This window comes from Perna viridis, chromosome 8, assembly GCF_037379345.1.
Source record: "Perna viridis isolate PV_CMFRI_1.1 ecotype Kerala chromosome 8, ASM3737934v1, whole genome shotgun sequence".
Lineage (NCBI taxonomy): Eukaryota > Metazoa > Mollusca > Bivalvia > Mytilida > Mytilidae > Perna > Perna viridis.
In genome coordinates, this window is record NC_142452.1 from 46,852,807 (window position 1) to 46,924,895 (window position 72,089).

General features: G+C 35.1%; 2 protein-coding genes across 3 annotated transcripts in view; one reads left to right on the plus strand and one right to left on the minus strand.

Annotated features, from left to right (window-relative positions):
- Nucleotides 1-35,080: 35,080 nt before the first annotated feature.
- On the minus strand, nucleotides 35,081-55,959 carry LOC148610756 (uncharacterized). 2 transcript variants are annotated; one of them, XM_088596106.1, is made up of 12 exons: nucleotides 55,729-55,959; nucleotides 54,637-54,725; nucleotides 50,070-50,204; nucleotides 47,635-47,769; nucleotides 45,514-45,648; nucleotides 44,313-44,447; nucleotides 42,326-42,460; nucleotides 41,287-41,421; nucleotides 40,870-40,968; nucleotides 39,984-40,071; nucleotides 38,959-39,017; nucleotides 35,081-37,450 (listed from the first exon to the last, which is right to left on the minus strand). In XM_088596106.1, the coding sequence occupies exons 1-12, from the start codon at nucleotides 55,824-55,826 to the stop codon at nucleotides 37,170-37,172; spliced, it is 1,524 nt and encodes a 507-aa protein (XP_088452232.1). In that variant the 5' UTR covers nucleotides 55,827-55,959; the 3' UTR covers nucleotides 35,081-37,169. The 2 variants fall into 2 exon arrangements, with proteins under 2 accessions (XP_088452232.1, XP_088452233.1); XM_088596107.1 differs by having other exon boundaries at nucleotides 54,624-54,725; nucleotides 55,729-55,868.
- A 3,919-nt stretch (nucleotides 55,960-59,878) lies between these two features.
- The window catches only part of LOC148610757 (uncharacterized), a 21,329-nt gene continuing 9,118 nt past the window's right edge, over nucleotides 59,879-72,089 (plus strand). The window contains exons 1-9 of the mRNA XM_088596109.1: nucleotides 59,879-60,121; nucleotides 60,437-60,688; nucleotides 63,083-63,201; nucleotides 64,833-64,974; nucleotides 65,957-66,067; nucleotides 67,021-67,168; nucleotides 67,975-68,097; nucleotides 69,183-69,266; nucleotides 71,211-71,296. Of these exons, the coding sequence (XP_088452235.1) occupies nucleotides 59,951-60,121; nucleotides 60,437-60,688; nucleotides 63,083-63,201; nucleotides 64,833-64,974; nucleotides 65,957-66,067; nucleotides 67,021-67,168; nucleotides 67,975-68,097; nucleotides 69,183-69,266; nucleotides 71,211-71,296 (1,236 nt within the window). The 5' untranslated portion in view covers nucleotides 59,879-59,950. The remainder of the gene's footprint in view (nucleotides 60,122-60,436; nucleotides 60,689-63,082; nucleotides 63,202-64,832; nucleotides 64,975-65,956; nucleotides 66,068-67,020; nucleotides 67,169-67,974; nucleotides 68,098-69,182; nucleotides 69,267-71,210; nucleotides 71,297-72,089) is intronic.

Here is a 72,089-nt window from a genome sequence, read left to right on the forward strand (position 1 = left end):
ACATGTATATCTGTTCGACTGTCCAACGTTTTGGTCACTATTGTACCCGTATCTGACGAAGGATAAACAAGAAAATCGCTATTATATAGAATATATTAATCAATCGTAATACAACGGCGTAGGAGAACCGAAAACATGCGCCCTCGCGCATTTTCCTGCATTTACTATCTACTAGATTACATTGCATACATGTACGTGCACGAAAAGGAAATGTCAGATAATGGAGTTTTGATGTGAGAATTCTGTTTATTTCATAAAAAAATACACAAAGTGTTTTCGTGTAAGGGAGAAAGAAGAAAGACGTTGTCTGTTTTTTGTTTTTTGTTTTTTTTTTTTTTCAAAAATGTACGTGCGCCTTTGTCATTTGCTCAAAATCAATTCTACCGTGAAGTCAAATTTACTGATCATGTCATAAATATTGTGTAATCATATTAGTAATGACCCTCCCCATTTTCCATTCTCCGAACGACATTCTTCATCAAAGTAAATTGACCAAAGACAGTTAATTTTATTTAAAAGTGAGTACCTTTCTATCACAGCCCCTCTGTGACTATATGTACAGTTTACAACTGGCTACTTCAATATGATATAACCAAGCCGGTTGGCTAACATTTAATATGTTAGTTCAATCCGTCCTATAAAAAGAAAACTTGGTCCTAGTATGTTTTGTAATTTGTTTGAATGCGATTTTTAAGATCTAAACTTTTCAAGAAAGAAAGGCCAAATGTTTTCCCTTTTACCTGTTTTAAATTCATTTAGTGGATTGAAATTTCATTTTTCTTTCCTAATCGTATGAATGAGCATGACACGACGAGTGAAGGCGAGTCGGACTATTCTTCTTAGTTTCAAGTTGGACGAGAACCAATGGTAGCGGGAGCGGGATCATACAGGAGAAATCGCCCGGGACTAAAGTCAAGCCGAACATACGATACCAGAGTATTGCTGCCACAGCTCACCATGAAAGCAACTTTTTATGCCTTTGAGAGTCAACATACCGGCTGTGACGCAGACTAGAATTCCCGGACTGTGAACATGTACATGTACCTCAGATGTCAGTTTCCACATATTTATACGGCCCTTTTAAGGGCCATCTAGATATTTCAAAAAGATTCTTAGTTTGATAGTTGAATAAAGATTTCATAATACAAAGTAAGAAAATAAAAAAAATAAAAATTCCTGCCCCTCATGTTATTACCCACATATACATGTAGTCAGAATAGCATATTTATTTACTCATTTCTACAAAAAAAAAGTCTAGCTCTAAAGTTCTTTGAATACAGTGACAGCTTGCGAAGTGTAACATTGTGTGCTACAAGTATTTTCTACGTGTGTATTAAGTCAAAGCAATTCAAACGCCAGTTGATCTGTTCGTGTTCTTTCATGATCCTTTGTTAATACAACAAAAGGCATAAGCATCTACATGTATAAACAATGAAACAACGTGTCTGTGTACATAGCCGTAAGGTGTTGTGAGCACTTCTCACTCCCACCCCCTATAAGTATTTGAACTGAAAGACTTGTCCATTTGCTAAAATCTCTGTCAGTTACCCGAAACGTTGATGATTTATCTTCATTAGCATCGCTTCGTTACTGTTGTGAATTAAATGACTGCACGTGCAATACACGTACTTAGTGATTTGATATGCACCTTGCACAACTTGTAGGTCAAATAAACTCCAAATTGACCGATCGAAACTTTCTTCCATGTAATGCCAATATGGTTACAACTACATGTACATGTATATCTGTTCGACTGTCCAACGTTTTGGTCACTATTGTACCCGTATCTGACGAAGGATAAACAAGAAAATCGCTATTATATAGAATATATTAATCAATCGTAATACAACGGCGTAGGAGAACCGAAAACATGCGCCCTCGCGCATTTTCCTGCATTTACTATCTACTAGATTACATTGCATACATGTACGTGCACGAAAAGGAAATGTCAGATAATGGAGTTTTGATGTGAGAATTCTGTTTATTTCATAAAAAAATACACAAAGTGTTTTCGTGTAAGGGAGAAAGAAGAAAGACGTTGTCTGTTTTTTGTTTTTGTTTTTTTTTTTTCAAAAATGTACGTGCGCCTTTGTCATTTGCTCAAAATCAATTCTACCGTGAAGTCAAATTTACTGATCATGTCATAAATATTGTGTAATCATATTAGTAATGACCCTCCCCCTTTTCCATTCTCCGAACGACATTCTTCATCAAAGTAAATTGACCAAAGACAGTTAATTTTATTTAAAAGTGAGTACCTTTCTATCACAGCCCCTCTGTGACTATATGTACAGTTTACAACTGGCTACTTCAATATGATATAACCAAGCCGGTTGGCTAACATTTAATATGTTAGTTCAATCCGTCCTATAAAAAGAAAACTTGGTCCTAGTATGTTTTGTAATTTGTTTGAATGCGATTTTTAAGATCTAAACTTTTCAAGAAAGAAAGGCCAAATGTTTTCCTTTTTACCTGTTTTAAATTCATTTAGTGGATTGAAATTTCATTTTTCTTTCCTAATCGTATGAATGAGCATGACACGACGAGTGAAGGCGAGTCGGACTATTCTTCTTAGTTTCAAGTTGGACGAGAACCAATGGTAGCGGGAGCGGGATCATACAGGAGAAATCGCCCGGGACTAAAGTCAAGCCGAACATACGATACCAGAGTATTGCTGCCACAGCTCACCATGAAAGCAACTTGTTATGCCTTTGAGAGTCAACATACCGGCTGTGACGCAGACTAGAATTCCCGGACTGTGAACATGTACATGTACCTCAGATGTCAGTTTCCACATATTTATACGGCCCTTTTAAGGGCCATCTAGATATTTCAAAAAGATTCTTAGTTTGATAGTTGAATAAAGATTTCATAATACAAAGTAAGAAAATAAAAAAAATAAAAATTCCTGCCCCTCATGTTATTACCCACATATACATGTAGTCAGAATAGCATATTTATTTACTCATTTCTACAAAAAAAAAGTCTAGCTCTAAAGTTCTTTGAATACAGTGACAGCTTGCGAAGTTTAACATTGTGTGCTACAAGTATTTTCTACGTGTGTATTAAGTCAAAGCAATTCAAACGCCAGTTGATCTGTTCGTGTTCTTTCATGATCCTTTGTTAATACAACAAAAGGCATAAGCATCTACATGTATAAACAATGAAACAACGTGTCTGTGTACATAGCCGTAAGGTGTTGTGAGCACTTCTCACTTCCACCCCCTATAAGTATTTGAACTGAAAGACTTGTCCATTTGCTAAAATCTCTGTCAGTTATCCGAAACGTTGATGATTTATCTTCATTAGCATCGCTTCGTTACTGTTGTGAATTAAATGACTGCACGTGCAATACACGTACTTAGTGATTTGATATGCACCTTGCACAACTTGTAGGTCAAATAAACTCCAAATTGACCGATCGAAACTTTCTTCCATGTAATGCCAATATGGTTACAACTGCATGTACATGTATATCTGTTCGACTGTCCAACGTTTTGGTCACTATTGTACCCGTATCTGACGAAGGATAAACAAGAAAATCGCTATTATATAGAATATATTAATCAATCGTAATACAACGGCGTAGGAGAACCGAAAACATGCGCCCTCGCGCATTTTCCTGCATTTACTATCTACTAGATTACATTGCATACATGTACGTGCACGAAAAGGAAATGTCAGATAATGGAGTTTTGATGTGAGAATTCTGTTTATTTCATAAAAAAATACACAAAGTGTTTTCGTGTAAGGGAGAAAGAAGAAAGACGTTGTCTGTTTTTTTTTTTTTTTTTTTTTTTTTTTTTTAAAAAATGTACGTGCGCCTTTGTCATTTGCTCAAAATCAATTCTACCGTGAAGTCAAATTTACTGATCATGTCATAAATATTGTGTAATCATATTAGTAATGACCCTCCCCCTTTTCCATTCTCCGAACGACATTCTTCATCAAAGTAAATTGACCAAAGACAGTTAATTTTATTTAAAAGTGAGTACCTTTCTATCACAGCCCCTCTGTGACTATATGTACAGTTTACAACTGGCTACTTCAATATGATATAACCAAGCCGGTTGGCTAACATTTAATATGTTAGTTCAATCCGTCCTATAAAAAGAAAACTTGGTCCTAGTATGTTTTGTAATTTGTTTGAATGCGATTTTTAAGATCTAAACTTTTCAAGAAAGAAAGGCCAAATGTTTTCCTTTTTACCTGTTTTAAATTCATTTAGTGGATTGAAATTTCATTTTTCTTTCCTAATCGTATGAATGAGCATGACACGACGAGTGAAGGCGAGTCGGACTATTCTTCTTAGTTTCAAGTTGGACGAGAACCAATGGTAGCGGGAGCGGGATCATACAGGAGAAATCGCCCGGGACTAAAGTCAAGCCGAACATACGATACCAGAGTATTGCTGCCACAGCTCACCATGAAAGCAACTTTTTATGCCTTTGAGAGTCAACATACCGGCTGTGACGCAGACTAGAATTCCCGGACTGTGAACATGTACATGTACCTCAGATGTCAGTTTCCACATATTTATACGGCCCTTTTAAGGGCCATCTAGATATTTCAAAAAGATTCTTAGTTCGATAGTTGATTAAAGATTTCATAATACAAAGTAAGAAAATAAAAAAAATAAAAATTCCTGCCCCTCATGTTATTACCCACATATACATGTAGTCAGAATAGCATATTTATTTACTCATTTCTACAAAAAAAAAGTCTAGCTCTAAAGTTCTTTGAATACAGTGACAGCTTGCGAAGTGTAACATTGTGTGCTACAAGTATTTTCTACGTGTGTATTAAGTCAAAGCAATTCAAACGCCAGTTGATCTGTTCGTGTTCTTTCATGATCCTTTGTTAATACAACAAAAGGCATAAGCATCTACATGTATAAACAATGAAACAACGTGTCTGTGTACATAGCCGTAAGGTGTTGTGAGCACTTCTCACTCCCACCCCCTATAAGTATTTGAACTGAAAGACTTGTCCATTTGCTAAAATCTCTGTCAGTTACCCGAAACGTTGATGATTTATCTTCATTAGCATCGCTTCGTTACTGTCGTGAATTAAATGACTGCACGTGCAATACACGTACTTAGTGATTTGATATGCACCTTGCACAGCTTGTAGGTCAAATAAACTCCAAATTGACCGATCGAAACTTTCTTCCATGTAATGCCAATATGGTTACAACTACATGTACATGTATATCTGTTCGACTGTCCAACGTTTTGGTCACTATTGTACCCGTATCTGACGAAGGATAAACAAGAAAATCGCTATTATATAGAATATATTAATCAATCGTAATACAACGGCGTAGGAGAACCGAAAACATGCGCCCTCGCGCATTTTCCTGCATTTACTATCTACTAGATTACATTGCATACATGTACGTGCACGAAAAGGAAATGTCAGATAATGGAGTTTTGATGTGAGAATTCTGTTTATTTCATAAAAAAATACACAAAGTGTTTTCGTGTAAGGGAGAAAGAAGAAAGACGTTGTCTGTTTTTTTTTTTTTTTTTTTTTTTTTTTTCAAATAGGTACGTGCGCCTTTGTCATTTGCTCAAAATCAATTCTACCGTGAAGTCAAATTTACTGATCATGTCGTAAATATTGTGTAATCATATTAGTAATGACCCTCCCCCTTTTCCATTCTCCGAACGACATTCTTCATCAAAGTAAATTGACCAAAGACAGTTAATTTTATTTAAAAGTGAGTACCTTTCTATCACAGCCCCTCTGTGACTATATGTACAGTTTACAACTGGCTACTTCAATATGATATAACCAAGCCGGTTGGCTAACATTTAATATGTTAGTTCAATCCGTCCTATAAAAAGAAAACTTGGTCCTAGTATGTTTTGTAATTTGTTTGAATGCGATTTTTAAGATCTAAACTTTTCAAGAAAGAAAGGCCAAATGTTTTCCTTTTTACCTGTTTTAAATTCATTTAGTGGATTGAAATTTCATTTTTCTTTCCTAATCGTATGAATGAGCATGACACGACGAGTGAAGGCGAGTCGGACTATTCTTCTTAGTTTCAAGTTGGACGAGAACCAATGGTAGCGGGAGCGGGATCATACAGGAGAAATCGCCCGGGACTAAAGTCAAGCCGAACATACGATACCAGAGTATTGCTGCCACAGCTCACCATGAAAGCAACTTTTTATGCCTTTGAGAGTCAACATACCGGCTGTGACGCAGACTAGAATTCCCGGACTGTGAACATGTACATGTACCTCAGATGTCAGTTTCCACATATTTATACGGCCCTTTTAAGGGCCATCTAGATATTTCAAAAAGATTCTTAGTTTGATAGTTGAATAAAGATTTCATAATACAAAGTAAGAAAATAAAAAAAATAAAAATTCCTGACCCTCATGTTATTACCCACATATACATGTAGTCAGAATAGCATATTTATTTACTCATTTCTACAAAAAAAAAGTCTAGCTCTAAAGTTCTTTGAATACAGTGACAGCTTGCGAAGTGTAACAATGTGTGCTACAAGTATTTTCTACGTGTGTATTAAGTCAAAGCAATTCAAACGCCAGTTGATCTGTTCGTGTTCTTTCATGATCCTTTGTTAATACAACAAAAGGCATAAGCATCTACATGTATAAACAATGAAACAACGTGTCTGTGTACATAGCCGTAAGGTGTTGTGAGCACTTCTCACTCCCACCCCCTATAAGTATTTGAACTGAAAGACTTGTCCATTTGCTAAAATCTCTGTCAGTTACCCGAAACGTTGATGATTTATCTTCATTAGCATCGCTTCGTTACTGTTGTGAATTAAATGACTGCACGTGCAATACACGTACTTAGTGATTTGATATGCACCTTGCACAACTTGTAGGTCAAATAAACTCCAAATTGACCGATCGAAACTTTCTTCCATGTAATGCCAATATGGTTACAACTACATGTACATGTATATCTGTTCGACTGTCCAACGTTTTGGTCACTATTGTACCCGTATCTGACGAAGGATAAACAAGAAAATCGCTATTATATAGAATATATTATTCAATCGTAATACAACGGCGTAGGAGAACCGAAAACATGCGCCCTCGCGCATTTTCCTGCATTTACTATCTACTAGATTACATTGCATACATGTACGTGCACGAAAAGGAAATGTCAGATAATGGAGTTTTGATGTGAGAATTCTGTTTTTTTCATAAAAAAATACACAAAGTGTTTTCGTGTAAGGGAGAAAGAAGAAAGACGTTGTCTGTTTTTTTTTTTTGTTTTTTTTTTTTTCAAAAAGGTACGTGCGCCTTTGTCATTTGCTCAAAATCAATTCTACCGCGAAGTCAAATTTACTGATCATGTCATAAATATTGTGTAATCATATTAGTAATGACCCTCCCCATTTTCCATTCTCCGAACGACATTCTTCATCAAAGTAAATTGACCAAAGACAGTTAATTTTATTTAAAAGTGAGTACCTTTCTATCACAGCCCCTCTGTGACTATATGTGCAGTTTACAACTGGCTACTTCAATATGATATAACCAAGCCGGTTGGCTAACATTTAATATGTTAGTTCAATCCGTCCTATAAAAAGAAAACTTGGTCCTAGTATGTTTTGTAATTTGTTTGAATGCGATTTTTAAGATCTAAACTTTTCAAGAAAGAAAGGCCAAATGTTTTTCTTTTTATCTGTTTTAAATTCATTTAGTGGATTGAAATTTCATTTTTCTTTCCTAATCGTATGAATGAGCATGACACGACGAGTGAAGGCGAGTCGGACTATTCTTCTTAGTTTCAAGTTGGACGAGAACCAATGGTAGCGGGAGCGGGATCATACAGGAGAAATCGCCCGGGACTAAAGTCAAGCCGAACATACGATACCAGAGTATTGCTGCCACAGCTCACCATGAAAGCAACTTGTTATGCCTTTGAGAGTCAACATACCGGCTGTGACGCAGACTAGAATTCCCGGACTGTGAACATGTACATGTACCTCAGATGTCAGTTTCCACATATTTATACGGCCCTTTTAAGGGCCATCTAGATATTTCAAAAAGATTCTTAGTTTGATAGTTGAATAAAGATTTCATAATACAAAGTAAGAAAATAAAAAAAATAAAAATTCCTGCCCCTCATGTTATTACCCACATATACATGTAGTCAGAATAGCATATTTATTTACTCATTTCTACAAAAAAAAAGTCTAGCTCTAAAGTTCTTTGAATACAGTGACAGCTTGCGAAGTGTAACATTGTGTGCTACAAGTATTTTCTACGTGTGTATTAAGTCAAAGCAATTCAAACGCCAGTTGATCTGTTCGTGTTCTTTCATGATCCTTTGTTAATACAACAAAAGGCATAAGCATCTACATGTATAAACAATGAAACAACGTGTCTGTGTACATAGCCGTAAGGTGTTGTGAGCACTTCTCACTCCCACCCCCTATAAGTATTTGAACTGAAAGACTTGTCCATTTGCTAAAATCTCTGTCAGTTACCCGAAACGTTGATGATTTATCTTCATTAGCATCGCTTCGTTACTGTTGTGAATTAAATGACTGCACGTGCAATACACGTACTTAGTGATTTGATATGCACCTTGCACAACTTGTAGGTCAAATAAACTCCAAATTGACCGATCGAAACTTTCTTCCATGTAATGCCAATATGGTTACAACTACATGTACATGTATATCTGTTCGACTGTCCAACGTTTTGGTCACTATTGTACCCGTATCTGACGAAGGATAAACAAGAAAATCGCTATTATATAGAATATATTAATCAATCGTAATACAACGGCGTAGGAGAACCGAAAACATGCGCCCTCGCGCATTTTCCTGCATTTACTATCTACTAGATTACATTGCATACATGTACGTGCACGAAAAGGAAATGTCAGATAATGGAGTTTTGATGTGAGAATTCTGTTTATTTCATAAAAAAATACACAAAGTGTTTTCGTGTAAGGGAGAAAGAAGAAAGACGTTGTCTGTTTTTTTTTTTTTTTTTTTTTTTTTTTCAAAAAGGTACGTTCGCCTTTGTCATTTGCTCAAAATCAATTCTACCGTGAAGTCAAATTTACTGATCATGTCATAAATATTGTGTAATCATATTAGTAATGACCCTCCCCCTTTTCCATTCTCCGAACGACATTCTTCATCAAAGTAAATTGACCAAAGACAGTTAATTTTATTTAAAAGTGAGTACCTTTCTATCACAGCCCCTCTGTGACTATATGTGCAGTTTACAACTGGCTACTTCAATATGATATAACCAAGCCGGTTGGCTAACATTTAATATGTTAGTTCAATCCGTCCTATAAAAAGAAAACTTGGTCCTAGTATGTTTTGTAATTTGTTTGAATGCGATTTTTAAGATCTAAAGTTTTCAAGAAAGAAAGGCCAAATGTTTTCCTTTTTACCTGTTTTAAATTCATTTAGTGGATTGAAATTTCATTTTTCTTTCCTAATCGTATGAATGAGCATGACACGACGAGTGAAGGCGAGTCGGACTATTCTTCTTAGTTTCAAGTTGGACGAGAACCAATGGTAGCGGGAGCGGGATCGTACAGGAGAAATCGCCCGGGACTAAAGTCAAGCCGAACATACGATACCAGAGTATTGCTGCCACAGCTCACCATGAAAGCAACTTGTTATGCCTTTGAGAGTCAACATACCGGCTGTGACGCAGACTAGAATTCCCGGACTGTGAACATGTACATGTACCTCAGATGTCAGTTTCCACATATTTATACGGCCCTTTTAAGGGCCATCTAGATATTTCAAAAAGATTCTTAGTTTGATAGTTGAATAAAGATTTCATAATACAAAGTAAGAAAATAAAAAAAATAAAAATTCCTGCCCCTCGTGTTATTACCCACATATACATGTAGTCAGAATAGCATATTTATTTACTCATTTCTACAAAAAAAAAAGTCTAGCTCTAAAGTTCTTTGAATACAGTGACAGCTTGCGAAGTGTAACATTGTGTGCTACAAGTATTTTCTACGTGTGTATTAAGTCAAAGCAATTCAAACGCCAGTTGATCTGTTCGTGTTCTTTCATGATCCTTTGTTAATACAACAAAAGGCATAAGCATCTACATGTATAAACAATGAAACAACGTGTCTGTGTACATTGCCGTAAGGTGTTGTGAGCACTTCTCACTCCCACCCCCATAAGTATTTGAACTGAAAGACTTGTCCATTTGCTAAAATCTCTGTCAGTTACCCGAAATGTTGATGATTTATCTTCATTAGCATCGCTTCGTTACTGTTGTGAATTAAATGACTGCACGTGCAATACACGTACTTAGTGATTTGATATGCACCTTGCACAACTTGTAGGTCAAATAAACTCCAAATTGACCGATCGAAACTTTCTTCCATGTAATGCCAATATGGTTACAACTACATGTACATGTATATCTGTTCGACTGTCCAACGTTTTGGTTACTATTGTACCCGTATCTGACGAAGGATAAACAAGAAAATCGCTATTATATAGAATATATTAATCAATCGTAATACAACGGCGTAGGAGAACCGAAAACATGCGCCCTCGCGCATTTTCCTGCATTTACTATCTACTAGATTACATTGCATACATGTACGTGCACGAAAAGGAAATGTCAGATAATGGAGTTTTGATGTGAGAATTCTGTTTATTTCATAAAAAAATACACAAAGTGTTTTCGTGTAAGGGAGAAAGAAGAAAGACGTTGTCTGTTTTTTTTTTTTTGTTTTTTTTTTTTTCAAAAAGGTACGTGCGCCTTTGTCATTTGCTCAAAATCAATTCTACCGTGAAGTCAAATTTACTGATCATGTCATAAATATTGTGTAATCATATTAGTAATGACCCTCCCCATTTTCCATTCTCCGAACGACATTCTTCATCAAAGTAAATTGACCAAAGACAGTTAATTTTATTTAAAAGTGAGTACCTTTCTATCACAGCCCCTCTGTGACTATATGTACAGTTTACAACTGGCTACTTCAATATGATATAACCAAGCCGGTTGGCTAACATTTAATATGTTAGTTCAATCCGTCCTATAAAAAGAAAACTTGGTCCTAGTATGTTTTGTAATTTGTTTGAATGCGATTTTTAAGATCTAAACTTTTCAAGAAAGAAAGGCCAAATGTTTTCCTTTTTACCTGTTTTAAATTCATTTAGTGGATTGAAATTTCATTTTTCTTTCCTAATCGTATGAATGAGCATGACACGACGAGTGAAGGCGAGTCGGACTATTCTTCTTAGTTTCAAGTTGGACGAGAACCAATGGTAGCGGGAGCGGGATCATACAGGAGAAATCGCCCGGGACTAAAGTCAAGCCGAACATACGATACCAGAGTATTGCTGCCACAGCTCACCATGAAAGCAACTTTTTTACGCCTTTGAGAGTCAACATACCGGCTGTGACGCAGACTAGAATTCCCGGACTGTGAACATGTACATGTACCTCAGATGTCAGTTTCCACATATTTATACGGCCCTTTTAAGGGCCATCTAGATATTTCAAAAAGATTCTTAGTTTGATAGTTGAATAAAGATTTCATAATACAAAGTAAGAAAATAAAAAAAATAAAAATTCCTGCCCCTCATGTTATTACCCACATATACATGTAGTCAGAATAGCATATTTATTTACTCATTTCTACAAAAAAAAAGTCTAGCTCTAAAGTTCTTTGAATACAGTGACAGCTTGCGAAGTGTAACATTGTGTGCTACAAGTATTTTCTACGTGTGTATTAAGTCAAAGCAATTCAAACGCCAGTTGATCTGTTCGTGTTCTTTCATGATCCTTTGTTAATACAACAAAAGGCATAAGCATCTACATGTATAAACAATGAAACAACGTGTCTGTGTACATAGCCGTAAGGTGTTGTGAGCACTTCTCACTCCCACCCCCTATAAGTATTTGAACTGAAAGACTTGTCCATTTGCTAAAATCTCTGTCAGTTACCCGAAACGTTGATGATTTATCTTCATTAGCATCGCTTCGTTACTGTTGTGAATTAAATGACTGCACGTGCAATACACGTACTTAGTGATTTGATATGCACCTTGCACAACTTGTAGGTCAAATAAACTCCAAATTGACCGATCGAAACTTTCTTCCATGTAATGCCAATATGGTTACAACTACATGTACATGTATATCTGTTCGACTGTCCAACGTTTTGGTCACTATTGTACCCGTATCTGACGAAGGATAAACAAGAAAATCGCTATTATATAGAATATATTAATCAATCGTAATACAACGGCGTAGGAGAACCGAAAACATGCGCCCTCGCGCATTTTCCTGCATTTACTATCTACTAGATTACATTGCATACATGTACGTGCACGAAAAGGAAATGTCAGATAATGGAGTTTTGATGTGAGAATTCTGTTTATTTCATAAAAAAATACACAAAGTGTTTTCGTGTAAGGGAGAAAGAAGAAAGACGTTGTCTGTTTTTTTTTTTTTTTTGTTTTTTTTTCAAAAAGGTACGTGCGCCTTTGTCATTTGCTCAAAATCAATTCTACCGCGAAGTCAAATTTACTGATCATGTCATAAATATTGTGTAATCATATTAGTAATGACCCTCCCCATTTTCCATTCTCCGAACGACATTCTTCATCAAAGTAAATTGACCAAAGACAGTTAATTTTATTTAAAAGTGAGTACCTTTCTATCACAGCCCCTCTGTGACTATATGTACAGTTTACAACTGGCTACTTCAATATGATATAACCAAGCCGGTTGGCTAACATTTAATATGTTAGTTCAATCCGTCCTATAAAAAGAAAACTTGGTCCTAGTATGTTTTGTAATTTGTTTGAATGCGATTTTTAAGATCTAAACTTTTCAAGAAAGAAAGGCCAAATGTTTTCCTTTTTACCTGTTTTAAATTCATTTAGTGGATTGAAATTTCATTTTTCTTTCCTAATCGTATGAATGAGCATGACACGACGAGTGAAGGCGAGTCGGACTATTCTTCTTAGTTTCAAGTTGGACGAGAACCAATGGTAGCGGGAGCGGGATCATACAGGAGAAATCGCCCGGGACTAAAGTCAAGCCGAACATACGATACCAGAGTATTGCTGCCACAGCTCACCATGAAAGCAACTTGTTATGCCTTTGAGAGTCAACATACCGGCTGTGACGCAGACTAGAATTCCCGGACTGTGAACATGTACATGTACCTCAGATGTCAGTTTCCACATATTTATACGGCCCTTTTAAGGGCCATCTAGATATTTCAAAAAGATTCTTAGTTTGATAGTTGAATAAAGATTTCATAATACAAAGTAAGAAAATAAAAAAAATAAAAATTCCTGCCCCTCATGTTATTACCCACATATACATGTAGTCAGAATAGCATATTTATTTACTCATTTCTACAAAAAAAAAGTCTAGCTCTAAAGTTCTTTGAATACAGTGACAGCTTGCGAAGTGTAACATTGTGTGCTACAAGTATTTTCTACGTGTGTATTAAGTCAAAGCAATTCAAACGCCAGTTGATCTGTTCGTGTTCTTTCATGATCCTTTGTTAATACAACAAAAGGCATAAGCATCTACATGTATAAACAATGAAACAACGTGTCTGTGTACATAGCCGTAAGGTGTTGTGAGCACTTCTCACTCCCACCCCCTATAAGTATTTGAACTGAAAGACTTGTCCATTTGCTAAAATCTCTGTCAGTTACCCGAAACGTTGATGATTTATCTTCATTAGCATCGCTTCGTTACTGTTGTGAATTAAATGACTGCACGTGCAATACACGTACTTAGTGATTTGATATGCACCTTGCACAACTTGTAGGTCAAATAAACTCCAAATTGACCGATCGAAACTTTCTTCCATGTAATGCCAATATGGTTACAACTACATGTACATGTATATCTGTTCGACTGTCCAACGTTTTGGTCACTATTGTACCCGTATCTGACGAAGGATAAACAAGAAAATCGCTATTATATAGAATATATTAATCAATCGTAATACAACGGCGTAGGAGAACCGAAAACATGCGCCCTCGCGCATTTTCCTGCATTTACTATCTACTAGATTACATTGCATACATGTACGTGCACGAAAAGGAAATGTCAGATAATGGAGTTTTGATGTGAGAATTCTGTTTATTTCATAAAAAAATACACAAAGTGTTTTCGTGTAAGGGAGAAAGAAGAAAGACGTTGTCTGTTTTTTTTTTTTTTTTTTTTTTTTTTTCAAAAAGGTACGTTCGCCTTTGTCATTTGCTCAAAATCAATTCTACCGTGAAGTCAAATTTACTGATCATGTCATAAATATTGTGTAATCATATTAGTAATGACCCTCCCCCTTTTCCATTCTCCGAACGACATTCTTCATCAAAGTAAATTGACCAAAGACAGTTAATTTTATTTAAAAGTGAGTACCTTTCTATCACAGCCCCTCTGTGACTATATGTGCAGTTTACAACTGGCTACTTCAATATGATATAACCAAGCCGGTTGGCTAACATTTAATATGTTAGTTCAATCCGTCCTATAAAAAGAAAACTTGGTCCTAGTATGTTTTGTAATTTGTTTGAATGCGATTTTTAAGATCTAAACTTTTCAAGAAAGAAAGGCCAAATGTTTTCCTTTTTACCTGTTTTAAATTCATTTAGTGGATTGAAATTTCATTTTTCTTTCCTAATCGTATGAATGAGCATGACACGACGAGTGAAGGCGAGTCGGACTATTCTTCTTAGTTTCAAGTTGGACGAGAACCAATGGTAGCGGGAGCGGGATCGTACAGGAGAAATCGCCCGGGACTAAAGTCAAGCCGAACATACGATACCAGAGTATTGCTGCCACAGCTCACCATGAAAGCAACTTGTTATGCCTTTGAGAGTCAACATACCGGCTGTGACGCAGACTAGAATTCCCGGACTGTGAACATGTACATGTACCTCAGATGTCAGTTTCCACATATTTATACGGCCCTTTTAAGGGCCATCTAGATATTTCAAAAAGATTCTTAGTTTGATAGTTGAATAAAGATTTCATAATACAAAGTAAGAAAATAAAAAAAATAAAAATTCCTGCCCCTCGTGTTATTACCCACATATACATGTAGTCAGAATAGCATATTTATTTACTCATTTCTACAAAAAAAAAAGTCTAGCTCTAAAGTTCTTTGAATACAGTGACAGCTTGCGAAGTGTAACATTGTGTGCTACAAGTATTTTCTACGTGTGTATTAAGTCAAAGCAATTCAAACGCCAGTTGATCTGTTCGTGTTCTTTCATGATCCTTTGTTAATACAACAAAAGGCATAAGCATCTACATGTATAAACAATGAAACAACGTGTCTGTGTACATAGCCGTAAGGTGTTGTGAGCACTTCTCACTCCCACCCCCATAAGTATTTGAACTGAAAGACTTGTCCATTTGCTAAAATCTCTGTCAGTTACCCGAAACGTTGATGATTTATCTTCATTAGCATCGCTTCGTTACTGTTGTGAATTAAATGACTGCACGTGCAATACACGTACTTAGTGATTTGATATGCACCTTGCACAACTTGTAGGTCAAATAAACTCCAAATTGACCGATCGAAACTTTCTTCCATGTAATGCCAATATGGTTACAACTACATGTACATGTATATCTGTTCGACTGTCCAACGTTTTGGTCACTATTGTACCCGTATCTGACGAAGGATAAACAAGAAAATCGCTATTATATAGAATATATTAATCAATCGTAATACAACGGCGTAGGAGAACCGAAAACATGCGCCCTCGCGCATTTTCCTGCATTTACTATCTACTAGATTACATTGCATACATGTACGTGCACGAAAAGGAAATGTCAGATAATGGAGTTTTGATGTGAGAATTCTGTTTATTTCATAAAAAAATACACAAAGTGTTTTCGTGTAAGGGAGAAAGAAGAAAGACGTTGTCTGTTTTTTTTTTTTTTTTTTTTTTTTTTTTCAAAAAGGTACGTGCGCCTTTGTCATTTGCTCAAAATCAATTCTACCGTGAAGTCAAATTTACTGATCATGTCATAAATATTGTGTAATCATATTAGTAATGACCCTCCCCCTTTTCCATTCTCCGAACGACATTCTTCATCAAAGTAAATTGACCAAAGACAGTTAATTTTATTTAAAAGTGAGTACCTTTCTATCACAGCCCCTCTGTGACTATATGTACAGTTTACAACTGGCTACTTCAATATGATATAACCAAGCCGGTTGGCTAACATTTAATATGTTAGTTCAATCCGTCCTATAAAAAGAAAACTTGGTCCTAGTATGTTTTGTAATTTGTTTGAATGCGATTTTTAAGATCTAAACTTTTCAAGAAAGAAAGGCCAAATGTTTTCCTTTTTACCTGTTTTAAATTCATTTAGTGGATTGAAATTTCATTTTTCTTTCCTAATCGTATGAATGAGCATGACACGACGAGTGAAGGCGAGTCGGACTATTCTTCTTAGTTTCAAGTTGGACGAGAACCAATGGTAGCGGGAGCGGGATCATACAGGAGAAATCGCCCGGGACTAAAGTCAAATCGAACATACGATACCAGAGTATTGCTGCCACAGCTCACCATGAAAGCAACTTTTTATGCCTTTGAGAGTCAACATACCGGCTGTGACGCAGACTAGAATTCCCGGACTGTGAACATGTACATGTACCTCAGATGTCAGTTTCCACATATTTATACGGCCCTTTTAAGGGCCATCTAGATATTTCAAAAAGATTCTTAGTTTGATAGTTGAATAAAGATTTCATAATACAAAGTAAGAAAATAAAAAAAATAAAAATTCCTGCCCCTCGTGTTATTACCCACATATACATGTAGTCAGAATAGCATATTTATTTACTCATTTCTACAAAAAAAAAAGTCTAGCTCTAAAGTTCTTTGAATACAGTGACAGCTTGCGAAGTGTAACATTGTGTGCTACAAGTATTTTCTACGTGTGTATTAAGTCAAAGCAATTCAAACGCCAGTTGATCTGTTCGTGTTCTTTCATGATCCTTTGTTAATACAACAAAAGGCATAAGCATCTACATGTATAAACAATGAAACAACGTGTCTGTGTACATAGCCGTAAGGTGTTGTGAGCACTTCTCACTCCCACCCCCATAAGTATTTGAACTGAAAGACTTGTCCATTTGCTAAAATCTCTGTCAGTTACCCGAAACGTTGATGATTTATCTTCATTAGCATCGCTTCGTTACTGTTGTGAATTAAATGACTGCACGTGCAATACACGTACTTAGTGATTTGATATGCACCTTGCACAACTTGTAGGTCAAATAAACTCCAAATTGACCGATCGAAACTTTCTTCCATGTAATGCCAATATGGTTACAACTACATGTACATGTATATCTGTTCGACTGTCCAACGTTTTGGTCACTATTGTACCCGTATCTGACGAAGGATAAACAAGAAAATCGCTATTATATAGAATATATTAATCAATCGTAATACAACGGCGTAGGAGAACCGAAAACATGCGCCCTCGCGCATTTTCCTGCATTTACTATCTACTAGATTACATTGCATACATGTACGTGCACGAAAAGGAAATGTCAGATAATGGAGTTTTGATGTGAGAATTCTGTTTATTTCATAAAAAAATACACAAAGTGTTTTCGTGTAAGGGAGAAAGAAGAAAGACGTTGTCTGTTTTTTTTTTTTTTTTTTTTTTTTTTTTTTTTTTTTTTTTTTTTTTCAAAAAGGTACGTGCGCCTTTGTCATTTGCTCAAAATCAATTCTACCGTGAAGTCAAATTTACTGATCATGTCATAAATATTGTGTAATCATATTAGTAATGACCCTCCCCCTTTTCCATTCTCCGAACGACATTCTTCATCAAAGTAAATTGACCAAAGACAGTTAATTTTATTTAAAAGTGAGTACCTTTCTATCACAGCCCCTCTGTGACTATATGTACAGTTTACAACTGGCTACTTCAATATGATATAACCAAGCCGGTTGGCTAACATTTAATATGTTAGTTCAATCCATCCTATAAAAAGAAAACTTGGTCCTAGTATGTTTTGTAATTTGTTTGAATGCGATTTTTAAGATCTAAACTTTTCAAGAAAGAAAGGCCAAATGTTTTCCTTTTTATCTGTTTTAAATTCATTTAGTGGATTGAAATTTCATTTTTCTTTCCTAATCGTATGAATGAGCATGACACGACGAGTGAAGGCGAGTCGGACTATTCTTCTTAGTTTCAAGTTGGACGAGAACCAATGGTAGCGGGAGCGGGATCATACAGGAGAAATCGCCCGGGACTAAAGTCAAATCGAACATACGATACCAGAGTATTGCTGCCACAGCTCACCATGAAAGCAACTTTTTATGCCTTTGAGAGTCAACATACCGGCTGTGACGCAGACTAGAATTCCCGGACTGTGAACATGTACATGTACCTCAGATGTCAGTTTCCACATATTTATACGGCCCTTTTAAGAGCCATCTAGATATTTCATACTGATTCTTAGTTTGATAGTTGAATAAAGATTTCATAATACAAAGTAAGAAAATAAAAAAAAAAAAAATTCCTGCCCCTCATGTTATTACCCACATATACATGTAGTCAGAATAGCATATTTATTTACTCATTTCTACAAAAAAAAAAGTCTAGCTCTAAAGTTCTTTGAATACAGTGACAGCTTGCGAAGTGTAACATTGTGTGCTACAAGTATTTTCTACGTGTGTATTAAGTCAAAGCAATTCAAACGCCAGTTGATCTGTTCGTGTTCTTTCATGATCCTTTGTTAATACAACAAAAGGCATAAGCATCTACATGTATAAACAATGAAACAACGTGTCTGTGTACATAGCCGTAAGGTGTTGTGAGCACTTCTCACTCCCACCCCCTATAAGTATTTGAACTGAAAGACTTGTCCATTTGCTAAAATCTCTGTCAGTTACCCGAAACGTTGATGATTTATCTTCATTAGCATCGCTTCGTTACTGTCGTGAATTAAATGACTGCACGTGCAATACACGTACTTAGTGATTTGATATGCACCTTGCACAACTTGTAGGTCAAATAAACTCCAAATTGACCGATCGAAACTTTCTTCCATGTAATGCCAATATGGTTACAACTACATGTACATGTATATCTGTTCGACTGTCCAACGTTTTGGTCACTATTGTACCCGTATCTGACGAAGGATAAACAAGAAAATCGCTATTATATAGAATATATTAATCAATCGTAATACAACGGCGTAGGAGAACCGAAAACATGCGCCCTCGCGCATTTTCCTGCATTTACTATCTACTAGATTACATTGCATACATGTACGTGCACGAAAAGGAAATGTCAGATAATGGAGTTTTGATGTGAGAATTCTGTTTATTTCATAAAAAAATACACAAAGTGTTTTCGTGTAAGGGAGAAAGAAGAAAGACGTTGTCTGTTTTTTTTTTTTTTTTTTTTTTTTTTTTTTTCAAAAAGGTACGTGCGCCTTTGTCATTTGCTCAAAATCAATTCTACCGTGAAGTCAAATTTACTGATCATGTCATAAATATTGTGTAATCATATTAGTAATGACCCTCCCCCTTTTCCATTCTCCGAACGACATTCTTCATCAAAGTAAATTGACCAAAGACAGTTAATTTTATTTAAAAGTGAGTACCTTTCTATCACAGCCCCTCTGTGACTATATGTACAGTTTACAACTGGCTACTTCAATATGATATAACCAAGCCGGTTGGCTAACATTTAATATGTTAGTTCAATCCGTCCTATAAAAAGAAAACTTGGTCCTAGTATGTTTTGTAATTTGTTTGAATGCGATTTTTAAGATCTAAACTTTTCAAGAAAGAAAGGCCAAATGTTTTCCTTTTTACCTGTTTTAAATTCATTTAGTGGATTGAAATTTCATTTTTCTTTCCTAATCGTATGAATGAGCATGACACGACGAGTGAAGGCGAGTCGGACTATTCTTCTTAGTTTCAAGTTGGACGAGAACCAATGGTAGCGGGAGCGGGATCATACAGGAGAAATCGCCCGGGACTAAAGTCAAATCGAACATACGATACCAGAGTATTGCTGCCACAGCTCACCATGAAAGCAACTTTTTATGCCTTTGAGAGTCAACATACCGGCTGTGACGCAGACTAGAATTCCCGGACTGTGAACATGTACATGTACCTCAGATGTCAGTTTCCACATATTTATACGGCCCTTTTAAGGGCCATCTAGATATTTCAAAAAGATTCTTAGTTTGATAGTTGAATAAAGATTTCATAATACAAAGTAAGAAAATAAAAAAAATAAAAATTCCTGCCCCTCGTGTTATTACCCACATATACATGTAGTCAGAATAGCATATTTATTTACTCATTTCTACAAAAAAATAGTCTAGCTCTAAAGTTCTTTGAATACAGTGACAGCTTGCGAAGTGTAACATTGTGTGCTACAAGTATTTTCTACGTGTGTATTAAGTCAAAGCAATTCAAACGCCAGTTGATCTGTTCGTGTTCTTTCATGATCCTTTGTTAATACAACAAAAGGCATAAGCATCTACATGTATAAACAATGAAACAACGTGTCTGTGTACATAGCCGTAAGGTGTTGTGAGCACTTCTCACTCCCACCCCCATAAGTATTTGAACTGAAAGACTTGTCCATTTGCTAAAATCTCTGTCAGTTACCCGAAACGTTGATGATTTATCTTCATTAGCATCGCTTCGTTACTGTTGTGAATTAAATGACTGCACGTGCAATACACGTACTTAGTGATTTGATATGCACCTTGCACAACTTGTAGGTCAAATAAACTCCAAATTGACCGATCGAAACTTTCTTCCATGTAATGCCAATATGGTTACAACTACATGTACATGTATATCTGTTCGACTGTCCAACGTTTTGGTCACTATTGTACCCGTATCTGACGAAGGATAAACAAGAAAATCGCTATTATATAGAATATATTAATCAATCGTAATACAACGGCGTAGGAGAACCGAAAACATGCGCCCTCGCGCATTTTCCTGCATTTACTATCTACTAGATTACATTGCATACATGTACGTGCACGAAAAGGAAATGTCAGATAATGGAGTTTTGATGTGAGAATTCTGTTTATTTCATAAAAAAATACACAAAGTGTTTTCGTGTAAGGGAGAAAGAAGAAAGACGTTGTCTGTTTTTTTTTTTTTTTTTTTTTTTTTTTTTTTCAAAAAGGTACGTGCGCCTTTGTCATTTGCTCAAAATCAATTCTACCGTGAAGTCAAATTTACTGATCATGTCATAAATATTGTGTAATCATATTAGTAATGACCCTCCCCCTTTTCCATTCTCCGAACGACATTCTTCATCAAAGTAAATTGACCAAAGACAGTTAATTTTATTTAAAAGTGAGTACCTTTCTATCACAGCCCCTCTGTGACTATATGTACAGTTTACAACTGGCTACTTCAATATGATATAACCAAGCCGGTTGGCTAACATTTAATATGTTAGTTCAATCCGTCCTATAAAAAGAAAACTTGGTCCTAGTATGTTTTGTAATTTGTTTGAATGCGATTTTTAAGATCTAAAGTTTTCAAGAAAGAAAGGCCAAATGTTTTCCTTTTTACCTGTTTTAAATTCATTTAGTGGATTGAAATTTCATTTTTCTTTCCTAATCGTATGAATGAGCATGACACGACGAGTGAAGGCGAGTCGGACTATTCTTCTTAGTTTCAAGTTGGACGAGAACCAATGGTAGCGGGAGCGGGATCATACAGGAGAAATCGGCCGGGACTAAAGTCAAATCGAACATACGATACCAGAGTATTGCTGCCACAGCTCACCATGAAAGCAACTTTTTATGCCTTTGAGAGTCAACATACCGGCTGTGACGCAGACTAGAATTCCCGGACTGTGAACATGTACATGTACCTCAGATGTCAGTTTCCACATATTTATACGGCCCTTTTAAGGGCCATCTAGATATTTCAAAAAGATTCTTAGTTTGATAGTTGAATAAAGATTTCATAATACAAAGTAAGAAAATAAAAAAAATAAAAATTCCTGCCCCTCGTGTTATTACCCACATATACATGTAGTCAGAATAGCATATTTATTTACTCATTTCTACAAAAAAAAAGTCTAGCTCTAAAGTTCTTTGAATACAGTGACAGCTTGCGAAGTGTAACATTGTGTGCTACAAGTATTTTCTACGTGTGTATTAAGTCAAAGCAATTCAAACGCCAGTTGATCTGTTCGTGTTCTTTCATGATCCTTTGTTAATACAACAAAAGGCATAAGCATCTACATGTATAAACAATGAAACAACGTGTCTGTGTACATAGCCGTAAGGTGTTGTGAGCACTTCTCACTCCCACCCCCATAAGTATTTGAACTGAAAGACTTGTCCATTTGCTAAAATCTCTGTCAGTTACCCGAAACGTTGATGATTTATCTTCATTAGCATCGCTTCGTTACTGTTGTGAATTAAATGACTGCACGTGCAATACACGTACTTAGTGATTTGATATGCACCTTGCACAACTTGTAGGTCAAATAAACTCCAAATTGACCGATCGAAACTTTCTTCCATGTAATGCCAATATGGTTACAACTACATGTACATGTATATCTGTTCGACTGTCCAACGTTTTGGTCACTATTGTACCCGTATCTGACGAAGGATAAACAAGAAAATCGCTATTATATAGAATATATTAATCAATCGTAATACAACGGCGTAGGAGAACCGAAAACATGCGCCCTCGCGCATTTTCCTGCATTTACTATCTACTAGATTACATTGCATACATGTACGTGCACGAAAAGGAAATGTCAGATAATGGAGTTTTGATGTGAGAATTCTGTTTATTTCATAAAAAAATACACAAAGTGTTTTCGTGTAAGGGAGAAAGAAGAAAGACGTTGTCTGTTTTTTTTTTTTTTTTTTTTTTTTTTCAAAAAGGTACGTTCGCCTTTGTCATTTGCTCAAAATCAATTCTACCGTGAAGTCAAATTTACTGATCATGTCATAAATATTGTGTAATCATATTAGTAATGACCCTCCCCCTTTTCCATTCTCCGAACGACATTCTTCATCAAAGTAAATTGACCAAAGACAGTTAATTTTATTTAAAAGTGAGTACCTTTCTATCACAGCCCCTCTGTGACTATATGTGCAGTTTACAACTGGCTACTTCAATATGATATAACCAAGCCGGTTGGCTAACATTTAATATGTTAGTTCAATCCGTCCTATAAAAAGAAAACTTGGTCCTAGTATGTTTTGTAATTTGTTTGAATGCGATTTTTAAGATCTAAACTTTTCAAGAAAGAAAGGCCAAATGTTTTCCTTTTTACCTGTTTTAAATTCATTTAGTGGATTGAAATTTCATTTTTCTTTCCTAATCGTATGAATGAGCATGACACGACGAGTGAAGGCGAGTCGGACTATTCTTCGTAGTTTCAAGTTGGACGAGAACCAATGGTAGCGGGAGCGGGATCATACAGGAGAAATCGCCCGGGACTAAAGTCAAATCGAACATACGATACCAGAGTATTGCTGCCACAGCTCACCATGAAAGCAACTTTTTATGCCTTTGAGAGTCAACATACCGGCTGTGACGCAGACTAGAATTCCCGGACTGTGAACATGTACATGTACCTCAGATGTCAGTTTCCACATATTTATACGGCCCTTTTAAGGGCCATCTAGATATTTCAAAAAGATTCTTAGTTTGATAGTTGAATAAAGATTTCATAATACAAAGTAAGAAAATAAAAAAAATAAAAATTCCTGCCCCTCATGTTATTACCCACATATACATGTAGTCAGAATAGCATATTTATTTACTCATTTCTACAAAAAAAAAAAGTCTAGCTCTAAAGTTCTTTGAATACAGTGACAGCTTGCGAAGTGTAACATTGTGTGCTACAAGTATTTTCTACGTGTGTATTAAGTCAAAGCAATTCAAACGCCAGTTGATCTGTTCGTGTTCTTTCATGATCCTTTGTTAATACAACAAAAGGCATAAGCATCTACATGTATAAACAATGAAACAACGTGTCTGTGTACATAGCCGTAAGGTGTTGTGAGCACTTCTCACTCCCACCCCCTATAAGTATTTGAACTGAAAGACTTGTCCATTTGCTAAAATCTCTGTCAGTTACCCGAAACGTTGATGATTTATCTTCATTAGCATCGCTTCGTTACTGTTGTGAATTAAATGACTGCACGTGCAATACACGTACTTAGTGATTTGATATGCACCTTGCACAACTTGTAGGTCAAATAAACTCCAAATTGACCGATCGAAACTTTCTTCCATGTAATGCCAATATGGTTACAACTACATGTACATGTATATCTGTTCGACTGTCCAACGTTTTGGTCACTATTGTACCCGTATCTGACGAAGGATAAACAAGAAAATCGCTATTATATAGAATATATTAATCAATCGTAATACAACGGCGTAGGAGAACCGAAAACATGCGCCCTCGCGCATTTTCCTGCATTTACTATCTACTAGATTACATTGCATACATGTACGTGCACGAAAAGGAAATGTCAGATAATGGAGTTTTGATGTGAGAATTCTGTTTATTTCATAAAAAAATACACAAAGTGTTTTCGTGTAAGGGAGAAAGAAGAAAGACGTTGTCTGTTTTTTTTTTTTTTTTTTTTTTTTTTTTTCAAAAAGGTACGTTCGCCTTTGTCATTTGCTCAAAATCAATTCTACCGTGAAGTCAAATTTACTGATCATGTCATAAATATTGTGTAATCATATTAGTAATGACCCTCCCCCTTTTCCATTCTCCGAACGACATTCTTCATCAAAGTAAATTGACCAAAGACAGTTAATTTTATTTAAAAGTGAGTACCTTTCTATCACAGCCCCTCTGTGACTATATGTGCAGTTTACAACTGGCTACTTCAATATGATATAACCAAGCCGGTTGGCTAACATTTAATATGTTAGTTCAATCCGTCCTATAAAAAGAAAACTTGGTCCTAGTATGTTTTGTAATTTGTTTGAATGCGATTTTTAAGATCTAAACTTTTCAAGAAAGAAAGGCCAAATGTTTTCCTTTTTACCTGTTTTAAATTCATTTAGTGGATTGAAATTTCATTTTTCTTTCCTAATCGTATGAATGAGCATGACACGACGGGTGAAGGCGAGTCGGACTATTCTTCTTAGTTTCAAGTTGGACGAGAACCAATGGTAGCGGGAGCGGGATCATACAGGAGAAATCGCCCGGGACTAAAGTCAAGCCGAACATACGATACCAGAGTATTGCTGCCACAGCTCACCATGAAAGCAACTTTTTATGCCTTTGAGAGTCAACATACCGGCTGTGACGCAGACTAGAATTCCCGGACTGTGAACATGTACATGTACCTCAGATGTCAGTTTCCACATATTTATACGGCCCTTTTAAGGGCCATCTAGATATTTCAAAAAGATTCTTAGTTTGATAGTTGAATAAAGATTTCATAATACAAAGTAAGAAAATAAAAAAAATAAAAATTCCTGCCCCTCATGTTATTACCCACATATACATGTAGTCAGAATAGCATATTTATTTACTCATTTCTACAAAAAAAAAGTCTAGCTCTAAAGTTCTTTGAATACAGTGACAGCTTGCGAAGTGTAACATTGTGTGCTACAAGTATTTTCTACGTGTGTATTAAGTCAAAGCAATTCAAACGCCAGTTGATCTGTTCGTGTTCTTTCATGATCCTTTGTTAATACAACAAAAGGCATAAGCATCTACATGTATAAACAATGAAACAACGTGTCTGTGTACATAGCCGTAAGGTGTTGTGAGCACTTCTCACTCCCACCCCCTATAAGTATTTGAACTGAAAGACTTGTCCATTTGCTAAAATCTCTGTCAGTTACCCGAAACGTTGATGATTTATCTTCATTAGCATCGCTTCGTTACTGTTGTGAATTAAATGACTGCACGTGCAATACACGTACTTAGTGATTTGATATGCACCTTGCACAACTTGTAGGTCAAATAAACTCCAAATTGACCGATCGAAACTTTCTTCCATGTAATGCCAATATGGTTACAACTACATGTACATGTATATCTGTTCGACTGTCCAACGTTTTGGTCACTATTGTACCCGTATCTGACGAAGGATAAACAAGAAAATCGCTATTATATAGAATATATTAATCAATCGTAATACAACGGCGTAGGAGAACCGAAAACATGCGCCCTCGCGCATTTTCCTGCATTTACTATCTACTAGATTACATTGCATACATGTACGTGCACGAAAAGGAAATGTCAGATAATGGAGTTTTGATGTGAGAATTCTGTTTATTTCATAAAAAAATACACAAAGTGTTTTCGTGTAAGGGAGAAAGAAGAAAGACGTTGTCTGTTTTTTTTTTTTTTTTTTTTTTTTTTTTTTTCAAAAAGGTACGTGCGCCTTTGTCATTTGCTCAAAATCAATTCTACCGTGAAGTCAAATTTACTGATCATGTCATAAATATTGTGTAATCATATTAGTAATGACCCTCCCCCTTTTCCATTCTCCGAACGACATTCTTCATCAAAGTAAATTGACCAAAGACAGTTAATTTTATTTAAAAGTGAGTACCTTTCTATCACAGCCCCTCTGTGACTATATGTACAGTTTACAACTGGCTACTTCAATATGATATAACCAAGCCGGTTGGCTAACATTTAATATGTCAGTTCAATCCGTCCTATAAAAAGAAAACTTGGTCCTAGTATGTTTTGTAATTTGTTTGAATGCGATGTTTAAGATCTAAACTTTTCAAGAAAGAAAGGCCAAATGTTTTCCTTTTTACCTGTTTTAAATTCATTTAGTGGATTGAAATTTCATTTTTCTTTCCTAATCGTATGAATGAGCATGACACGACGAGTGAAGGCGAGTCGGACTATTCTTCGTAGTTTCAAGTTGGACGAGAACCAATGGTAGCGGGAGCGGGATCATACAGGAGAAATCGCCCGGGACTAAAGTCAAGCCGAACATACGATACCAGAGTATTGCTGCCACAGCTCACCATGAAAGCAACTTGTTATGCCTTTGAGAGTCAACATACCGGCTGTGACGCAGACTAGAATTCCCGGACTGTGAACATGTACATGTACCTCAGATGTCAGTTTCCACATATTTATACGGCCCTTTTAAGGGCCATCTAGATATTTCAAAAAGATTCTTAGTTTGATAGTTGAATAAAGATTTCATAATACAAAGTAAGAAAATAAAAAAAATAAAAATTCCTGCCCCTCATGTTATTACCCACATATACATGTAGTCAGAATAGCATATTTATTTACTCATTTCTACAAAAAAAAAGTCTAGCTCTAAAGTTCTTTGAATACAGTGACAGCTTGCGAAGTGTAACATTGTGTGCTACAAGTATTTTCTACGTGTGTATTAAGTCAAAGCAATTCAAACGCCAGTTGATCTGTTCGTGTTCTTTCATGATCCTTTGTTAATACAACAAAAGGCATAAGCATCTACATGTATAAACAATGAAACAACGTGTCTGTGTACATAGCCGTAAGGTGTTGTGAGCACTTCTCACTCCCACCCCCTATAAGTATTTGAACTGAAAGACTTGTCCATTTGCTAAAATCTCTGTCAGTTACCCGAAACGTTGATGATTTATCTTCATTAGCATCGCTTCGTTACTGTTGTGAATTAAATGACTGCACGTGCAATACACGTACTTAGTGATTTGATATGCACCTTGCACAACTTGTAGGTCAAATAAACTCCAAATTGACCGATCGAAACTTTCTTCCATGTAATGCCAATATGGTTACAACTACATGTACATGTATATCTGTTCGACTGTCCAACGTTTTGGTCACTATTGTACCCGTATCTGACGAAGGATAAACAAGAAAATCGCTATTATATAGAATATATTAATCAATCGTAATACAACGGCGTAGGAGAACCGAAAACATGCGCCCTCGCGCATTTTCCTGCATTTACTATCTACTAGATTACATTGCATACATGTACGTGCACGAAAAGGAAATGTCAGATAATGGAGTTTTGATGTGAGAATTCTGTTTATTTCATAAAAAAATACACAAAGTGTTTTCGTGTAAGGGAGAAAGAAGAAAGACGTTGTCTGTTTTTTTTTTTTTTTTTTTTTTTTTTTTCAAAAAGGTACGTGCGCCTTTGTCATTTGCTCAAAATCAATTCTACCGTGAAGTCAAATTTACTGATCATGTCATAAATATTGTGTAATCATATTAGTAATGACCCTCCCCCTTTTCCATTCTCCGAACGACATTCTTCATCAAAGTAAATTGACCAAAGACAGTTAATTTTATTTAAAAGTGAGTACCTTTCTATCACAGCCCCTCTGTGACTATATGTACAGTTTACAACTGGCTACTTCAATATGATATAACCAAGCCGGTTGGCTAACATTTAATATGTTAGTTCAATCCGTCCTATAAAAAGAAAACTTGGTCCTAGTATGTTTTGTAATTTGTTTGAATGCGATTTTTAAGATCTAAACTTTTCAAGAAAGAAAGGCCAAATGTTTTCCTTTTTACCTGTTTTAAATTCATTTAGTGGATTGAAATTTCATTTTTCTTTCCTAATCGTATGAATGAGCATGACACGACGAGTGAAGGCGAGTCGGACTATTCTTCTTAGTTTCAAGTTGGACGAGAACCAATGGTAGCGGGAGCGGGATCATACAGGAGAAATCGCCCGGGACTAAAGTCAAGCCGAACATACGATACCAGAGTATTGCTGCCACAGCTCACCATGAAAGCAACTTTTATGCCTTTGAGAGTCAACATAAATTCAGTTTTACGTTAGACTCATATATTGCATTGGTTCCTGTGCTATAGTACCGACCATTAATTTTTGTTCGTATAAGAAGTAATAGCAACATCGAATGAAAATTTTAAAATGGAGGAAATTTGTGAAAAAAAAACAAAGCCGAAAACGAAAGGACAAGAAACAACGAGAAGACAGAACAAAAAAAAAACAACAACAAACAAACAAACAGACAATTTTGAAACTACACACTACACGCTGCTCTCATTGAATATCGGCCAAACAAATACCGAAGCGTGAACAATGATACGTCAAAATCCACATACGTGGCCAGAACGTATAAAAAACAGGAAACAAAGACGGTCTACATACAAATGTGGACTAGGGTACTCCGAAAAAATAAACAGACCTCCTTTTTGCAGTACATGTATATATCCACCGTGCTGGTCGTTGGAAGTCTGTTAAAAGAGAAAGTATCTATTATAGCATTATGTATTGATTAAATCCAGAGATTAATTTTCTTTTACAATCAACCAAACTTTTCGAGCATAAGGATGGTTGGTTCCTAATAATACAATGTTGATTTAAAAAATAATTCAGAGGTGCATGTACCTGGTCTTGTACATTGAGCTTATAGCGTATTTCATTCAAAATACTACTCACCGCAGCTATTAACAGACGAGAGGTTTCATAAATTTTATGATACACGTAGCGAGATAACGTGGTCACCCGCCGGGTGTGTTTTTTTTTTCTGAACATGTTTCCTCATAGGCCGCATTTAATAGAGACCGCATGTACCGAATGATAATTCTTTGTAGGGAGCAGCTTAATACGACTGCTGAGGTCGAACCCTGAACAGCTGGGTCAGGTACATGTATGGACACACCATTCTAACTTGATATATAGCTTTGATTAATTATGATTAAATATTTGACACAGGATTAGAATTTGACAGGATTAAGCCGGTCACTTTCTTGCCCTTATTCCTAAATGTTTGAAAGCTCCAAAAATTAATCCAAACCTTTCTTTAGGAGTATGGCACTTTAGGTTCAATTTTAGAGCGATTCATTCCCTTTTAGTGAATTTACTAGTATTATCCAGAAATCAGAAACAACATACTTGTTTCTGGCCCCTTATTCTTACTTTGCTCAAGTCACAACCGGTAAAATCAATTTCAGTCTACCTTTAATGGCATTACAGCTTGAAGTAAAATTTCTATGAGATCCATTCGTTTTTACTTAATGTCCTAACACAGGACTAATTGAAAATGCACGTTTTATGCCCCTTATTGGCCCCTGATTCCAAAGTAGTAAAAGTCTTAATCCCCAAAATCAATCCTAGCTTTCCTTGGGTAGTATGACAATGTGTTATACAATTTCAAAGCGGCTCAGATAATAATAGTCAAGTTGTCTGGACATCACGAAAATGCATGCCCTTTTATGGGCCATAATTTCTAAAATCCCCAAAATCAATACCAGTCTGACCATTGTGGTATAAATATTGTTGAACTTCTATGCTTTTACTGGAGTTACATATACTTCTCTAGTTAATTCTACGAAATGCTTTTTCTTTTTACCCCTTATTCCAAAACGGTTGCGGTTATGACTCCCAAAATCAGTACAACCCTTCCTTTTGTTGTTCGAAGTTTTCGCACGAAAACACAAGTGTCTACGGATGACAACACGGACGGCAGCGACGACGTCGATGACAACTTGACATACCATTATTCGACCGCTAACGTTTGGCGGTCGTATTATAATATTTGAATAAAATGTCGCTTAGACAACTGATGAATAATTTGGTCATATTTTATTTAAAATGGGTCTAAACAGTATACACACAAGATTTGGCAAACTACGTCGTGCTAAAGATATCGACACTCATCCATTTCTGTAAACTTTTGCATATATAAAAAAAACATGCATATCATTACCAAAATAGGGCATTTATGGAACCGTAAGTGATACCCAGCCATTGTGAAAAAGGAAGGGAGATGGCAAAATGTTCGCAACGGCCTTACTCGAAAACTACATTTAAGATTTTGTTGAAAATTGAACTTAATATCCGTTTTTTTTTGTATGGTACTGAACACCTGTGCAAAGTTAAATAAAACTAATCTGATCCGTTCGACGAACGGTCACACAATTATTGCTTTTTGTGACAGGGAAAGTCGTATGGTAAACCGGAAGAGGAGCTAAGAACCTGGAAAAGGTAGATTTTTGAAACCATTCATAATACAAAAGCGATACATAAAGCATTCGCTCCAATAAAAGCTGAGAAATTTGTTACAGAAAAGTTTATCGGACGGACGGGCCCTTAATTAACTTGGACTTTTCATCAAATGGCGTCTTTTCGAATTTATGACAAGGATGCATGCTAAAATGGGACCAAGGGAAGAACATTCAAATGCATTCACTTCTTTAAACCATGATAAAATAGAATCATTCACTGGAGGCATATCCAAGGACTAGCCCTAACCTAATTAGGCATTTAGATACGTCACGAATCGATGATATACATACATACATACATACATACATACATAACTTTAATTCCTCCAAAAGGAGATATGACATACAAATACAATTACATAATGCAAATGGAAATAAAATTAATGTTAATCAAAATAAAAATTTACATACAAGCACGTCTTTAGAGAGTACAGATCACAAGAATTGGACCAGTTGCGGATAAGATAATGTCTGGGTCAGCGTGAGTCCAACTTGCTCCTAAAAGAATGTTGCATTGTATTATAACGTCCAATTTTAAAAGTTCACTGTAGATGTCGTGTCCTAGAAGACAATACAGTTTTCCGTTCATTAATTGTCGATTGTCATTTAAGACTGGACAATTTGAAATTTGATATCATTTGAATATGAAGCACATAACTGACAATACCCGGATGTGATTGATAAAGTCCATAGTTTTGATATTTTCTTGGCTATTTGCAGGCACAAAGATGAAATGAGACCGTATTTCCATAAGTTTGATGGTTTGCCTAAATCTATTAGTTCCTTAAATCTTGCGAAGTCATCATTACACAGTATTCTCAACATTTTGTTGTTTAGCTCAGAGGTACTGATAGCAGTATTAACAATGTTTTTCCATGAAAACTTAGACGGAAATTCACCAGAGTATGTATAGTTCAAAAGATATTGCTGGAGATCATATTTGTGTAAAATATTTATTATGTCCGGTATGAATCCAATCTGTTTCCTTAATGAATGAGAAAAATATTGGAAAAGTCTGTAGATGAACACTTGTTTAGCTAGTGTATCAGTGTTGAGGGTAGATGTAGAAACATCAGTTTTTGCTTATCGACTACGACTGGAATGCGAGTTAAATCCAACATGCTTTCACAAATGTCGGATCGTATTCTTGAATGTGTTTGTCAATAAAGTGTTGGAAAGTGTTCAGTTTGCATAAATCTTTCTGAGTGTAAGTGTTCCTCAATTCACTACCATACAGAACTGTAGGTAAAACTATTTTATTATAAAGACTTGTTAGTGTCAATGGATTCATTACATGGGAACCCATTCCAACAATAGCGAAGTAGGCGTTGCTAGCTGTTTGGCATGACAAGTTAATGTCAGATGCGCCACTTAAGTCAGTAGTTCTCAATTTGCCTAAGTGTTTCGCGGAATTAACTGAATTGAGATAATTATTTCCAAGTTTAAAGGTAAGTTTTGAATGTTCTTTATTCTTTTTTGAAGTATAACATAAGACGGTCGATTTATCAGGATTGAATTTGAACCTCCATTTCTGAGAATAACATAACGCAGTATTCAACATTTCCTGAAGACCATTCGGTGTCATATTAATGCAGGTTACATCATCAGCTAATGACAGATTGCAGGTCGTCAAGTTCCCAATGTTATATGTAGCACATGATTTCGCTGATTGCAGTTGATTGAGGAGATCGTTAATATATACCATATATAGTAAGCCTGAAAGCACACCACCCTGACGAACTCCCTGCTTGATTTTGAATTTCTCAGAATAAAAGCCATTGCACATTTCTGAACTTGTGATATTTTGGTAACAATCATATATGATTTTCAGGTATATTTTGTGTATTTGTAGTTCATGAAGTTTATATATCAAACCGGAGTGCCACACTGTTTCAAATGCACGTGAACTATCCAAAAACGCTACATACATGTACAATTTACTGTTCAGTTCAAGGTTATAGTATAAAGTTTTTTGGAAGTTATATGAAAGCCTTGTTGTTGTATATTTGGAAAATGAGTCTGTTGTTTCGATAATCATGATGACAAACGGTCCTTCAGAACGGATTCAAAAAGTTTACATAATGCTGTTAGTAGCGATATTGGTCGGTAACTCCGAGGATCTGATTTAACTTTTCCTTCTCCTTTATAAATCGGTAACAGTGTTTCATGTTTCGGAATTTTACCTTGTCGTAAACATGCATTAAACAAATTTAGAATTTCACGTTTGAATTTTGCTCCACAGTGACGCAAGTGCTCGTTTTGCAATTTGTCGAAGCCTGGAGCTTTTCGTAATTTCAGATTATTTATTGCCTTTTCTAGTTCGTCAATAGAGATCAAACCACCTGGTATATCCAAATGTTTATTGAGAAGTGTCTGTAGAATGTCATGCAACGTTCGATCTACTACAGTTTTAAAATGTATGTCTTGGTCGTTCTCTGGTGACGGTGTGTAAACATCAGTATAGTATTCAGCGAAAATATCTGATATTTGTTGTGGAAGGTCACTAGATTTGTCACTGTAGGTGAGTTTAGACAGCACTAGCTTTTTACGCTGTTTTCGTCGTGAAATAAGTTTCCAAAATAAACGTACGTCGCAACCTACTGCTTTATCAATGTCTTCAAACGTTTTATTCATATAGTCTTTCCATGCAAGCACGAAAATTGTTTTTGCCAGATTTATAATACATGTACGTATATGAAGGAAAGTCATGGCCTCTAGGTCGACCTTCTGAAATCCATTGTTGCCGAGCTAAGCGTTCGGTGCGATAAGCAAGTTTTGCATCATCATTCCAGTAAGGCTTTGTTAATCTATTAAAGCGGTTATAGAGTATACACGATTCAGCTGTCGACAACAATAACTCAGTAAGTTGTTGAGCAGCTGTGTCAATATCACAATTTGTCGAAATTCTAAGTAACTGTTGATGTCTAATTCTGTCGGTTCGTGCCATGATGGCCAAGCAAGATCACTAGTATGAATAAATATCGGCATCATAGAAATATCAATGTTGATAATAATAGGCAGGTGATCGGACGTATTAGCTAATGTTCCTTCTTCTACGACAGTACAGGATTTTACAAAAGTATTTAAAGTATTATCCACAAGAATGTAATCAAGTGTAGTTTTGCAGGTAATATAGGTAAAAGTTGAGTTGGGTAACATTGAGATTTATTTCGTTACGGCATAAGATTGCTACGCCGCCTTTATCGCATCTTTAAGTCTCTCGTTTCACAGATGTATCTGCAGAAGCGTAAGACATATAATTACGATCAATGCAATCGATGTGGAAGCAATTTATGTTCACTTATTAAAGCTATGTCGCATCGGCTATACTGAAGCATGTCCGATAAGCACACTGCAGACGACATAATCCCTCTAACCTTCCAAACAACAACTGGTAACATAATTAATATCAAGACTATGGACGTACTGTGCATGATAATTGGTGTGAATTTAGCTCAGTTAACCAATCGTTCCATTCACGATTGTTATACCAATGTCGACATATCATTCCAGGAGGCCAGAACGCTTTGTTTTGTACTAAGTCACGAAACGAAACTTGGACGGAGCGTTAAATCTAGCAGACAGTCTCCCTTTCTTGGGACGAAAAAATATGATATTTGACGCCGTTACACCTTTGCACTCTAAGAAGTCAGACATGGCTTGTCGGGTAGAATTTATGTCAATGTTAGTAACATAAAAGCGTGACGTTCTTTTACGACTTGAAAGATGTCGGTGTTCGACTGCGTATTGAAGAAACTTCGTTCACTCTCACGATTTGTACTCGAAGTTGACCTATAATTTACAGGATGCGGGGTTTCTGACGACATATTCACACATACCGGAATTCGATATGATTTCACGTTTTCGGGCAGAAGCCGGTTTTGAACAACAAGCATTTTCAACGATTTCTGTTGCAAATTTTTGTACTTTTCATCTATCCAAATTTTCACAAATTTGCATTTTTGGGACATTAAGAGTTTTTTTTCTAAGGACTCCAATGAAAATTCCGAACACGTGGACACTTTTTTGAAAGTGGCCTTACTTATGGTCAGAATCCTGGGATAAATGGGCCAGGTCCTTTTAACACACGAAATAACTTTTCATTTTAATTATTTAATGGTTGATCAGAACATTTAAATGGTATTACATGTGTTTGTAGTTTTGATGAGTTGCAACAAAATTATACGTATGAAATAGAATTGATGATACATTAACATAACACAAATTGCAAGAATTTTCCACAGGAAGGAGTGGAACGGGATAAAGAACAAAAAACAAAAACAAAACAAAAAAAAAAAAAAGTTTATAATAATAGTAAAAGGGGTTTTTGTTTTTGTTTTTGTTTTTGTTTTTTTTTTTGGGGGGGGGGGTTGGCGGTTGAATCTCCGTTTCGTTAAGTTTTGTTAATATTGGCACAATTTGGACATATAATAAGCGAATGGTAGCCTGGAACCCTCTGATCCTTCAAAAAATGTCTGGATCGGAACTCCCATTTTATACATTACTGGATCCGCTTCTGTAGCATCTATAATTATTTTTTAAACCAAAAACCTGTGTCAAGATTATGCAATACAATTCATAGTGCATATGAAAACATTGTTTATGCTCACAGATCAATGGATAGCTTCTATCTTTTAAGTTTGTAGCTGACTTTTTAACTTAAAGCAACGCTTCACAAAAATTTCGTAAATTTAAATTCCTGCTTATATATAATTCCATTTTCTCTCTCAGTCGCCTTCCATAATATAGTTCCCCCTTAAAGACAAGTTTTAACACTTATTTAGTCACCCCTTAAAAGGAAAGTATCCGTCATACCTAAATATATATATATAGTGGTCTAGGGCGCTGGACTTTGTGCAGGCGGTGTTGCCATAGATGTCACAGCGGTACAGTTCGAGTCCCGCGGAGGGAACGACCAGAACGTTGCATCGCAAATTTGATAGTTCTAACATCGTTGGGAATTTTTCAGACCGAATATATATATATATTCGGGTCTTGGATCTAATGCATGCATTTCTCTAGGATTTTTTTTTTTTTATTTGCATGGTATATTTTATCACGGCCCAACTTATTATAAGTCACTTTTAACATTCATGTATTTCAATAAAGGACCTCAGACCCTTATACTTTCTGTTTTTAGTTTATTCCTGCATGGCCCTGTTATTCAGATAGTGTAAACGTATAAAACTCTTGTGATGGTAAAGAAAGCGGTTAAGTATCTCGCGAAATAAATTATTCATACAATGAATTCCAAAGGCTAACTATTTGTCATATTAACTAAAAACAAAAATATTCGGAAGTAAGTTCATATGAACGAATCCGTGAAATTTAGTAATTTCTACTAAAGACATGTCACTTTGAGCAATAATCTATTCAAACGAGATCACATAGGAGTTAGAACAGGGGCGGATTCAGACAGGGGCGTGGTGGGCGTGCGCCCTCCTAAAATTTGCAAAGCATGGGTTTTCAGGGGGTAGATTTAGGTGGTTTTATGTTGAAACTTTAATTTCTCGCTAATTTTACCACAAAAGATTTCTACATTGCACACGCTCTACAAGAATATTTCAAAAATATAACCTAAAAAATTTTAACTGTGCGCCCCCTGATCCAAAATCCTGGACCCGCCCCTGAGTTAGAAAAACTATTTACTTATAAGCATGTATATTGGGGATATACAAAAATGTAACTTTCAAACGCGCGTGAACGAATTGCTGATTTACAAGATGACTATACATAATATGACCTTTGTCTTCCAAGCATCCACAACCTCTCGGCATACAAAATCAACTTTTCTTATAATGCATGTACATCTCCATGCTCTCACTCGCACGACGCACTACTTGCATTGACGGTTACTCTCTCTTTCGTTTTGTACTGTCACGCCTTTCAACATTCAAAATCTATAATTTGCAATATTATTTCCATCTGTTGAATGTCATACATTCACTCCATTTCACTTTCACTTTGGTGCGCATGCACATGTAACGACTTTTCTTGAGTCTCACTGAACGTCTTTTAGACTGCACCCATCTTGTGATTTGGAAACATGATTACACTGAGCGTATATACAGTTTAAATGTTCATAAGGATGTATGAAGTGTACATGAACGAGCTGCAGGTGCAACTAAATGTCGTATCCACTTGGTAGTTCTCGCTCCCGGAAATACCCGAGTAGAAATAAAATATCTATTTGCGTGACAGTGAGGTATACTGTTGATCGTCTTTTTTATTGAACATTTCATACGCATGCTCAATTCTCTGTCCCTGTAAATCTTCATATTTGTCCTCGGAGGGTCTGTCTTTTTCTATGATAGGCGATCCTGTAAAATTCTCATATTCAGGGCTCATAGGTTCGTACGCGGTATTCGCTACCGCTTTATTTTTACCATTAATTTGTGTGTTTTCATACGTTTTAACATCTGTGTTGTGATAAAGGGCTGGCGAAGGCTCCCCGGCTGATCTAGTAGCTGAAAAATAAATTACGTACGTGTGGGAAATAACTAGGTTAATTTGATTTTTTATAGTAATAATGCTGCTCTTTAAAACACGTGTACAACATATCGAAATTAAATTCGCAATTTCAATTTCTTCGTATTTAATTATACAATTTAGTGCACAATACTAAAAAAGACAGTAAAAATCCTTGAGAGGTTTTCAATGGGTAAAAAATATTTGTAAAAAATTATAACTTACTTATTAAGCGCGAAATTTAGAGCCTTGGTTTCCTTATTGTAATTTATTAAAAAAAACTCTAGAACCAAGCAAGAACTGTATTTTTTATAATACCTTATTATATTTTAGGACCATTATTTGAACCAAGGACGGCAGACCAATTATACAATGGTTGCTAATATAAATGGCATTATCATTACAAAGTAATAGGATTTGTAAGTCTTGTTCTAGTTTCAGTTTCCCTTCCAAAAATTTCGATGTAAAACACATTAAAATCCGAAGACCAATCTGCATTTTATTGTTTACTTCTGGGAAAACGGAACGCTGTATCGCAATGCAAAATCTTAAATTTCATGCTTCACTTAACATTTTAGCCTGCTAAACTAAATATTAAATATTTTGTATTTTTATCAGTATTTTTACACGACAAGATATTTCGCTTTTAAATATTGAACTCATTGCTATGTTAATGACGAATCTCTACGCATTTGAATGGTAGACGAGGATCGACCTATTCCCACGAAACCACGGAGTCACGTGACTAGACTTACATACCCTATTGCCTCAAACGACAACATGTGTCGAGCCTCATATGAGATTTTTATTAATGTTCAATAAGTCAGTTATATCTCTTCCCTACTGATGTCAGTTTATCATCGTCTAACTAAGCCACCATTGTTTTATTTCACTGAATTCTCTGAAGTGATTGTATTTCTCTGTTGTAATACCCTCTTGACATTTGGGTGTGCATTGATAAGTACCAAATAGTTAAACAGAGTAATCATGGGAACCAATGTTATAGCGAAAATCGCAAGAATGTAATCCAGGCTCAAGGACGAGTCATGAAAAATAGACAAACACAACAAAGAACATGAAGTAACTAAAATCATACATACAAAGTAACAAAAGCAAATGAGCAACTCGGAATCCACTTAAAACTGGGAGCATACATTATATGTAGACCAGGTGCACCGGTAGGGTAAGCGTCCTCTGCTTTTCTATAAACACCTGCAGATTTGCTTATAAAAAGTCAAGTCCGGGGTAGACGAAAGAGGAAAGGAAAACTATGACACATTGAAAAAATCAGTTCCCAATCGTTTTAAATGAGACCACAGTGCCAGACCAGGTTATGCCAAATGGATCTAACCAATTTGACGACTAAGTCGTGTATAAAAACGTTCTTTTAATTTCTTTTTTTTAACATTTTGCGCTGGCCCTACATTATGGTTGAACAATAAAAGAAATAAAAAGGATTCATTTCTTCGTTCTACATTTCAAACGTTTTTGCAAACTGAATACTCACATTTTTTAATATGTAACTTTGGTTTCTTTTCCTTCGGTTCAAGGAACGGGATATCTAACCTGAAATATCGGAGTTCTGCATTAACATAAATGTAACTTTAAATTGTTTTATGTACATAAAAAGGTTTTGATAGAAAAATCAGCTAGACTTGTATGTATCCTTATAGTTCGGAGGGCTAAATGAATTACTGATCACTTCAGAGGCAATATTCTCCCATTTACAATCATACTGGAGTATTGTTTATGTCTGTCATGCATGTGCATGTATATGTACATTGTTGTAAAAATATTTTGGAGATAGGTTAAAAGATACATTTTGAAAAATCTGTAAAACCAACTAATACTCCAGGTTAAGGAGGTAGACCTAGGGTAAGGGACATGAAATCAGTGATATGTTTGTATCATATTCAATTTCACCAAAGCCTATCAAGCTTTCGTATGAAACAGAATGAAATCAGTCAAAGTTACTTTGATGCTTACATGAGATTGATGTAAAATGCTGAATACAAACGTTCCAATGATTTGAATGAGTTGTGTCCCTTACCCTAGGTCCACCTCCTTAAATAGGCCTTAGAAATAACGTCACTTGCAGTGTGACATAGTTCTTTGGTAAGAACGACCTCTCTACAAGATATACTAAACAGCCAAGTACATGTATCATATGATATTAAAATAGTCTTTTAGGCTGGTTGTCAGTATTAGATGTTTTATACTCTTAAAATGTCCAGTTATTTATTTTTTCATGCAATTTGAAATCAAGTTAATTAAATTATGTATAAAATAAACAAAAAAATCAAAATATTTTTTTTTCATTTTTTCTAACATCCCCCTGTTGAAATACATGTACATTAAATTTTGTAGCTTTTGTATTTCGTGTATTAGAAGTCATTGCTTGATATCTTCTCATTGCACCTATTTTTCAATGTAGAGAACTTGCCAAGGCTCGTTTTATTCTGTGGACATTGAATACTTTGAGAAATATGAAGAAATATGCATTTTTTCTCATTTTACACTAAAACAGCTTACCCTCTTCGGATCCGCATGACGAAAAATATGAACACCACAGCTATAATACCAAGCAGGACAGACAAAACCACTATAACAGCTACAAAAGCTATACAAGAACAAAAGAAAACAAAAGACAATCAGTACAAAGACATTTATTAATCTCTTGATAGAAAATTCTTTCTTTTCCACAGAAATGTGAATATCCACTTTAAAAACGCATACAGGACATCCAAAAACTTCGAGGAAAAAAATGTAAAAATCTAGAACTCGCGCAAATAGGTGCTCGAAAGATATACGAAAACAACTCATTATAGCGATATAAACATTAAGCCCATCCTTATGGAACGCCAAATGATAGAGTTAATATGTCCAATATAATAACTTTGACTTCTATTTTTCAAATAAGATTTTATTCATGCAATTCCGTGCAATTTTGAAAGGATCCATTTTTTCAGAATGGTCTATAACGTTGAAAGTTGCGGGCAAGTCTTACCATCACCAGTATTACACGAGAGTTTTTTTCCTTTCCAGACTGTTCATTTTGTTTCTATCGATCTTCATTAACATTGTTTACTGTGTGCAGTGGCAGATGTGTGGGGGTAAGGGAGGGTCATTTTTTATCATTAGATTTAATTTGTTAATTTTGATGAAAAGTTGGACAAAATTGAGCACACTGTATTGATTTTAATATTTCATATTGTCTTAGCCTTGTTTTGCGTTCTTTTGTCCTTTCTGATACCACATTTTGCTTCAACCTTAATTACATGCCCATGAGAATCACAATTTCAATTCTTTACAGACCAGACTTTTTTTTTACATAATTTTTATGTATGGTCTGAAGAGTACTTCTTCACGTTCAACTTTAAGGCAATTTTAGAGCAGATTAAATTGAACCTCTATTAACCTGAGTTTCTAGAAGAGCATTCACCAGTAGCTACATCACACGTATCGCACCCCTGACATCTCCCGTGACAGTGGCTTCCAAATGTTCCTTGCCTGCATGCTGTGAGAGATATTTATAATAAGATATCATTTGATTTTTTTTTCATTTTTTGGGTTGAAAAGATGGGGGTGGCGGTTGGAATCAAATTGCTTAAATATTTTAATGCATTGATTCATCAGTTTCAGTTTTATTTGTTTTAAAAACAATTTTCGCAGATACATTCTGTTTAACTTTCTCATTTTGTGCTTATGATCAACGTTCAAATTTCTCAGTGTTGTTGAATAATTATGTTAATAAACATTAGATATGATGTTCAAATCATCAAACAATGGCTCAAAACAAGAAAAACAGAAAAGATTTTAATTAGTGTATATTTACCAATATCACATCCGCTTCCGGTCCAACCAGCTCGGCATACACATGTACCAGTAACTGCGTCACAAACCTCGAAGGCGTTCTTAGGGCAAGAGCACTGTGATTTACATAAATTACCGTAGGTCCTGTCTGCGCAAACTGAAACGATAATACATGAACATATGTTAAAGAATGTACATGTATGTATGACAGGGATGAACTTAGCATTATCTGTCCTAATGACGACTTTCATGTTCAGTCCCAGTCTTTTAATAGTCCAACCAGACCTTAGTTATAGTTCAGATTGCATCACTATGATGTCTACTCGACATAATAATCTCATAAAAGGAAACAGTGACTGTTGTTATTACATGTAATTCTAGTCTTGCATCGGCCCTTAGACTGAAATTGAACATTAAAAGGGCTCACTTTGCTCGCATTTAATTTTAGTTAAGACGCAAAAATACAGTTGAGATTTTTATTTGATTGCCATAGCTTAAGTTTTATTTATGATAGATGTAATGAATAAACTAAAGTATGCATTCTTTCCTTCGTTTTAGTAAACCAATACCTTAAAAGACACAAATAACGAAATGTGCATTTATTTAAATTGACATTGAATTTCAGTAAAGACGTACTTTGAATCGCTGTCCTCAAATCATGGAAAGTAGGGAAGCTTTTTGGCATAACCTAACGTTTTAATATTCTTGTGCTCTCCACTAAATTGTGACTCTAGTCATGGAGAAGACAACTTCATTTAGACACAAAGAGAAGTTAAATAAACGCATGAGTGATTCATTCTCCATATTAATATGTAAACGCATGGAGTTAGCCCCATTTATGACATGGTAACTACCAGATTTGCATCAGTTGACCAAACTGTCTTGAAGTCATTAGTGTTTTTAGAAGCAAAATTCACAATTCCTACATATAACACAAAGTTCTACTGATCCCTGCATTTAAAATACTATGGAATGAATCCAGGCTTTTTCCGTTTGGATAAAGCCTGGTAACATTTATGACACTGGCCTCTAGTAAAGCCAGGTCATTAGGAATTACTCACCTTTATGACACCGGTCCCCGGTAAAGCCAGCTTTACAAAGACAACTTCCGTTAGTATGAAGGCATTTATTGATGTTTCCAACTTCACAAGTACAATTCTGTAAACAACCATTGCCAAACGTCATACCTGCACATTCTGTGTATAGAATATGAATGAAAATCAGTTCATAGGTTTATGTGGTTACATGTATTCCCTACCTCGCATCCTTTTCATACGCTGAACCATAACGTGAAATTTCACCTATGAATTATTGATCCAACCCGTGGTAAAATGTGTATAACTTAACGACTGGTGGAGATCAAAACAGTAATTTTATTACGATGAAATTAATAATGTACGTGGACAAAATTTATAGCTAGAGAGACCTTATTGATAGATATGTCATTTGCACTGTTGGAACTGCTCGCCTGTTTCCCGTACAATTTTATGTAAAAGCCGAACACACGAGGTTGACTAAATATTTCCGATTGTTATTGGTACAATATATCATTTTCTCTCATACTGAAGTCAGACCCTCAAAGGTTCTAAGATTATTGATTAAATTCGTATGGTTTGCCGTTATTACTCTAATGACACAGCCTACATTGATAGAAAAAAATAGTTTAATGCCATACTCTCTTTCAGATTACTAAATTAACAATATACACATACTGCCTGTAGTAGAGGGTGTTACGCTAGAGTATCACACGAGGTAAATATATCATCCTCGACTTCGTCTCGGGTAATATATTTACCTCGTGTGATACGAAGCGTAACACCCTCTACTACAGGCAGTATGTGTTATATTATACTAAATAATACGAGAGTGTGATATATCGAGAGGAGAGAGGGTGATATATCGTTAAAATATCATTGACTGAAATAAAATATATAATTACGTTTCAACAATTTAATAAAGTAACAACAAAAAAAGTAAACAAATTTGAAAATTAGAAAGTTTACCTCAAATAAGAGTGAAAATTCACATTACAATTATTGTTCGATACACATGGCATCACATTCCTGTTTGTGGGTTCGAACATTTGATTTGAAGAAGGGTGATATATCGAGAAGAGAGAAGGTTATATACCCAAAAGGAGGGTGATATATGAATCAGCCAATCACTGTTCAGTGTGTGTGTGGGGGGGGGGGCATGTAAGAATGTGCAGGGATTAGACTAAAATATCACATCAATCATTACCCAATCAGAATTCAAGATTTTTGTATGAAGTATAACATATAATAATAAAGATGTCAACTTCGGAATTTCGTCTTTATATATCAAACAATCAGATCGATGCCTAGGGTCGTTATACGTCCGTTATCGTTTACCGGTACATTGGCAAATATTTTTCACGTGAAATTCATGTTAATCGAGCTTCACATGGAATAAACATGATTTTCTTATGAAATTCACTTAACATGAATTGCATGTGAACAATTCACGTGAATTTCACCTGAAGGCTCGAATTTCACGTGAATTTTTGTCACAAAGGTTATTTAAACAACTCAGGTGAAAATTATGTGAAATTCGTTTGAAAATCATGTGAAATAATTTTGCCTGTGTAATAGAATATAATATAAGACAGATGTATCCTGTAAAAGGACGAAATCGGTTATGCCGATTATGCGTTTTATTTTATAGTTTTACTTTAATTAGAACTCATTTTTCTTCATTATTCACACTAACAAAATTTCAAGATATGACTAAAAATATAATAATTTTGTTTTCTTGAGAATTCGAAACGTGTAATTTAAAAGATTCCTACTCGGTATAACTGGTTGTCTGCCGGACTTTTTACTGCGTACTAACGTTAGCATCTACCAGGTTACCTAATACCTCGTCCGGAAGTACTCGGCCATATTTGTACACTTAAACGAAAAGATAGTTCCGCGGTATGTAACTTCCTAAAATGCTCTATTAAAATTAAGTTCATGGATATGTTTTTATTGGTTACCATTATGAGGACGTGGCCCTCTTCTATTTACCACAAGTCTATTTATATACCTTCGTTGCAGAGAGTGCCGATGTATCCCGCCTTACAAGTACACCTTCCATCCACGTGATTGCATGACGATGTTCCGACTTGCAAGCAGCTACATGTAGACTTGCAGAGTTTTCCATACGACTTATCCGGACATTCTTTCAAAAAGAAAAGATACATATAAGTCCTAAACTGCAAGTAAACTATTCACGGACTATAATAACATAGAACGAACAAAACATAACAAAAAATAAGTATGAGAGAAAGGTACAGACAGACATACATCAATCAATTCATTTATAGATTAATCGATAAGTTCGTTAATGTACAAGTGGCACCATCTATAATATTGATTGATTGAGATTGACCATGGAAGATAGCGATTGATAAATCGAACAGGCTCTGCTTTAGTCCGAAAGCTCAGCTGGATCTTTATTATGCTAGCTCACAGAAGCAACAGCTCGCATTTAGTCATGCCACACCGTTCGGATACATTGTTCCGACTCCGACCCGACCAATCGTCACTGCATGCTTGGCGGAGCAGCAGCGGTTAACAGTTTTATTAAAACCTTTGGTGTGGCCCGGTCGGTGTCGAACCCAAGTCCCCCGCACTCCGAGCACGCTACCCTGAGAAACCCGAGGCGGTTCCATTTATAATAAATCCTTAAAACTTGTAAAACATTCAAGACTATGAAGTTTCATTGTCACATACATGTATGAGACAATATATCTCAATACAGAGTTCACGCCTTTCCAGGTTGACAACCCACCGACTTGACATTAACTAGTCTGAATAGATTTTACTCGCTTTCAATGTGACAGATTCTAATGGCGTAACAGGACATTCTTACACTTTCCAGTGTACCTGATGTCACTCCCATAATGCCAGTGCTTTAGCTTTTAGTGTGAAGACTGGTTTTCCTTCTCATCAGATTTTACATGTAATTGTATTTTTTTCTTTAATTACATTGTGAAAACTATGAGGATCGCCTTGGTTTCATCTTTTTTTTGTTTTGATCATGTACAATGTACGTGTATTCTAATGCCCATTCTTTGTCCGTCTATAATGATGCTTCGGTATATTTTTTACCGATACTTAAAAGTACACTTTTTACATGTGCGCAGTACCGGTATTATATTGAAAATAGGACTGGAGTGCATCAATATATATATATAATTATTTTCTCTAGAGAGTATTTTTTAGCCACCGGCAATTTTACTTACTGTTCTGACAAGTAGTTCCATTATACCCAGGTTTACACTCACAATATCCATCAGTGTGCCCGCATGATATGGTATTTGCATCGGAACACGTACACGTTTTGGTACATCCCGCTCCATACTTCCCTTCGGAACACCCTGGAAAAAAATCAAACGGTGTCACATTAATATTACTAATTCTCCCTTTAGGCGGTGATTAAAAATGCATGTGACTATGGAGAGTGGTGATTAAATTTTTGTGAGAGTATTCCCGTTTTTACATTTCAAAGTTTTCCACAGATTCCACGAGAGAAACAGATTCAGTCTCATCCAGTAATCTCATACTCGCAGTGATTCCAAGATTTGTTCACTCTCGATAATTTTAATTTTAGATTCAACCTACTCGCTGAAGCTCGTGGGTTGAACGCTAAAATTTAACTATTGCGAATGAAGATTTCTTGTAATCCCCTCGAGAGTGAAGGTAAAACTACAATTCCATACGCTGAAGGTTGTATCATGTAATTCATGTTTACTGTAATATTGTTTTTAGAACAGATTTATTGCCGCGGTGCCACACAAAAAAAATCTATCTCAACTCAAACGACTCACTACTAGATATTGTTTTATGAACTCACTAACATTCCATTTCCTCTTGTCTTATAAAACCATATCATTAAAAAGATCTGTATACGGAATTTTTTTATTTCAAGTGATGATCGACTTTCAAATTAAAAAAAAATACGACCTCGGAAAGTAATAAAAACGAGCACTTACGGTGGTGAATATATTTGGAAACAAGTTATATTCAACTGTGTCAAGTTCACTTCTGTTATACAATGTAAAACCAAAAATCTTTAAAAAAATCCTTCAGCTTGAAATGTTTCAATATATATATATATTTAAAAATATATCCGGAATAAAAACCAAATATGAATTATTTATTATGATTATTTTTCTGTATTTTATTTTATTATTCTTGCAAAAATTGTTATCTGAACCTGACCAGACAGATCTGGATTATTTGAACCTGACCAGACAGATCTGGATTATCTGAACCTGACCAGACAGATCTGGATTATCTTATACTGACCAGACAGATCTGGATTATCTGAACCTGACCAGACAGATCTGGATTATATTATACTGACCAGACAGATCTGGATTATATTATACTGACCAGACAGATCTGGATTATCTGAACCTGACCAGACAGATCTGGATTAGTCCGATAAGTATTAGTTGATACTACTACATTAAAATAACTTTTTTTCTTAAATGAACATTGACTGCGCCAGGGAAATCTGCCGGTCTCAAACCTGGAAAAGGGGGAGAGTCTACATTTACATTATTTTACTAAGATAAATTTCTTACATTTTAATTTTTTTTTATTATACTTGCCAAAGAGATGAACAACCCATTATAAAGAGATCTTTTTTAATGGTAAATAACATACAATAACCACACCACGCATTTAATGTAGCACTAAAAGAATATCAAATATAAATTTACCTGTATTTTAGTGCAAAAGGAACATTAATTTATTGGCGCAATCCAACTACGAAAATCGAAAAGTAAACTGGCGCAAAAGAGTTGTGGCACAAAAGCCCAAATAGAACGATTGCAGTATAAACTACTTCAAGCGGTTAGTTAATGTTTATGTTAATTAATTCAAATGTATACAGACATATCCAATTAAATTATAAAAATGTACTTCTTATTTGTCAGTAGTTTACTTTATTCCATTATTGTATAACGATAATAAAAACCAACTTATCATTTCCATCATTCTTCTCTCCTTTTGTTTTTGCTAATCATTTTTCTTATGTATCTTGAATAGAGAGAATAAAAGTCTTGTTGGGACAAGGTGTGCTCGATATTTATCTACATGTAAAAAAATGAATGAGTTTTAAACTGTCAAATTCGTTAAAATCAAATGGTTTCAACCGCAAGCTTTGTATTAGATTTGCAAAATATGTCAGCCAGATTTACTTACAATTCTTGTATTATTCTGATTATATGATAATCTGTAACGAAAAAGTTGTGGACAGACGAGCGGACACCATGATCACTATATATCACCCGGAAGGGGAAGTGTAAAAAATAAACTTAATAATAAAAAATGGCAAAAAAATAATAATAACAAACTTGTTTGACAATTTGATCCAATAAAGCCAGGTTTACAGGAGCAGCTTCCATTTTTGTGATCACATGACACCGAATTTCCTTGGATACAGGAACAAGTCTCGGAACACTTCGTCCCAAATTTCCACGCGTCACATACTGAAACGGAAGAAACTATATGTAAGCTACAAATGTACATGTAGCTGTTGTTGAGTATTTTATGATTTCTGTTCTTCATAGCGATAATTATTCTGTGCCATTATCTTCTAAATTCGTATTACTTTAAGGGAACAAAAGAAATTTAAGTAGAATACCTAAAATTTGTACTGTATTTGGATTTCCCTAGTATTTCTCAAAGACAAGCGCGGATCCAAGGACTGTCGTACCGGGCGTACGCCCCCTCCCTAACTTGGTAAGAAAAAAAATTCACCACATGTTTCACCCCATAATATTTTTTGCCTTGCTTTGCACGGCATTTAATTCAATTCACGCCCCACCTCCCCAACTCAAATCCTGGATCCGCCCCTGAAAGATGATCTTGAGTGAACATAGTTCAAAATTTTAATGTGATATAAGGTAATCAAATGTGATATAAGGTCATCAAATGTCAAATAAGGTCATCAAATTTGATTATGAGATTATAAAACATTTTATATGGATACTATATGGAATTTACACAATTTTGCGCGAACTGTAAAAAAAAACAACTAGTAAGTAGAATTTCTTATAAATTTATATGAAAAACACCTAACTGACATTCTTTCTTATTTCAAAAAGAAAATATGAGGTCACTGGATATTTAAAAAAAAACTTAAAATACCCATTACATTACATTTTTCCGCCAATCATTTGGTCTCGCTAACCACGTCTAACGTTTCCATTACTTTACATGTTAAAAAAGTAATTTTCACACCGACACTACAATTTGTGTGTATGCTGATATATACTGTTTAAACGTGTGAATAATTTGCCTCAATGCTGTCAGTAAGCAGAAAATGTAAAAATGTTGATTTTCAGATTTATTTATTCAAGTCAATTTTGTGAAAAATTTCTACAATCGTCATACCATTGGCACAATGATTTTGAAAGCCTTATTTCCAATCTTCGAAATGGTATAAAACATTTTAATAACAGGTCATTTGTCCTGGGAATTCATAGTGAAATTTTGAACATTACTTTTTTAGCATTTAAAGTAATGGAAAAATTAGACGTGGTTAATGAGACCTTTTTACAATTTATGTTTGTAATTTTACCACACCAATTTTTATGTGAAAATTCTTTTAAAGTAAGTTAAGCACATTATTTTTGAAACATTTAAAACACTTTTAGGTACATTTCGTAATTGAAAATATATGTTTCCTTGTGATTTTACAAGATAACAGAAAATTATGCTGTGCGTAATAGGTTTGATCTACATTATAACTAAAGATGACTGTCTGCTGTTATTGCACATTCTAATTCGACCCTTTTAAGCTGATCCAGCCCCAATTGAATGCATTCTTGATCTTATCCTCTGCTTAATACAACTTCGCTATGGATATACCTTGGATTGATTTTGTACATTTGTAGTGATCGCTTACAACAATTTCCAAATTCCGGATTTATTTTTACACATAAACCTTTCTAAGTAACGGACGATTGTTTCCGTTTGTACTTAACACTCGTACAAGATAGATACACTGTTTTTATCATCTTTTGCTTAAAGGGAAAGTCCCTCTAATATCGTTGGAACATATTACCAATCAATCTCCTCCGCAGACATCAAACTGCTTCTTGCGTATTTACTGCGTATCACTCCGTTAGCTTATAGGCTCTGTTATTTTACAGGATGTGAAAAAATCACAGGGCATGAGCTCTACTCATTTTAAATCCACGAAGCTGGTTCCAGTGAACTGCGCTTATTTGTATAAAAAGATGCGGTTTAGCACTGAGTGTGGCCGATATGTAAAGCATTGGAATAGCGAAGATACTTTCTGTGCAAGAGATTAACCCCAATCGTAATCCATAATACTTGCATTGTGTATGCACTATGACTGTATCTTGTACTCTAATTCTTCACCCCGAGCTGACATAATTGTTTTATTACATTTTTAAGAATTTTTAGTTAGTGAGTTTCTCTTTATCTCGACATTTTGAAATGCATTTAATTTGGTCGAGGTACATTGTACGTAGTCTAACTTATTATTTGTATTAGTTTTTAGATGTATTTTTTTAAGTGAACAAATTTCAGCACATACGTATTCATTTTACAAATGATATTTGACCAATTACTATTGACTTTGATAATTTAGTCCCAGAAAACAACTTTATGGTGCCTGAATGTAAAGAGCCGCCGTCAGCCGTGCAATATCACTTGTAATTAATACGCCAAGCGAGTGATATCACAAAATATTGGTGTGTCAGAATACATTGGAACCATAACATAACATACGAAATGTAATAATTGTATGAGTACTTACTTTCTGCACATTGTGTTCCTTGATACCCCGCTTTACACGTGCAAGCCCCTGTCACGTGATGACACGATTGTGTATTATCTGCAGCACAACTGCATGTTTGAGAACAGTCGGTACCATATTTATTGTTTGTACAAGCTGAAAATGAAAGTTATAACGCAAGTAGTAAAACATTATTGTGTAAGGTTTTCCATTTAAACTAAGCTATTGGTCCGCTTTAGGCAAGCTAACATTTGTATACTGCGCCTCAAATAAAACACAGCCCGTTTAGAATCAATGACCATCTAACAAGTGGTATTGACGACCTTTACCATCCACCTTTAACATTTTGTATTCGTCATATTTTAGCTTCTTTTTTATTGACAGTCTAATAAGCTCCCAATGTGGGCTACAACGTAGAGAATTTTAAAAAAAAAAAAAAAAAAAAAAAAAGGTCATTACATAGTATGGGTCCCAAACAAATATTCTGGAGAATATTCAATCGGACCAAGCAGCTTCGTGATTAATTAGCGGGGGGGGGGGGGGGTAACTTGTTTCTTCGGGAGCGTTTGGTAACAAACTAAATGAATTTCTGAAATGATATCATATGCTTTCAAATCGAGCTCTTTTTGCATAGGCTAATTTATTAGCAAAAATATTATGGAAAATGGGCAATATGGTCAACAACGGCGACGTTCTGAGAAGCAATTAATACATGGACAAATCTGTATAATATTTTGTATCATCCAGACATGTCTATCTCAGTATCAGCACGAAGGTCTCTAGCCCCAGGAATGATTACGTTTGAATATTAGCCTATAAATATTATCAAGATGCAATACAAAAGACAAACGTGCGAAAATACGTGATTTAGCCGTCCAATACGTCATATTGGCATGATTAAAATCCATATTGGCTACGGCCAATATGACCTACTGGACTACTTAGTAAGTAAAGGTATAATTGCGTGAAGATTTTCCATATTAGCCTCGGAACAATTACTACATGTAAGCCAAATTGAATATGGAAAGCCTTACGCTATAATACTGTAGTATTTTCTGTGTAATTGCATGCTTTGTGAAAGATACCCGAGATGAAAGTTATTAAGTACCAATCCATAAAAAAATCAGACACTGTCAATGGTTAGGTGATTCATGGTGTAGAAAACCCAACGAACAAACGATGGTTTTTCAGTCTACGTATGCTATATTTTTACATAACACTCTTTTGAGAATATCATCTAAAATCAACCAAATGAAACCAAGTCAAGAACCGTAACTCTTTGCTTCATGTACAATCTATATTTTTGTTTTTACAAAAGCGCAACAACCCAATGAAAAACTACGACTGGTTATGTGATCAGTAACAGTATCTGAAAAAAATAAAACTGAATTTGTTGGGTTTTTGATATGCATGAATCACATTCTGTCTGAATTTTAGAAAGACTGCTACTTGAATATAGTTAACACATACTTCGACATAAGTTTGGTGCTGGGTAAAATAAATACGCTTTTTGAAAATATAGGTTACAGACCACCAATTCAACCAATGAGCATTTGGAACGTACGCAAAAATAGTCCTACGCAGAAATTACCCCTGTTCCTCATAGTGCTGTGAAAAAAGTTCTCATCTTATTTTAAAAATTTAAACAGTTTCTGAAAGGAAAAACATTTCTGTACATTTTATAGGTGCATTTTGCTTCTTGTGATGTGAAGCCTAATCTCCATAATGATTTTTAAATATACCCCTATCTTGTGAAAACACTGGGATTTCCCATGCTATTTATAGACCCTTCACTTCCGGTGACCAGTACTGCACTGCAAGTCTGCTAACCCCACATGCCACTCTGAGGATTGTGAGCTGACATATGTAGAATCATGCTGATATATAGTCATCTGCAGGTTAAAGTTAAGGTAAAGTCCAGAGAAGCCATTGAATATTGTGAAATTAGCATAGAAGCCTATGGGAAGTGGAATTAGTGGTTTTTAGCCTTAAGATGAAGCCATGGCAAAATGAAAAGTTTCTTGAAATAGCTTTAAACTACTTGAAGATCTTGTTAACTTTGCCATGAGAGGAATACACTACAAAAATCCTTCAAAATATGCATTTTTTTAAGTTATAGGTCCAAATTATGGAAAATTGGTCTTTTTGGCTGATTTTTATGTCCTATCTTGTAAAAAGTGTAGAAAATTTAGTAAAAATATCAAATATTAAACTTTGAGGGCTATATTTACCTAAATATGGTAGTAATAAGCACTTGAAATCAAGTTTTGTGTAGATTTGAGCAAAAATTAGGTTGGAAATGAGGAAAAACTCACTTTCATTACTGCGGTTAAGGCCATATAAGCATTCCCCTATGGCAACATGGAAAATCCATTATTGAGCACTTTTTTTGCTTTAGGTGCCCTTTACTGGTCATGTTTTAATGTGAAAACACTGTATTTACAAATTTAAAGCCAACTATATCACCTTTTGTGAAAATTTAAAGATTTAGGATTTTTGACATGTGATCAAGAAAAAGGGGGAGGCATGTCAGAAATAAATTTTTAAAAATAGACCAATTTCTCAGAAAATGATTACTTTTAAAACTATTTCTTCATTAATATTGTTAAAAAACAAGTTGTGATTGATATTTTTTATTTGAAAAGTCAGAAAAAGTTCTTTGCAAATATTTAATGCATTTCAGTATGGTAGAATATTTTCACTTTTTTGCTCGCACAACTTGGTTACCCTATATTTAAAAATCAAATATTTAAAAAAGTGCTTGTCACATTTCACTGAAACTTTGCAAATGCATTCAGTATGTGTGTAGGAAGATACCTGTATAGTTATTTATTTTTTCTAAGACAAAAAGTGACCCTTTAGGTTACAGACCACCAATTCAACCAATGAGCATTTGGAACGTACGCAAAAATAGTCCTACGCAGAAATTACCCCTGTTCCTCATAGTGCTGTGAAAAAAGTTCTCATCTTATTTTAAAAATTTAAACAGTTTCTGAAAGGAAAAACATTTCTGTACATTTTATAGGTGCATTTTGCTTCTTGTGATGTGAAGCCTAATCTCCATAATGATTTTTAAATATACCCCTATCTGTATATCTAAATATACCGCTTGCTCGCACAAGAAAACTAGCTTAATATCTTTTAACAGTAGTTTTGCATTAAGAAGGTTGTATTTTTTAGCTAATACATGTACAATGTTTCTATATCATTCCATGCGTCTATTTCAGTCTGTAAAACCCCTTGTTTTGTGTTTTTGTATGATATTTCCACTTTTGAAACTCGGAAAGAAACAAATATTCCCTCCCTAACAGGAGAATTACCAAATCGTACGAAGTGCTTCTTCCCAATCATGAAATACTTTTAAATTTTTTTCATGCGACGTGGGAAATTATCTATGACTTTAAAAATAAGAAAAATGGATATGGTGGATATGTCAAATAAACCACAACCCCTCAGGGATGAAAAATGTCAGCTCAAGGCCACCTATGTGGCTCCAATGAACGACGAGGAAACCCTCACACCACTGGGTAAGCCGCTTCAGCTGGCCCCCAAACAACATTATATATAAGTACAGCGAAATACATGTAGTTGCCGCTATATACTCCAGCAAAAGGTAAATTCAAAGTGAAAACAAAGCAAAACTTACAAAGGCCAAAAATTCCTTTCTTTGGAAAGGTACAAAAATGCGTCGGGGGATAAAGTACTTTGGCTTGACCACAACCCTCCCTCTTTTTAACAACTCGCCACTCCGGATTTATATTACTCAATTAAACATATCACCCTTGAAAATATGGATCCGGAAATATTTATTTGTACATTTTTATAATTTAAACTTTCATATTTCATAGGTCATTGTTAAAACATGAATAAAGAAACAGGCAATATGTGTTCCAATCTCTTTTGCATATGTTTGTTAAATCTAACAAACAAAAACAAAAACAAAAAAAAATGGAAATGCTTCACATATATCTGTTAAGCTTTTGGGATTCCTGTTTAGTTACAGCTGCACTTAAACGAAACAAAATTAAGGCTTTTAATATACATGTACCAATACAAATGTTTCATTTGAGTTCTTATGCGTCTATCAAGGAAGTAGACCTAAGGTAAGGGACAGAACTTTTGAAAGCAGTGATATGTTTGTATCATATTCAATTTCACCAATTGAAAGCCTTTCAAGCTTCCCTTGGAAAAAGAATTAAATCAGCCCAAGTTACTTTGATGGTTACATGAGATTAACGTAAAGTGGTTATTACAAACGTTCCAATGATTTGTAAGAGTTATGTCCCTTAATCTAGGTCTACCTCCGTAAGTTTCATGCTAAACTTTCTGCCTATGTCTCTGTCGAGAGCATGACTATCTTGACGTATCGTGTTTGCTTTATTTAAGATATATTCATGAGGAACTTGAACAAAAAATCCACATTATCCTCATTTGATAACTACCAATAAATCATTTATCCACTTTAGAGGTTATAAACAATTACATTGGTCTACAAGTAATAGTACCTAGTAATTTCCATATAAATACTTCAAGATATGAATTGTTAATTCGATTCGATAACTCAAGAAGCGTTACCTGTTTGACTCACCTGTGCAAGATCCGGAAGTAGCCTCATGATACCCTTTACAACAATAGTATTCTTTGACTTGAATGGTCGTGTTCCCACTAGTTTTATTTCTGTAAAACAACAGATAAAAACCCTTTCATTTTTAGACTTTCACAATTAAAGGTATTACTCCCGATTTGGCGTGCTTATGGCGAGACTACATTGTACAATATATGTGTCCTATTTCTTTAGGTATTTTTTTTCACTTTGTGACTTAAAATGCCATTACAAAAGACCAAAATTGATAATTGATAATTAAAATTTAAAAAGTTTAAATTTTCTTCTGTAAATTATTAATAACTTATACAACTGAAACTAGTTTGGTTGATGTATTTCCCCGTCCCCTCATCCGACTACACAGATAAATCATTCAACATTGCTTTCAAAGAATTTTGTAACCTTTGATAGGACATACGATCTTGCTGTCGACACGAAAAAGACTATCCGATTATTTGTGGATATAATTAATAGAGACACCGGTCCTATAAATTCCTCTTTCCTCTGCACTTTCGTCTACCCCTGACTTGACTTTTTTTGAGCAACTCGGCGGGTGTTTCTAGAAAAGCAGAGGCCGCTTACCCTACCAATGCACCTGGTCAATTCTCCCAGTTTTTAGTGGAGTCGAGTTGCTTATTTGTTTTTGTTACTTTGTATGTATGATTTTAGTTATTTTATGTTCTTTGTTATATATGTCTGTTTTCCATGTCTAGTCTTTGTCCCTGGATTACATTCCTTTGATTACCGCTATAACCTTGGTTCCCTTGATTACTCTTTCAGAAGTTTTTTTCTATTATTTTCTTAGCATATTTGAAAGGAGTGCACGTATATGTATTATATTTAGCCTCTTTATTACGTATAAAAATGTGGTATTTTGTTATTCTGTGCTTCTGTTTTATTTTCAGGAGCATGATTGTGCTGGGGAATTAGAAAACGGTTAAGTACTGCGCCTAGTTCAATTTCAAAGTTATTAAACAAATGCTGAAAATGAAAAAAAAATGGGGTGGGTGGGTACACGAACGTGCCTTTATTTTCAACAATTGTTACTACTTAATGAATCATGTAAAATAAACTTACATATTTCTTTCACACACATTTGCCCCTGGTCCAGTAATCGCACTTAAAGAATAGCCAAAGTAACAAAGAAGGAAAATAAATATACACAATTTATCCATCGCAGTATATCATTGTAGTAACCCGGAAGATGGATATTACAAGTCTTGTTTTCGTTTACATGTATCCAATCCTGTCTTCATTAGTTAAACTTACGGAAATGATTTCAAGTAGATAAAGCCACTCCGCACTTGTATCATACAAAACTGAATTTGACACTTTTACACATGTTATAAATACACATTATCATCATCATCATAAATATCCTTTGAAGTGTGTTCGAACTTCACTAACCACTCGAGCGGAGACTGTCCTTTCTCTGTTCAAATAAATCGCGTTTAAATACTGAATATTTAACAATTTTCTATGTCTTGTTAAGGTACATGTACAGGTATATATAAACACACAGACTGCTTCTCTTTTGGCATTTAAATCAAAGATTTCGAAGTGATAATAAATTCGCCTGTTTTGGGTCTATCTCCATGTTTGATAAAAATGTTTAAATACTATTCAGTATAAGATTTAGGCAAATTAAACAATGTGACAGTAATATACACAGGTAAACACTACAATGAGAGGAAAGATATCATGTCCTTACACCAATACGTGGTCCAGTTGGTAGTAATGCGACTAGACCAGAGTTCTAGTCTCTGATCACTGACGGACTTTGTTCGAAATTGTCCATCTTTGACATTAATTTCAAGATATCATAGGAGTCCCTTTTTTACAGTATCAATACTATATCTGTGGTAAACCCAGGGGGCTGATCAAGAGCTTTTCAAAGGGAGTAGAAAAAAGGGGGATCTAGACTAGTCTCTGCACATTTTTTTACACAAATCTTTCAACAAAATGAAAAAATATGGATCCACCACTAAACCGGTACAAAAAATGTACCTATCGGAAATATTAAGCACGATTTCGAACAGTCAGTTTATGAATATTATTTTTACATAAAATGGAATGTTCACTTGCAACTATGTATTTTTGAATCATTCTCGCAACAGCTTTTTTTCTGTGTAATTTTGGCTAATTCGAATTAATCAAATTTATGTGCGACGTTTTGCATGACTTAAAGTCCAAGGTGTAAGCACTATCACTGTGTACAAATGCCATACTTTCAACGGAATGTTCGAAACTAGGATGTTATCGTTAATCAAAATAATTTTTACCTGCGTAGTCGTTATTGAGAATATCAAAAGAATAAAATTTTTGTTCTTACTTATACAGTAAATCATGTCCAATCTAAATCTTGAATAAACCGAAAACCTGTGCAATCTGAACCTTGAATAATCCGAAAACCTGTCCAATATAAACCTTAAATAATTCGAAAATCTGTCCAATCTAAACCTTGAATAATCCGAAAACCTGTCCAATTTTAACCTTGAATAATCCGAAAACCTTCCAATCTTAACCTTAAATAATTCGAAAACCTGTCTAATCTAAACCTTGAATAGTCTGAAAACCTGTCCAATTTTAACCTTGAATAATCCGAAAACCTTCCAATCTTAACTTTAAATAATTCGAAAATCTGTCCAATCTAAACCTTGAATAATCCGAAAACCTGTCCAATCTAAACCTTGAATAATCCGTAAACCTGTACAATCTAAACCTTAAATAATTCGAAAACCTGTCTAAATTATACACTTTTTGAAGTCCCTTGATATCAGTTTAAATTTATTTTGGACCTTTGTAAACTGAACACCTGTATTTACCGAACATTTTTTAAAAGTCCGAGGGGGTCGGTTTAGACGCGTTTTACTGTAGTGGGCGATAATAACTTAATAAAACTTTGTTTCAAACTTTCGCTTACCCTACCGGTGCACTTGGTCCATGCTCCCAGTTTTTAGTTGAGTCCAAGTTGCTCATTTGCTTCTGCTACTTTGTATGTATGATTTGAGTTACTTTATGTTCTTTGTTGTGTATGTCTGTATTTCTTTATCTGGTCTTTGTTCTTGGATTACATTTTTGACTACTGCTATAACCGTGGTTCCCTTGATTACTCTTTCGAAGGATATTGTGGTAAAATCGATTTTGGGGCCAATTCGCCAAAACGAGAGTGCATGAACTTTTTTTTCAATAAAAAAATAGAAAGTAACAGGGAAGAACTTGTCAGATATCCACCATGTCAACTGAATTTTAATAATTATATAAAATACTGTTTTTTTCTTGCAAAACTAATTATTTTGTCTGTACGTACGTTTACACAGTACATTTTGTTAATCCGATACACTCATGTTTTCAGTATATTAAGATGATTTTCAAGGAAAAACCAAAAAGCGATATCAGGAAGTGTTGCTACGGGAATTGATTTAAATAACCACAAATCTTATAGCTTTAAGAGGCAGTCCATGTGAAAATCAGGCACATCCTATAATATGGTAGATTTTATCCCACTGATTTTTTTTGTTGCAATTTAAAATAGATGTATATACATGTATCCTATATTATGTCAATTAGTATATCGACAATGTATGGCTAAAAATGATTTTAAAAGTTCAAGAATATATCGACCAAATGTTGCTCAAATTAAAGAGTTATGAATCTACCTTTCTTCAAAGAATTTCAATGCTTTCTATGTAATTTTTTTCTCTTTAATCGTAAAAGGTAATCAAAAAACAACCTTCGGCTTTGAGAAAAGATGCATTTGTGATATGAAATGAGTTAAACAATTTTGAAAACATAATTTGCCATTTGCAAGCCACTGCCTGGTTTTTGCCTGGACTTGATCCACTTTCAACAATATATTTTTTAATTTTTTTTATGTAGCAGGTAGAAAAATCTTTAATCTGTCTTTCCGTTATGTCATTTTGTAAAATTTGTGCTTATTTTTTATACCCGTTGTAATAACACTTCCTATTTATCCAACAATTTTCAACATGTTTGTATCAAAAAAGAAATCAGATTCGGAAGGTATGATGTGATTGTGAATCAATGGATTTCCAGATTGTTAAGATATTCGACTGATATGGACAATAAGTCAACTGTCGTTACATAAATCAACCTGATCAGGCATTTATATATAACATCTATTTTTAATTCCTTAACCTGATTAACTGAGTAATAAAAACAAATTAACATATTAAATTTTTATAGTTCGTTAGAATTTTATAAATTAAAAAAAAAAAAATATTCTTATAAGTCAACGTTTCAATATAATTCATTTTTCAAAGCGCATTTTCTTTCCTGTAGTGCATATGAACTATGAAAAATATTTTCCAAAATGCGTATATAAAGTCCAAAAAGGTTTGATGAGATTTTAATTTTAAATATTTAACCAAATAATGTTAGAACAGCTATTTGAATATTTGTTGTAAATAAAAACAAAGATCCATGTAGTCAGCCTTACATTACAAAACTATGTCACCTCAAGTACATATAATTTGAATACATGTAAATTTGTATGTATCTGTTAAAGTCAATACAGAAAACATGTTTTAGTGATGTTCAATTGACATTTTTCGATATGCCAGTGAGTTGTTGTTCAATATCAGACTTAAGTTTGTATCAAAATATTTTAATAGCTAAGATGTTTTTGTTTGTTGACATTTAATTAAGAAAACTTTTTCCAGAATTCGCACGTTCTATAGAAATGCATCTGCAGTAGAAAAGTTAAAATTATTTTGACAAAATGAATTTTGAGAAGTTTTTTTTCGAATAAACTCAAACGGACCATAAGATATCCATTCAGTGAACCTGTATTGCTTATTTTGAATAAAGATTCAGAATAAGCAGCGTTTTAACATCCCGAAAAATAGTTTACCCAATAGAGGCGATTGGAAACCTCTGGAAAAAAATTGTTGATTTTGTTCAAAATTTTGGTTGAGCAAATAATAGCAAGGAACTTCTCAGGAAACCAGCTTTTCAAAATCTCTGGATCTGTCCTTGAAACCTACACTGCATGCCTTTCTTGTTTTATGCCATATTTCCACCTCCATGTTTTTTTTTAATCATCTGTCTGTAACACGCCAATTTTGCACACTCCTTTAACCTGAATACACTGGTAACATGTGGTGATAAAACAGTATCACGTAATTAATTAAATAAAAGACAGTCGGACTTCCAGGACGACGTTTTGCGACACAAAAAGAGTTGTAACGTCATAAAAGTTATTGTAACGTTGAGCCATAGAGACGGATATCCAAAACAAGATGGCCGCAGCTAATGCGACGTAAGAAGCGTTTTGAAAATGAACCGCATGAGCCTACTTTCGCGTCCGAAAACTGCGGAGAAGGAGCAATGCTTACCCGCGGGAGATGGATTGCCGCTCTGGTCAGAAGTTCCACTGTATGCAAAATTACCGGTTTACCCTACGCCGAAGGGTTCCTACAAGCTTTGTACAACAAGTTTATGTGAACCGGTAAGAAAAAAATATTGCTGAAGTAACTCTGTTAACTGTGCATTTTTGAAACTATTGTATTTATATAACTTATAAAGAGTGTTAATACATTATAGCTGCTACATGTACATGTACGTTCTGCTGTACTGCCATAGAGTTAATGCAACATTACATATGAATAATTTTTCTGGATAATAAAATATTGGGACAGTTCTCAAATACATAAACTAAGAGCTACACATATGTAACAATATTCCACATACCAAATTATGATCGACAATATGTTTTGAAGTAGAAGGTGGCATTTGATATCTAACTTGTTTTCTTTGCTTTCAGAAACATAAGTTAGCCCACATTGACTTTGACCTCACAGATCCCTGCGGTCATTTGTCATTCAGTGAATATGAACCACTTCACGATCCTCACTTACGGAACCATTTTAATGTTCCACGAATGAGACGCCATCTTGTGCGGAATGGGTTCCTGTACAACGGTAAAGTGGTCTGCAATCTGAAAGAGTTCAACAAGTACCGACAGTATCTACGGAAAATGTTTCTTTTGGAGTTAGAATACAACAAACAGAAGCAGGTAAATCATGGCCCATTTAGAGTGGGACCTGATTTTTTCGACAAAGTAATTTGGCCAACATATGGAGTGAAAGAAAATAATATTCATTTTATACTCTTCTTATAACCCACTGACAAAAATCCACAGAAATCTCCTTGTATTAAACAAAATTTATGGGAAAAATGTTTGCACTACATGTAGCATGTGAACCCTAGCCCACTTCCAAGATCAGAATGTCTATGCCTATACAAAATCAATTCAGCCGTTGACTTCGGAAATGTGATTTTAGAATTGATAAATTTTATTATCCTCATACATGTATAAAGCGCGAGAGTACTAGTTTTATTTGTTGAGTCTGACAAATTTTACCTATAAGTTATCATATACGTCTGGGTAAAGGTCCTTTTATGATATACTCGTGTCCGTCCGTCCGCCCGCCCATCGTTTACGTCATGTAATTGTGACACAGTATTCGCTATTTCGAACTTTAAGTAAGGTACATGTAGTACTATACGGTTCAGTAAATTCTGAAAATTTGGTCTTATTTTGTCGTAATAAAGCTGTCTTGCGACAGAAATTTTAAGTATTTTTTTTCATAAAAAGTACATATTTTTTGTAGTCCTTGATGTGTGGAGGTTCAAGTAATTATTAATTCTAATATGACGGTCTTCAAAGCTTTTTAAAACCACAGCCATTGTAAAAAAGTGATAAACAAATGATCATCATTTCGTGCAAAACATAGGCTGTGTCCATTCAAAAATAAGAAGAAACAAGTGGTATTTGAATCGAAATAAACCACATAAACTCTATGTATCATCGTTTTACCACGGGCTGGCCATTTATGTCGTTATTCAACCACTCGCTACCACTCGTGTATCATCGTTTTACCACGGGCTGGCCATTTATGTTGTTATTTAACCACTCGCTACCACTCGTGTATCATCGTTTTACCACGGGCTGGCCATTTATGTCGTTATTCAACCACTCGATATCGCTCGTGCATCATCGTTTTACCACGGGATGGCCATATATGTCGTTATTCAACCACTCGATATCGCTCGTGTATCATCCTTTTACCACAGGATGGCCATTTATGTTGTTATTTAACCACTCGCTACCACTCGTGTATCATCGTTTTACCACGGGCTGGCCATTTATGTTGTTATTTAACCACTCGCTACCACTCGTGTATCATCGTTTTACCACGGGCTGGCCATTTATGTCGTTATTCAACCACTCGATATCGCTCGTGTATCATCCTTTTACCACGGGCTGGCCATTTATGTTGTTATTTAACCACTCGCTACCACTCGTGTATCATCGTTTTACCACGGGCTGGCCATTTATGTTGTTATTTAACCACTCGCTACCACTCGTGTATCATCGTTTTACCACGGGCTGGCCATTTATGTTGTTATTTAACCACTGGCTACCACTCGTGTATCATCGTTTTACCACGGGCTGGCCATTTATGTTGTTATTTAACCACTCGCTACCACTCGTGTATCATCGTTTTACCACGGGCTGGCCATTTATGTTGTTATTTAACCACTCGCTTCCACTCGTGTATCATCGTTTTACCACGGGCTGGCCATTTATGTCATTATTCCACAACTCGATATCGCTCGTGTATCATCCTTTTACCACGGGCTGGCCTTTTACAATTGTATGTCGTTATTTTAGCACTCGCTACGCTCGGGGTAAAACAATGCGGCATAAGTGGCTAGTCTGTGTTAAATAATGTATTTCATTGTCATAAAATCCAGTAGCCATAGTAACATACCGAAAAAAAAATATTACTGAGTTTCAGTACAAATCAGGGGTACCTTTTCCAAAAATAACAGCCAACTTTGGTGTGCAAAATAGTGCGCCTAAATATAACTACATAGTGCACCGTAAGCTAAATCACTATTGTTCTTCGACTCAACTATATTTTTCTTAATCTCGGCATTGTGTTGGCAACGGTTTTCAACTCATTTTTGTTTTCGGTATTTTTTATTTTTAATATATATACTTTCTTCGGAGTTTTTTGTTGGGTGGGTTCGAAGTTAGGGGACTCTAAATTTGCATCTGCTTGCAATATAGCGTATCACACTTGCATACCAGGTTTATTTTTTTTCAGATATCTTGTTTGAATGTTGTCTGTGTTTACGATTAAATTTGCGAAACTTTTTATGCATTCGTGAGTACAAAATGTTACTGTTTTAGGCAGTTACAACTAATGACTCATTTATGAGACTGTGTGTGCGGGATAGCGCTCCCCCTAAATAAAGATGTTACACTAGTAACAATTTTCAGTATAAAGTTTAATCTGTTTTAATATGCAATCTCTGACCTGTTTTACACGTGTAACTGGCAGGAAATGTAATACTTAACAATTAAGTTCAATATTTTTTTCCCTATTCATGTAAACAGGAATGTCTCCGAGAGGCAGCAAGGAGCGATTTAAGTGAAGCAGAGCAAAGCGTTACAAGAAAAAGACTCGAGCGTGTGAGGAAGAGAATGGAGGAATTAAAAAGTCTCAGAGAACAGAGGTAAAGCCTCTAATTAAATCGTGATTCCATGTTCATGCGCTTGGAAATTGGTTAGATGTTTTTTTTATACCCTGCCCCACTATTTTTACTTACAAAATGTAAGAACTTGTTCATCGATATAATATCTGTACTTATTATATAGTTAGCAGTGATTTACCGATTGTTCCCAGTGTAATATTTTTCGCTAATTCACACCGTGAAATAAATTCGGTAATTTCACTCTCGCGCTTGCTCCCGCTAAAACGTCACAACACAAATATCAATCCGTCGTTCACAAAATTTTAAATTTGTGTTGAAAATAACAATGAATAATGAATGAAATCTATCTAATAAATAGGATGATCAATTGGTTATCGTTAATAACCAAAATGAGATCATTCGTGCAAAGAACGCATTAAGATTTAAGTCGTGCGCGAAACAAGTTCCGCACACTCATTAAAGCTAGGCGTTCTTCGGCACTCATGATCATATTTTGGTTATTCACTCCTTCCAATTGATTATCCTATTATTAAAATAAAACACATCGCGGGACAAGTTTCATTAATTTTTACTGCGAATATATGTAGTAGATGAACGTCTGCTCAATATCAATCTGCAAAACGTAAGTCTAAGAGTAATCAAGGGAACCAAGGTTATAGCGGTAATCAAAAGAATGTAATCCAGGGACAAAGACCAGACATGGAAAACAGACATACACAACAATGAACATAAAGTAGCTAAAATCATACATACAAAGTAACAAAAGCAAATGAGCAACTCGGACTCCACTAAAAATTGGGAGCATGGACCATGGACAGGAAAACTGTGATCCGTTGAAAGGTCAATGCACGCTATCACAAGCGTTAAATTGTTCAGGTACATGCACATGTACCTCTGTGACGATCGAAATTTTACCTACTTTAAGGAGGTAGATCAGGGTAACAGAAATAACTCTTGAAATCATTGGTACATTGTATGTTTGTATAATATTCAGTTTCACCAAAGTCTATCAAGCTTTCATAGGAAACAGAATAAAATCAATCCCAGTTACTTTGATGCTTACATAGAATGATGTCAAATGCTGAATACAAACGTTCCAATGATTTGTAAGAGTTGTGTCCTTTATCCACCTTTAATATGCTGAATTCGAAATTGGTAAACAGATAAATCTGTTGAAATATATTAGTATTTTCTGGTATTATTTAATGTTAACATGTTTACCCGAAAATTAAAAAAAGAAAAAGTATGAATTCAACCCGTTAAAAGCGACCACAAATTCATCATCATATTCTTACCGTGCGCAAAAAACAGTTGAGCTTAGGACTGTAGAAACTAGAGAATGATACTTATTACTTGCATTATTATATAACGTAAATATGACTTTTTCATATTTCGAATTTTCCACATTTTGGAAAAAAAATTTTTTCACAAGAAATACATGTATCTGAACCCGCTTTCAATTCAACACAACACAATGCCTCAGCTCATACAACTGTACCACCATAATCATTCAGCATCTGCACGTCTCATTCTACAATTTTCGGTAATTCCGAACGGCCAATTAAAAAAAAAACTGATTGTTAGCAGTATTGGTTTTATATTATTTTTGAAGACGTTAAGTGTTTCCGTAAAAATAGTTTACTGTTTAACAGATACGAAAAAGGATCGCAAATGAAGTCAGAGAAGAGACAGCGCCGAATGAAACAGATGGAGTCCGAACGTTTGATACGAGAGACATTGAACAGACACGCCGAAAAAAAGAGAAAACATACACTACAACAGCATAAACAAATGGTAATTGTCAATCTATTATCAATTGTTTTCAATGTTTGGTCTTTATTCTTGGATTATATTGTTTTGATTTCCTCTAGAATCTTAGTTCTCTTGATTACTCTTTGCTAAGATTGGGATAAAGTTGTGACATTACGGTAATTTCAAGATGGCGGGAGGATTCGGTCTTCAGCTTTAACTCACTTAGGTAAGGTATTTTTTTTTTTATAAAATGTGCTTTCATCTTATGAAGGTATTAATGCTAATATACTTTTTATTACGCACACTCACAAGTGAGTTTCATATGCAAAGTGGACACAGAACTGTTTATAGGCGGTTTGTTGATATTTATCGAACGGTCTAAATATAATCTGGGTTGTAGGAAAGAAATTTGGAATGGTTACCTATCGTATTTCTGTTGCGCTTGGGGTTCATAAAAATTCTCAAATTGAGATTTTTCTCAAATCATTCAGTTTTCCTCAAACTCAGATCTCCAATTTCAAGGGATTTTGATTGGTCGAAATTTGAGTGAGGAAGGATTTGAGGAAAATCTCAATTTCAGATTCTTTGTGAAACCGGACCCGGTCTATTTAATTAGGTAAAGAAACAAGCTGCACAACACCGAAACGTGTATTTAAAAGGGGCCGGTGCTTCAGCTTGTGGCTCATGAACTATTGCACTGATTAGCTCATGTCAGATTGAGAGGAGAATTTCTATATGTGTGTCTCAAAGCTATAATGTATGTACAATCTTATTTTTCTCATTCCAGTTTGAGACGCTGTGATATGCAATAAAATGGGGAATCTACGTTACCCTGTATGGCCCATAAGCTACACATATATTTGCCATCTGTCGTATCATTCCTGATTACTAGGAAAAAGATCTGCTAACGAATATACAAGAAAAAGGGCTCCGTTTTATGAACTATGTGTCATCTGGTATATCATTTCAGATTGAGAAGAGAGGCCCGTTTTATGAACTATGTGTCATATGGTATATCTTTCAGATTGAGAGAAGAAATAAGTTACTGATGAGACGCTGGAACATGCAGGAAAGACAAAGACAGAGGAGGCTGAGTGATGCCAGACAAAAACGACTGAATGACCATAGAAGGAAGGTGTGTATAGTCTTCAGACGAAAAAAATAGATTTTTCGTCGCTCACGTTCGGTTTTTGTGGCGCCAAAATGTCAACAAATTTTAAAAATGCTTCATATGATATTAGAAAAAAGGTTCTAGTTTAATTTAAATATAAACTAGACACTGATAAAATCTATTCAATAAGAAGTATAATCAATTTTCTGTGGTTGAAAGCCAAAAAAAAAATAATCACTCACGCCTGCAAAAGCGCTTGAAGATTTACAACGAACAAACCCGCGCACTCTCTGCCAGCACTTGCAAATATAGATTCAACAAAGAAGCATGCACAAGAATAAATTTAAATGTAAGAAGCCGATTTTTCCAGGTCAAAATTTTTGACAACCTACAAACTTTCATACATCATACTTTTGACAAAGAAAATCAATTTAAGTGGTAATTGAGATTGGGAAAAATTAGTATAATATTTTAAGACTTTAAATAATTGAATACAGTTGAAAACAAAACCCAGCCAGTTTTTCAGTTGATAAACAATGTAGACATATAACCCTATGCATGTTTCTTAGATGGACCTGCCCTTAAACCCCCTTTTCCGATTATTATCATATAGTTCTTTTAATATGGCATAACCACCTCGGTGATTGCATGCTCGCCTTCGGGAAGTTATGGGCTTGATCATGCACCGGCCGAATCACACCAAAGACTTTAAAGACTTGGTAGCAATGCTTTTTCCAAGCATGCAGCATTTGAGGGGATAGAAACTCGGAGTTAGAATAATGTGTTCGAGTGGTATGACATGCCTATATGCGGGTTGTTGCTTCTGTGAGCTAGCACAATACTGATCCGGTTCAGCGTAGTGAACTAATAACAAGCAGGATCAGTTCGAATCAATCGATCTCGTCCTGAAATGCTCGAAATATCTGCTATTGTACGTTAAACATCAATCAATCAATCAAAACTTTATGGTATTACAGATTCAAGAATCTTGGGACACCCGGATCAGAAATCAACAGCTGATGATTAATCGAGACATACAAGCTCAGCGAAGGATAGATGACGAAAAGAGCGAGGGTATTGCCACTTTACAGAGGCGGGTGGACGCACAGAGGCAGAGGTTAAAAGGTTAATAGCTTGACATTTAAGAAAGGGTTAATTGAATAAAAGGAAATAATTTACTCATAGTAGTAAACCGTTTTACAAATAAACGTTTAATGTGAGATGGAACAAGGAACAGGTCATTGAGAAAGTAATGAAAGTAACCAAGATTCGAGCGGAAACCAAACGAATGTATTTCAATGATTAAGACTTGACAAGGGAATAAGACAGATACAACAAAGAACCTGAAATAACCAAAATGACACCTTTACATAGCTAGAAACAAATGTCAATGAGAAACCCGAACTCCAATTAAAACTTGAATCATCGACCAGGTGTACCGGTAGGATAAGCGTCCCCTGCTTTTCTAGAAACACCCGCCGAGTTGCTCATAAAATATCACGTCCGAAATAGACGAAATAAGGAGGAAATCTATGACACTGTAAACAAATCGGTGCAGATGGATACACAATGTGTGATTCGAGTGACTTAAACCATGTAGAGTCTTATATGCAATGTGTAAATAAAAAAATACCCTCTTAGTACAACCACCTGCAATAATAGTTTCTGTTCGTTTGTCATTCAATCGTTCGTCTTCAAACAAATCTTAACGCATTCAACTCAGCTTCGGTTGGCATATTTTTGTATCAATTTTATATTCACGACTTGTTTTGTTTTCTAATATTTCAGCAGCTTTGTAGGACTTCAACATCCTGTTTGAATAGAGTGGAGCAAATTCCACACCACACTACGTCCACCTTCTGTCTCTTTGTCGTATAATTCTTTAAAAAAAGATAGAAGTGTCCATAATTTTCATTGATTTTGTTTTCTAGATGAGTTGGAGTCGATTAGAAACAAGAAAAAACTAGAACAAGAAGAGAATGAGAGGAAACACGCCCAGCGTTTGGCAGAGAGATTAGCCTTAGCAGATATAAGAAATATGGCCAGGCGGAATGGTAAATATCAGTGATAACAAGTAAGTTCGGTTGGGGATATCAATCATAATACAAAATGTAATGGCAGAGAGGAAAGGTGGGTTTGCATACATATTGGCAGATCCAGAAAGGGGTGAACTTCTTATGCTCAAAAAGTTTGGTTGATTATATTATTAAGAAAAACTGGAAATCACTGGAGCACCACCTCATATAAGTGAGTCAGCATGTCCCATTTCTGAAATTTCTAAGAAGCGTTGGATTAAGTTCGTGAGATGAGTACGTCTATATACTCAGACGTTTAGCGGTGGATATAAGAAAAATCATAGTGGTTTGGCATAGTGGCGAGTAGAACTGACAACAAAGAGTTACAAAGTGGCGAGTAGAAATGACAACAAAGAGTAACAAAGTGGCGATTAGAACTGACAACAGAGTAAAAAAAAGGTGATTAGAACTGGTAACAAAGAGTAACAAAGTGGCGATTAGAACTGACAACAAAGAGTAAAAAAGTGGCGAGTAGAACTGGTAACAAAGAGTTACAGAGTAGCGATTAGAAATGACAACACAGTGTAACAAGGTAGGGAGTAGGACTGGCAGCAATGAATTACAAAGTGGCGAGTTGAATTGACAACATTATTTAGCGTTACAAAAAGACGAAGAGTTCTGAAAACTCATAGTTACAAAGTGGCGAGTAGAACTGACAACAAAGAGTATAGAGGTGGCAAGTATTGATGACAACAAAGCATTACAAAGTGGCGAGTTGTGTTGACAACTCAGTGTTACCAATTCTAGAAAAAAAAACAAACACTGGAAACAACTTTAATTAAAATATTTCTTTAATGAAGACTACAAAAAGCTGGAGAAAAAATTGCCAGTAACGTAATTTATTTCTATTGAATGGTTGTAGTTATTCAAAAAGGATGCATTTGTGATATGAAATGGGAGATTTTTTTAAACAAAATTTGTCATGCACAACACAGTGCCTGATTTTTAAGTGGACACCCCCTTAAACACATCCTTGCCACTATACCCTCTTCATCTTTCTTACTAAGATTTAATTTTTATATGTACACGTACTTATATGTATTTTATTTATTGATTTATTGCAGCACGGAGGCGTGGTAAGCCCAAGTTTCTAAGTATGTGGGGAATAATGTCAAGCCTGCGCAGAATGGAATTTCAGGACATTAAAGGTAGCCGAGTTTTGTGAAAATTGTTGTCATTTAGGAGATAAGACGTTTTGCACGTTATAAGTAACATTCCGATATCGGGTAAATGTTACTATTTCTGCTAAGTTATCTCGCCATGCAGCTTCACCGATTTCTGTCTTGAACGATTAAATATGTAAGAAAAAAAACAATAAAACTTGTGCATGGTGTTAAATTTTAATACAAGTTCCAAATACTTCAATTTTTAGAATGAATTTCCATGTTTGCATTCATAAACGTCATGTCGAACGTTTAAGTTTTTGTCCGACATGGTCGCATTTTTTGGGTCTGTACGTCTAAGTCTTGCTGAATCGGTCTTTGTCGTATTTATTACTACAATTGTGTAATCCGGGTACAGAATTATAAACTTAAATGTACCCATGTGTTGTACAATTATGTACCATTTCATATTAATGTCTGTAAACCAACGAAGATGCAAAATGGCTGTCTAATAATTTTTTTAACATGGCATGTCCTAAGTGATTTTCATATTTTTAACTATTATAGCGAAATCATTTTTATAGGATAAAAAGTACATCAAATATATTTTAGACAGTAGTTCCCGCTAACTGGAAATTTTAGTATTGTTTGGACAGCAGCAACTTTTGAAAAACTAAAGCGAATTCACAACGGGAAAACGGCGTTCAATTTTCTGTCGATCTCAAAATAGGAAAATTTGTAAAATAAAAGAATTCGGTCAACTGAATGTAAAGATAATCCGTATTATCCTGCAATGACTTCATTAATGGGCAAATAACGGGTGCCAAATAAATTTTGCTTTATTTGCATAGTAGCATTGTGCTCCGCCCATCAAGCACAATCACGCGCCTCACAATCTCCTCTGTCAATCTGTTAGTCAAAGCGTTCTGAAGACATTGTGCCATCCTTCTCCCAAAAAACACATCTAACCGTGTCAATTCAATGTTTTACGGCGCCACTTTGAACATTGCTACTTTGAATGTGTACACTTACAATCCAACAAATCAATAACTGTCAAAAGTGAAAGTAGGTCACGGAAGAATTTATTTCACATCAGAAAAAAACATGTTAAATGGCGGAAATTGCTGTTTAATTTTGAATATTTATGTTATGTTTATGACTCCTTTAAAAGAAAAAGTTACAATTTACTATATTTCGTCAAATAATGTCCATCTCTCAGAACTACTTCTTGTCGCGGGTTTTTAATGAACGGCAAATGCTTGGGGGCCCACGACAGCTTCCTACTTTTGAATTAAATACTCTTAACAACACAAAACCATCAAAAATGACTTATTGCAGGATAAACACAATATTAGTGTATTACAGAAAATATATAGAAAGTATTTGTATTCGGCTCGGAAAGGGAGTAACTGCTCGGCAGAGCCCCGCAGTTACTTCCCCTTCCTTAGCCTCATATAAATACTTTCTATATTTTTTCTGTATTCCACTAATATTGTATATATATTTCCTTTCTCCAGAAATTATATGCTAATTACCATTCATTTCATACAAAAACAACAATTGAAAAAAAAGAATTATTTTACTGTCCATTAAAATGAGAATGTAACGAGGCAATTCTATCCCTAACCTGTGTCCATCTTGACTAAATAGAGCACTGACTTCCTAGGGGAGGTGATGCACGTATTCTGAAAATGCTTGAAACTTTTTCATTTGGGGATAATTTTCTTTCAATTTCTTCGTTAATTTAAATTTTGATACAAATAGATGCAACATTTTTGGGGTAGATATTATCTCCAATTATTTTTTTTCGGATACAAAGAAAATTATGTGATATTTTTAAAGGAATAGAAAGACTAGTTTTCAATTTAAGATTATTTATGAAACCGGGCCAGGATTGATCAAAATTTGAGTTCAAGGAAAATTTGAGGAAAATATCAGTTTTGAATTTTAATATGAAGCCGGACTTTCATCCATGCCTGCATTTTTCAGAACAACAGTCGCAAAGACTTTTGAACATTTTAGCGGATGCATGTGATGATATGACAGTCCTCATAGAAGAAACTTCTGCTGACGATGTGAGTTTATTTTGTATTTTTCTTCATAAGAAATGGACTCGAATCAAAATAGTTTATTACTAAGAACTTCATTTTGTTCGTTATCAAAAGGTTTTTTTTTTATTTTGAGTTTTTTGAATGGCGACGTGCGGACCTATCAACGTCCTATTGACGTCATAATACCAAAGCAAGTTAAACAAAATAATTTGGTTTGCTCAAAGAGAACCAACCAATCAGAAAGCATGTTACAAATCAAATAATTATGTAAAAACAATTCCGGAAAGCACGTAAAGTAAAACATTCGTAAGATAATGAAATCTTTTGGAATGTAATTTTTTTCACCTTAGATGGATAGTGCTGAATTTACATTTTCTATTGATTATGGAAGGGAGCTTTTATCTTTTTAACCATTACTGTGCCTTTGGGCCTAGTAGGCCTATATACTGTTGAGTGCTACGTACATGAGGACATATTTCTGCCCAATAGTCAGTGGTAAAAGAGTAATCAAGGGGACCAAGATTCGAGCAGAAATAAAAAAAATATAATCCGAGGATAAAGACCAGACGGGAGAAAACACACACACAAAGAAAAAGAACATGACATAACCAAAAATAACACACACAAAGAAACAAAAACAAATGAGCAACCTGTATCACCAAAACTTGGAACATGGACCAAGTGCACCGGTTGGATAAGCGTCTTCTGTTTTTTTTCTAGAATCACCCGACAAGTTGCTCATGACTTGTAAAGGCCGGGGTAAACGAAAGATGAAAGGAAAACCATAACACTGATGGTGCAGATGGATACACCATAA

Coding starts and splice junctions, on each gene's coding strand:
- LOC148610756 (XM_088596106.1), bottom strand. CDS start 55,826: ATGGATAAATTGTGTATATTTATTTTCCTTCTTTGTTACTTTGGCTAT. Junction 47,770..50,069: donor AGGAACACAATGTGCAGAAA/GTAAGTACTCAT, acceptor CTTCCGTTTCAG/TATGTGACGCGTGGAAATTT. Junction 39,018..39,983: donor GTCATGCGGATCCGAAGAGG/GTAAGCTGTTTT, acceptor CCGATATTTCAG/GTTAGATATCCCGTTCCTTG.